General features: G+C 46.5%; 3 protein-coding genes across 3 annotated transcripts; all 3 read left to right on the top strand.

The window, feature by feature from the left end:
• The first annotated feature begins 542 nt into the window (after positions 1 to 542).
• On the top strand, positions 543 to 6,501 carry LOC119431618 (venom serine carboxypeptidase). Its single transcript, XM_037699099.2, has 3 exons — positions 543 to 731; positions 827 to 1,157; positions 5,648 to 6,501. The coding sequence occupies exons 1-3, from the start codon at positions 633 to 635 to the stop codon at positions 6,472 to 6,474; spliced, it is 1,257 nt and encodes a 418-aa protein (XP_037555027.2). The 5' UTR covers positions 543 to 632; the 3' UTR covers positions 6,475 to 6,501.
• Positions 6,502 to 28,414: 21,913 nt separating this feature from the next.
• On the top strand, positions 28,415 to 42,245 carry LOC119465960 (venom serine carboxypeptidase). The gene is made up of 4 exons (XM_037726439.2): positions 28,415 to 28,568; positions 34,455 to 34,647; positions 35,963 to 36,290; positions 41,272 to 42,245. Exons 1-4 carry the CDS (start codon positions 28,462 to 28,464, stop codon positions 42,126 to 42,128), a joined length of 1,485 nt encoding a protein of 494 aa, XP_037582367.1. The 5' UTR covers positions 28,415 to 28,461; the 3' UTR covers positions 42,129 to 42,245.
• Positions 42,246 to 51,561: 9,316 nt separating this feature from the next.
• LOC119465959 (probable serine carboxypeptidase CPVL) lies at positions 51,562 to 62,594 on the top strand. The gene is made up of 3 exons (XM_037726438.2): positions 51,562 to 51,762; positions 58,292 to 58,619; positions 61,633 to 62,594. The coding sequence occupies exons 1-3, from the start codon at positions 51,721 to 51,723 to the stop codon at positions 62,490 to 62,492; spliced, it is 1,230 nt and encodes a 409-aa protein (XP_037582366.1). The 5' UTR covers positions 51,562 to 51,720; the 3' UTR covers positions 62,493 to 62,594.
• The last annotated feature ends 9,313 nt before the right edge of the window (positions 62,595 to 71,907 follow it).

Genomic DNA, 71,907 nt, shown 5'->3' with positions numbered 1-71,907 from the left:
TAGCCGGGGAGTACGCAAGTCGGATCCACTTGGAACGAATTGTCGGGATGACACCAGTTTGGAGATATTAATTCCCCAACTTTGCGGAGAAATGCACTGGCGTTTCAATGTATAAAACGACGTTTTCTTAAGAAAGTAACTGGAATGCCACGACAACGACCACATTCTCGAAGCCTAAAGAAGCCCAAGTGAACGTGGTTACGCTGAAGATTGTGCTTAAAAATTAGTTTATCAAAATGCTGCTTGCGAATAGTGTTGTAATGCGGGCTGTTTGGTATGACATCTTGGAATACTGTTAGAGCATACAGATGAGGACGCAAGAAAGCACTTGAAAGGCATGTCTGTGTCTGTGTTTTTCGTGTGCCTTCTTGCATTCTCGTCTTTATGCGCTACAATAGTACTCCAAGACCGTTTGCGAGGTCTTCATTTAGCTAGTAATCAAGCACATCTTCGTGACTGTTTATTTGTGATAGAAATTGTTTGGTTATTGTGCGCCATACCCTAACGCTTATTCCTGTTGCCTCATAAGGCGCTCCTTCAGATCACAGAAGAGCGATTACAGTGGACAGTTTCTGACGCCTTTGATCGAGAAGAAAGCCGTCAAATCCGCCAGAGATGCCAGCTTCGCGAAGATGTTCAAGATGAGAGCGAACGCCACTGCATACTCCGGCTTCATCACCGTCGACAAGGAACACCAGTCAAATATGTACTTCATTTATATGCAAGCTCAGGTAAGGAATGCTTCGGACGGCCCAGTCGGGAATTGTACATGGAATTTTACATGTAATTTGTACAATTTGTATCTTTGGGCTTTCGTCTTTTTCAGATTAATCCCGAACGAGCGCCGCTCATGATATACCTGCAAGGAGGTCCCGGCAAGTCGGGCACGTTCGGACAGTTCCTGGAGGTCGGACCCCTGGGCGTCAACTCGGACGGGATCCTCTACCGGAGGCCCCACACCGTCCAAAAGATGTTCAACGTCATCTTCCTAGACCAGCCGGCCGGGTCGGGTTTCAGCTTCACCAAGTCCCCGTTGGGCTACGCGCGCAGCATCGAAGACTGCGTGGCGGGCGTGCGAGAGTTCCTCAGGCAGTTCCTGCTGTTGTTCCCGGAGAACAGGAACCGCGAATTGTACCTCGCCGGCGAGAGCTACGGAGGTGAGTTAAGGACGTTGCGCAAAAGACGCGTCGATGCTTACGGCTTCAGGGCCAGCAGCAAAATATATTTAGGGCCAAAACATATTAGCGAAAGCATTAGGAACACTGCATACGAACAAGTCAACAGCATGAGGAAATATTGTGCAGTCTGGAAGATTTAGGAACAGAACAGATGCCGGCCAAGGCGAAGAAATTATTGTAAGCTTGACATCTCAGGCCCCACACGAAGCCTTGTTCAATATGAGTCTGAATTCATTCACTGTGAATTCAGATTCATTGTTAAGATTAATTCAGTGCTTGAGTGAGTCATAGCCACCGCAGTAGCCTAGTGGTTGTGGGTCGCCCTGCTAAGCATGATGCAAAGGGTTCGATGCCCGCCTCAACGGCCGCAATAACATTCGTGTACCCTGCACGGGAAAAACCTGCAGATGGTCAAAATATTTCCGAGTCCCGAACTGAAGCATGTTTCATAACCCACTGAGCGGTTCCAGGAAGGTAATAATTAACAATAAAATTAATTCTCATCCATTACTCACATTCACAAAGCCATTGCGAACAAGGCTTCTATGTCGGCGCCGAAATCTCTACTGACTGGTAATTTCTTCACAGTGGTCGGCGTCTACGTTGCTTTCTTGGTGATGTATGGCGGCTGGTAAGCAGAGAATCAATCTTTATTGCGGGGTATGATGTTTCGGTGCAAAACTAGAGGCGTCGGTATCGGTAGTGGGTTGCTGTCCGGGCTAGTCATTTCAAAGTTCTACGAATCAGCGTTTTTTCCATCGTCATTTTCATCATCACAGGAATTTGTGCAGACGATGGTGCTTTCCACGCACGACAGCAAATATAATTTCGACTTGAAACATCGCGGTGGTGCTGGGTTTAAACAATGCAAGGTAATTAAAATATTGTATGGCGTACAGCGGTGACAGTTACTTTGTAGATAAAACATGACTGCTCCCCCTACCCAACAAAGTAAAATCAAAGCCCCTTCCTAAAGAAAGCTGGTTGAACGCGAAGCTTTCTCCCATGCAAACTAAATCAAAGTACAAAGCCAACGACCACGCAAAAAACCCAAGAAATGCTGAGCGACCCGATGCCATGCATATGTGATATGATTGCTTGTTTAGGATTATATTTTTAACGTTCAAGTTGAATGATGACACATTTGGTTATGTGCATAGCCTTTATTTTAGATCATGTAGCCGTTGATTACACGCACGCACTCACACTTTTACGGACGACTCTACACTTGCACAGTATTGCCTTGTGATCGCTGTGGTAGACGGTCAGAGGCTCGGCCGTTGCCGATACACGGGATCGGCCTTAGGGGCCCGATCGCGCTCGCACTTACGTTCGCGTACGACAGCCTCTTGTTCTGCCGTGCGCTGCACTCGTGGCCTATCCATGGTGACGGCCGGGAATGCATTGCGTGATGCGCGTAATGCAATGCCGATATATGCAGTTCGTCTGGGTAGCGCGGCGTTGCAGTTCCCATTGTTCTTATCGGTACAACTGCGAATGTAAACTGGACACCCGTGAGCAAAAGTATACGGACACAGGTTGCCGAAAAAACTGAATTTCTTCGTAATTAACAAGCATAAGCTGGAATTGACGAGTACACTGAAAAGTTCTCAATACCAAGTTTAGACTGCAGTCCTCAATTTCAAAAAAGGGGCTTTATCGCGCAACCCCTGGTCCGTATATACTTTTGCTCACGGGTGTACGTAATATATACGTATGTCGTGCGCCGTTCTATTTTGGCGCCGTTGTTGTATTTTGTGCGCAGATACGCAGCCGTTGTTCTATTGCGTGCGCAGAGGCGCAGATAGTTCCATTGTGTAAGTTGGCTTTCCTGCAGTGCGTTTTTGGCGTTCACGGACGAATCAGTGAAACATAGAAAGCTTCGCTTTAATAATTGACGCGGTTGCCATCTCCTTGAATAGCAGCAAACACTTAGCAGTTCCGGTCACTCGTGCCTGAGGAAGCACTGGGTCTGCTAGTGGGTTGGCTTTGATTGGTGGGATTTAGCGGGCGGACAACGCAGAGTGTAGCACTCCTTTAGAGAAGGTTCCGATTCAACGCTAATCGCGTTTATCTCGCACACAAAGTCATATATGCTTTTCAAACAAAGACTTGCAACAAACAGAGAAACTTAAAGGGTGTCCTATAAAAAGTTCAAACCGAGACCCCTGCTGCTCGATTAACCACTTGACACACTAACATAAAGCTCATTGCCCAAGACGAGAGCTGTAGCGTTTTCCGAATGCGTTTTCCAGAAGTACGGAATCCCTAGGGCTCTGGATTAAATTTTCTGCCCTGCGATTGCTTGCGCGATGCGTTTTACCCCTATAGGGGGAACTTAGAAAAGGAGTTAACGCTTCGCGCAAGCGGCAATAAATTTCCCCGCACTAATCTGTAAAAGTGACAAATGTCAGCCGTTTTGCGGAGATTTCCTTGACCCTATAATCGGCGTCCACTTGCTAGCGCTCTTGCGTAGGTCTAAGCGGAAAAAGAAGGAAACCCAATTGGCGCTAGTAAAGTTAAAGAAGCGCAAAAAAAAAAAACGACACTGACAACATTGAACTCCTTTAAATTACTTTATATCATGAACCTTTATATCATGAACTAGCCCAGCAGCAAACCCGTTGGCTATTCGTTTGTCAGCCAACCCTGCCGAGCGGCCATTGCTTTGTATTATTAATGTATTTTACTGCGATTAGTACTCGTTGCCTCCTTCGGGCCCTTTGAGTATCTATCTTGCCTCTTACGCCGACGCAGCGAGTCAGGTTGCCTACCAGATTTGGCCACTAGGTATGTACGTGCTCGTGGTTTTGATGCCGTCGTGGTCATTACATCATCGTCCCTACAGCTTCATCATCCGACCCTCGTCGTGCCATGTCGTCACGCCATCATCGCTATCCCATAGTCGTCATTGCATAATTGTCATCTAATTTTCGTCACGCCATCGTCCTCATACCGCCTTCATCGTTTCATCGACTTTATACTTTTGTGATGTTATATTAATCATGTTGTCGTCATTGTTCCGTGATTATGTCGCCTGTTCTCATGGCAGTGTCGTCACTGCGTCGTCATCACAATTCGTTGTAACATCGTACAATGACATTACAATGCACACTCGCCGTCATCTCACTGACCTCACGCTATCGTCGCCACGCGGTAATCGTCATATACCCTCGTCATCACTTCAGAATCACCACCCTGTTGCTGTCACGCCGCCGTCGTCATACCACCTTCGTCATTCCATTACCCTCATTCCTTTTTTTTGTCATTCCATCGTCGTCGTTGCATCCCCGTTATAAAGTCGTCGTCATGGCGGACTTTGACGAGCGAGAGTCAACAAAGTGGGCTGATCGCGGAGACCGTGAATGTCGCATATAGCCGAAGCAATAGAACTCACGGAATGCCACTACGTTTTCTAAATAAGGGTGCCTTCGGGAATACGGTGTGTCGCAGCATTGCTTGATTGCTATAGACTCAACAACGTCGACAGTTATCGTGAGATTTGTTCTGCCCAATGTTTTTTTTCTTCTTTTGAGAAACGTTTCTTTACGTGTATCAACCTCGAAGTAGAAGTATACTCAGCAACATAGTAAACGAAACACGCCAGCGCGTGACTTATAAACTTCGGCGGTCGCTTATGGTGCCGCCATTCAGCGGCTTCGAGAAGCTTGACAGGCGCTCGAGGGAACTACGGCTGCCGCTTCATCTTTTCTTTGTTTGAGAATGGCTCGCGGGTTGGCGTTGGAGGTTCTTCCGGTTGCCTGCAGGTGCGTATACGAGATGCCGGGCTACACGCTTTACGTCGCTGTCAAATAAGTACAGGGTAATTAGAAATGCAAGTAGTCAACCCAGAATCATACAAAACAAAGAAAAGTTCGGGAAACAGAAGCGGTAAATTTGATGCAAGGAATGAAAACAAATCAGTCGATGAAGCTTTACATAGACTGTGAGTAAATCAGGGAAGTAAATGTTTGCGATACCGCCAAGAGTGGACGGGGTCTTGATTTTTCACGCACGACGACTCGGCACATTAGAAAGAAATCTCATGGCATTCAACCAGCCATAGCCGTAGATAACGCCCCTCTTTCAGAAGCATTGTGGTTCAAAGCTGCTAGAAGCGTTAACAGAACAGCGGTCTTGATAAGAAAGAGGCACTAGAGTATCGGTGGAAAGTAAGCAGGAACAAAATGGGGCATGGGATCGTTAGAGGCATGGCTAACTTTGCACGATAAAGTAGAGATAGGCAAAATGCTAGATTACAATAGATATGGTAAAACATAATTAGCTTACGCATATTAGGTTACTGTCTGTCGCCGCTCCGTTTCAAAGCGAATCCCAGTGGAGATCAGCATCATCATCATCATCACTACCACCTTTCAACTCATAAATGCAAACGACGTAGTCAATCCGCTGTCCCTGCCCCTGTTTCGCCCGAACGTAAGGGTCGCTACTTTTCTTTCTCTGCTTAGCTCGTGGAGCCGTAGCCCTGGCTCACAGCCTCATGACGAATCCGGAACCCGGTCTACCGCTCAAGGTGTCGGGCGTGATTGCGGGGTCCCCAGTCTTCGGCCGCGCCCTAGACCACTTGGACTCTGCGGACACCCTGTACCACTTCGGCATGCTCGATGCCAACGGGCGCGATATGTTCGCACAGGCGATGCAGCGCATCCGCCAGCTGTGGACCACCAACCGCGCCATGGCGCTTCACCTCCTCAGCAACACAGTCTTCCAGCTACACGCCACCGCCAGTCTCTTCTCGAACCTCACTGGTTACAGTGACCACGGGAGCCTGCTCTATTACCAGAGGCTCCCGGAGGTGGTCCACTACTACCGGTACATGCAGAAACCGCTGTTCAAGAAATCTCTGCACCTGTGCTCGCAGGCTACAGTGAACAGCGCCAGGCTTGTAGTCATGCTGTACCTTGCCGATGACTACACCGTCGACCACCGAGAGAAGGTTGAGTACCTGCTGGACGCTACAAAGATGCTGGTCTTCTCAGGGCAGCTGGACACAGTTATCCCAGCGGTCAAGCAAGAGAAATACTTGCTGTCGCTCAACTGGACGGGGGCAGCGTCACTGAGAAAGGCAGCCAGGAGACCCTTGTATGTGTCCGGACCCGGGTCGAGACTTGTGGGGTATGCCAAGACGACCAAGAACCTGACATATGTTGCTGTGGCTCGCTCCGGACACCAGGTGCTGCTTGACGCGTCCGAAGCCGTGTATTATATGATTGAACGCTTTGTGAATGGCATCGACATTGTCAACTCCAGGAGAAAGGTGTTAGGTGTGAATTAGCGTTCTTTACATTGCCGCCATTTTTGTGAGTAATAATGCCCTTACACGTTCCGGGCCTGATCGATGAATGCCAATAAATCCGATGCAGGAGGACATTGCTTGTGAGACCTTGTGAAAAATTGTAGGTGAGAGATTCAAGGTGCGGCTTACTGATATTATCAAAGGTTTAGATGGGGGATAACATAATTGGCGTAGTCGCCATGAACTAATATATGTATATATATATATATATATATATATATATATTTAAACTGGCAAGCCAAGTTAATGTGAAAACTGCATGATTTATTGCGATCATTATCAATAAAGTGCTACGTAGAATATGAACTCGAATAATAAGAAGATACGCGCGCGTATAACAGTGTCGACAGAGAATGCTACATGCAGTCACTGTCACTTCATTCCCTAAACCACCATCTCAACTGGCCCTCACGCTCATCGCTGCTGTCGTGCGGCCGAATGAAGGTATATAGAGAAAGCAACAAAAACGTGAAACAAAGTTAAAAAGTTCAACTGAAGCCTCGTGCTGACTTTCTTGGGGCGTTTTCTTGCAGCGTTCCATTGTATAAACATGTTAGAGTTTTGACCTATACACCTGGATACTAAGAGGCCCCTGTTTATTGCGTAAGTTGATTTACCATTTCGTATGTTCTAATAATGTCGGTGCGCGTGTTAGTGGTCTCCATTAGTTGGAGTTGCCTACACGTAGAGAAAGAGAAATAGGAAATAAGGTGAGAATATAACCGAAAAAGAAACTATGGACGATTTCTTTCTTGCCGCCGCTTCTCCATCCGCAGGATGTTCCTCATATTTCCAACTAGTGAGATCGGGTGAGCACTTACTTCACCAAATGTTTTGTCCTTTGGCGCCTGTCAATTAGGCGCAAGCCATCGATCAATGATTACTGCTTTACACAAGTTCATTGAAGCGACAGGAAGGTTTCGCTGCTAGGGTACCGACCGTGGGACACTGTTTTTATTTTTTCCTAAATTTATGCGTAGGCCCTCCCAAAATTTCTGAGCGTTTAGTTGCCTAATGCTTCGTGTTGGATGCTTGCCTTTACTCCCTTTTGGTATTCGGTTGGGTGCACTTTTCTATCAACCCAGTGTGACCAATCCACCCTGTGCGTGCGAGCCATGTTTTGAGACAAGTACAACAAGAACACCAAGAACGTTTCGTTGACTACCATACACTACGGAAAGGGAACAGTGCAATAGAAAGAGGAGAGAGACTGGGAGGTAGTGAACGTCTGCATGGACAGTGGATGATTGTGTAGTCGCCGCAGTGCACAGGACAATATCAGTAATGTTAACAGTGGCACAATAAGTGGTCTATGTTCGCTTTTGCAGCCGCATAAGTCCCATTTATACAGCGCTGTTTGCTATTCCAATTAGTGCCTAATTAAGGCAGGTAAAATTTTCATGAAAGACTAGGCGCTCTATTTCGGAACACTGTCCCTGTCTTCTACTCTGCGATACTATTCGCGACTCGCACCTATCGGCTGCGCCGAGAAACAGTGGATCCAGGTTCATGTTTGAAGCTAAAGAGGGTGTGCTACCGCGGCATGCGTTCAATGCCTCGTAGTTTTCAAATCATCGTGATGCCACCGCGCGCAAGCCCGAAAATTAAATAAAGGCGGATGTCGAAAGACATTTGTTATGCATTATAATGCGTGTCATCGCGGTGGAAAGACAGCAATGTATGATTTCATCGTTTCAAGAAAGAAGCAGACGACGCGCATCGGAGAGCAACTTGGATAAGAAACTTCCGCATTGGCAAAAGGTGACTGATATTATAGGGGTATCGAAACACTTCCCTCGGGTCCACTTCTTTATTCTTGGCGAGTAGACCATTCCTTTCTTTCTGTTTATTTTAAATATCTTGGTGGCGTTTCAAATCGCGCAGTGTACTTTGTTCATGCAGGAGCTTTGATAAATTAGAGTGATGTATGCTGAAGCTTAATTTCGTGCTTGCTCGGCTATAGTTTTCAGCACTAGCATTAGTGTTACTAATGATTTAAGTAGCAGGAATATTCTCACTAATGTACTGCTTTGTCTGCAGGCATGGTAGCAGGAATGATAACTGCCTCGGAAAGTCTGACGTTGATCATGACACATGGTATCATTTTCATAGCATGCTTTAGTTTAGCAGTACAAGCAGAAGGTGCTGTTTTCTCATTCAACGTGGTGAGTTTCCAGTTGATTTGCTCGCAGGAAATTTACAGTGAACCTCACAATGAGAGTTCCCTCACAAAGAGAACTCTCATTTGTTTCTGTAGCGAGAGCTACACTGGCCGCATTCTCGCCGTTTCGCTGTGGCCGGTGGCCGCACCGCGAGCCGCGCCGTTGTCTAGCAACCGCATTAGCTGGCAGCGCCGCTCACCGCGCGACCTGGCGTCATCTGATCGAGTTACCATGACGCGGCGACGCGCCGCCGCCGCCGCCACAGTTGTGTTGCATGCGTTCGCCGCTTGCATCTGGCATGACGTCAGAGGAGGAGCCGGTGAAATCACGTTGCAACAGAGGAGGTGCCGGCGTTGCATCGTATATATAGAAGGGGCGGCTTGGTGGGATTCATCGGCAGATATAGAATGTGAGTCGGAGAGACTGAAAGACGCTAGGCTTCGTCGTCGGAACGAAACCAAGAGGAGGCAGTGAGCCGAGGAGACGGAGGAAGAACGAGCCGCACGCCTCGAAAAGCGTCGTAAGTACGAAGCGGCCAGGCGAGTGGATTCAGATGACTATAGCACCCGAAACGTGTTCAAGTCACTGGACGACCACCCCTTATCCGACAACCCGACAACCCTGACTCACTGACCATCGGGCCGTCCTTGTGGCAATTGAGAAACAACAAGATGATGACTTTCAAAATAAATGCGTTACACTTTTAAAAATGTCTAGTCTTTAATGTAACCATAACTTAACGAGAGGTAATAACCAAACCTAAACACTCAGACGTACAAAGCTACACGATAAAATGTCACCGTAGAGAGAAGCAAGCTAAACATTATGATTAACTGTAGCTCTCGCTACGCACACCCAGGCATAACTGAGTTAAGCCACAGCCAATTTTTTATACCAAGACACACTGACCAGGCAACATTACAGTTTTTAGCCTCCTTCTATCAGTGTTGAATATCCATGTTTATCTTTTGAATATATTGTGAGACGCTATTTGTCACACTGTAACACGAGTCTCAGTGTGGAGTTGCCTATGAAGGTCGAAAACAGTCAAGCATCTTACCTGTATAGCAATGGAGCAAGCCCGCGAACAAGTGTTTCCACTTTTCGGAGGCTGGCTACGCACAAATACTTCCTTTCTTTACCCTCTGGCTTGCTTGAAAGGTTCTTTGTCTAAAAAAGAGAGAAAAAAAATTATGATGCAGCTCGCTGGAGAAGCCGAGCGTCGTCACGCACAGCGCAACTATTTCCGCCATTTCATGACTGAAATCCTTGAGACCGATCAAAATAAGGTCATCAGCAGCAAGGGCTCTTTCGACTTCCACGAAACACCACAATTAGACGCCACAAAAGAAAGACGTGACCACAGCATCAAGCGAAAGAGCCGCTGTGAACCTGGATATGGACAGTGTTGCCAGATCAAGTAGCGGATTCTGGAGTTTCCAACAGGCCACGAAATCGTTCTCGGTGAGGCCCGGTGTAGCTGACCGGCGATAACCTGGTGGGACAAGAAGCTCTCGTCCAGCAAGTACGTTGAGCAGCCACGGCCAGTGTCCTCAAGATCAACGACCTCGATGGTCCAAATAAATGTTTTCTCTCTCTCTTACGACATACGTGTATATTTACTTGGGCAGTTTTAAATGGAACGCGTTGCACCGTGAACTGAAAAAGACGACAATTATGTAGCTCACTAAACGGTGCTGTTCAATTTCGCCGCTCGACTTTATTCCATTTATATTGCTACATGCATACTGCGTGTGTCTTGTGAACGATGCGTGCGGGCGCCCCGACGAAGAAGACGAACTGCTCCTTTTTCTCGAGCTATCGGCTGAACTGGCCAGCGCTGCAGATGCCTTTTGTACATATACATTGTAAGTAGTTTCCTGTGCATAAGCCTTCGTTCGCGTAGCATTTTGGTGGAGGTGCGGGGTAGTGCGAGGTGCGGGTATAATAATGTCGTATTTACTCAGATGTATTTTATGCTATATATGCCGACAACAGCAGCGTATTTTTTGCCGCTAGACATCTTGATGAAATAATTAGAAAAGTTAACGAACCGTTGGTGATGCTTACGGGTTGATCGCACGTAATGCTTTATAAATTTGTGCAGGGTGTTTCATTTTAGCTGCACCAAATTTAAAAAAAATTGCTTGTGGCAGATAGCACAATTTAAATTCTTGATCTAAACTACTCGATGAGGCGGTCATTACTTCCACGAGAAATCAAAACGCCTAATTAAATAATTAACATAATTACGCTCAATAACCTTAGAATTAATTATTTTAGGGCACATCTTTCCATCTACGAATTATAGCCGCGGAGTTCGCAAGGCGCATTCACTTGGAACGAATTCTCAGAACTGAACCAGTTTCGAGATACTCATTTTCAAAGTGTCCGACGAAATGCAATGGTGTTCCAGTTACTTATGTGCTTGAATGCATAAAACGGCGTTTTCCTCATAACGTTAACAAAGGCAACGACAAAGTCTGCCTTGTCACCGGTGGGCGGACTTCGACATACTGCGTCGGTTCAGCTGAATCCACTGTGAGTTGAACAGTAAGACGTCCGTTTCACTTGTGATTTTTCGCTCGAAATTGAAGCAGCGCACATTATTTACTTTTTTTGTGTGTGACAGAAATAGCTAGAGGTGGTATTAAAGTGATGCTTGCTCTGCCCAATTATGCAGTGCGTCTATAATTGCGTGAGGCGCGAGTATGGAGTGGGTCTGCTAGTTTTGCAATCTATCAGAATACACCAGCCGCTACTGAGTGTGCGTCAACAAATACAACGTTCCATAAACGCCCTACGGGTTGACCTTTTAAGCTGTGTACGTTGCGCGTCCGTTCTTAAAGATGTATTTTCGTAGTAGACATGGAAACTTTGACGGTAGTTTATAGTTTTTGATAGATCAAGCCACAAAGAAAACAATTACACGCGCTGCACGTGTTGTGCACCATGCGACAGATTTGAAGTTTTTGGCGATAACTCTTCGTTAAGTCAAGAGAAATAACTGTCACTCGCAGGAGACTGAACAAAGACGTAGGCTTATGAGTGCCGGTTTTAGTTTTATTGTGTTGACGGCATCCTTGTCACACAAGAGGATAACGGTTGGTTGTCTGATTGAGCAGTACAGACCCGAGAGACGTCCCAATAAGCAGCTTGAGGAGGAAGCCGGTGCCAGCGTCCAATGATGCAATTTTGGACGCTGGAATATCGCATTTCTGGCACTACGTCACACAATGAGCTATGGGTGGCATTCCCATTGCCACCGTGTCCTATCCATAGCGCCACTTCCTCAAGGACCAGGAGAAGTATTCTATAAGAGCCCACCTAGTGGACATGTCCATTTCGTTTGCTGCTGAAGTGCTCATTGGCTGTTGCGCGTGGCTCCTACTGAAGCTCACCCCAGCCCAGCCAATCAGAACTTCAACAGCAGACGAAATGGACATGTCCACTAGGTGGACTCGTGCAGAATAGCTCCCCAGTTCCAACCCGATGCAGCGTCTTCGACCAGAGACCCAGCGTCGCAAGCGACAGCTTCTGCGTCTTCGACCAGAGACGCAGTGTCTCAACGACAGCGTCTCAAAACGCTATTTGTCATGAGTGAAGGATGCGAGAACGCTAATCTTACTACCGTGTGGTGCCGCACCACCGTGTGGTTTTTACCGTTGTGTTTGACTGCGCAATCATCGATATCAGCCCACGAGAGCAATTAGAGTCGCAAGAAAATTGCGGTTAGTTCCCAGCGAGAACTAAATGCTTCGAAACACGCCGATCCCACCCAATGTTGGAACCGAAATGGCGCAACGCTTGCTTTATTTCGCGAGAAAACAGCTGAAGATGATGACACGAGAAAGAGAGAGAGAGTGATTGAGATGAGGAAAAGGCGCTATTTTCTTCAACTGTTTTGGGAGCATTGCTAAGCGCCTTAGGCAAGGGGAGGGAAGAAATGAGCACTGCTCCCTAAAGGGTTGTAGAAACACAGCCTTGTAGTCTGTAGCTGTAAGCAGCCGGTTTAACGAGGAGGAGAGCAGTGCATGATACTTGCCACTGGAGGAACGTTGGTGAGAGGTGCATTCACAAAGGAGTACGGCATATATTTAAAATAACTAAGGCTTCTGTGCCACTTGCGTCACAGTGGCAAGGGGCACAAACCCACGATTAGCCAAAATGGCCACACACGCCCCGTGGCACATAACGCGTTTAGGATGCCCCGTGACCCGAGGTGTTTATTCGAACACATACACAGCGGCACACTTCTATATAGAGAGCCAAGTTGTGCCCCTGTGATACAAGAGACGCAAAATACAGAAATGTAGTTAGATATGTGCTGTACTTCTCCGGTGCGCACTCCCGTAATCACCACTGTTCCCTCGACAAGCCTCATGCATAGATTTCATCCCCATCTCCCACTGTTCATCCACGTCTCCCACTGTGCATCCTCTTGTTTTGGGGCTTGCATTTCGGCAGAACTAGATAGATGTATGGCATTTCATTATCGTCTTCCCTAAAGCTTCGCTGCCCTTACTTTCCCACATTGCATGTGCGTATTTTTTTTTACCGCGAGAACAAGAAAAGCGTCGATGTCAAATGTTGTATTGTAAAAACCAGTAAGAAATGCAGTCACTCTGTGGGACCTGCGCACAATTAGGCAAGAAGTTCTTAGAGTATATGGAATTCGTTGGCATGAACAAGCCAGTTACTACACGCAATAAAATGCAAATGTGTGTATTACTTAGGCAAACTTGAACATTAAACTTGCTTTAAAAGTGTGAGTTTTTTTCTGTATGAAAGTGACATGCAGCGCCGGTACACAACCTCTGAAAATCTAAACTATAAAACACACTGTGCCAATAGGTCAGTAACTGGTGGGAAATGTCGGTCTCCTCAGGCGACTTATACAATGCTCATCATTGACTGTGAAAAAGGTAAAACATTGTAAAAGCGGATCATAAAATTTTGGTGTTTTAAAAGAAAATTCCAGTAGCTTAAAAGGGAAGGGGCTCGAGAGGTAAGCCATCGGACGTTCTTTGAGAAAACCTGACGCTCAGCAATAGGGTTGTAAAATTTGACGCATGGCTTTATTTCTTAGTCAAGAGTTCGACGAAAGCTCGTCTGGTCAGGTAGCATGTTGAGTTAATGAAAATTAACTAATTAACGAGAATTAATTAACGAGAAACGAGCTTATCAAAAACGGGCCAGCATTCCCTACATACCGGGTATCAGCGAAGCGCTTTCAAGGATATTTTCAAAATATGACTTACGCATTGCGCATGTGCCATCTAACAAGCTCCGCAGCAAAGTTGTCAACGTGAAGGACCGCTTACAAGACGAAAAGTTCCCGGGGGTAATCTATAAGATCCCGTGCCAAGACTGCAACTTTTGTTATATTGGCGAAACAGGAAACTTCATTCGACGACTGAAAGAGCACAAGCGCGATGTTCAAAATCACCGCCACGTGTACAACGCACTGGCGGAGCATGTGCACAAGAGTCAGCACTCTATCGCTTGGGAAGATGCTGCAATCATGGCTAAAGAGAAAAATCCGACAACGAGACTGCTGCTAGAATCTCTGCTGATACAGACGACGCCAGATACCGTTAACAGGACAGATGGAAACATGCCTCAAGTTTATGCCCGTTCATTACGTCATATACTGCGTATTTAACTGGACAACGATGCTACGTCCGCTGCATTGTGAACAAGGAACCTGTACAGGTTCCGAAACGTCAAAACACTTTTTTGACTTGGTCAGTGACCGTAATTTTCATTAACTCGGCTTTATTTCTTGCTAGTATATCCGGCGAAATATTTCCGTTCTGACGTAACATTCGTTCTCGTCATTTCCTCGCTGCTTTATTGAGTGCTTCTACTCTAACAATATTTTAAGTTCCCAATTAGCATCGACATACCGAATTCCTAGCTAGTGGTCTTCTCCGGCAAAAATGTTTCCAAAGTACCTTCCGTAAGCCTGTTCTGTCAAACATTTAAGTGTTTAAAGCCCAGGAAGTTTTTTTCTATTGCCTGCCAAGATTTTCCGAAGTGCGTTTTGTAAGCAAGAGTTCTGTCAAACGTTTTAAGGGTTTAATGCATAGAATTTTTTTCCATTGCTCAAATGAATTGATCATTTTGCCAACAACGAAAGACATGTCCCATTTGGATGGAAACCGTAGCCTCAACCCGCACTCACTACATCATATACATTAGAAATGACAGCTGACCTTCATGCAAATATCTCATAGAGAGACGCATGCGTTCATTTGTTTTTTGTTTTTTTCACAGTCAGATCAGCGATGTATATCTTCTTGCACCCCCTGCTTCTTTTGCTTACCGCCGTCGCTCCAGAGGTCACAAGCTGAGGTGAGAGCGATTAAAAGACGCACGACTGCGAACTTCTAAATGAATGACAAGCACGAAAAGGCCAATGTTAGTCCTACGTGTAACCAGAAGGCGCAGCTGATTTCTGACGTCCAAGTCACACATCCGCTGTTAATTCACCCACTTGGCAGGCTTCACATCACCTCTGTTGCCGGCTGGAGGACCATTCTTTGATATTTGTACTCTGTTACTTGGTGACACATGTTGGTGGCATCGTCGTCCTTACCACCAGCCAGCGTTTATGTATATATATATATATATATATATATATATATATTAAAGAAGAGAATACGACGTACGTTGGTATTTGCACAGAAACATACTGTGCGAACGTCTACGTATGTCGTAATTTTGTTGAAGTTATTCATACGAGGCCGGAGCCATTCCTACTGTAAAATACTATGGATATACATTATATACCGTATCAGTAAACCGACCGCCAGTTGAGAGCGCCTGTGTTCTTTTGTATGTCTGCGATCCTGTAGTTTTTGTTTATAGTGCCACCCTCTCATTTTGTTAAATGATGACAGCACTGCCACTAAGACATACTAGGCGTGCTTTTTAGTCTGATACTCACTCTTGCCTGAAATTATTTATCACAGATAAGGTATTAATGTACAAGCATTATCGCATTTTCATGTCCAAAAATAACTATATGAGTGAGGGACGTGCTACCACGCGCATTGCTTGAACTCAGGACGTACGAATGCAGATCGATATAAAACACTAAAGCAAAATGAAGGAACTAGCGACTTTCCAATAGTGAAATTTTGAATTGAATTACATCAGTTGTCTCGCGCAAACAATCTTCCCTATCAAATCAAATATTGAATAGTTCCAATGTCTGAACAAAGGGAAATATAAATTTTTTTATGGAGTTATTGCCTGCACATACTCGTCTGCGACTTCAACGCCCACCACCCACTTCGGGGTAGCACAAAAATAAGTGGACGCGGAGAAGGTCTTGCCAACGTTATGCATCACTATGGTTTACCCACCATCAACAACGGCTGTCCAACTTTTCTTTCAGGCCCATCTTACAGCAGCTGCCTGGATCTTACGTTAGTGTCAAGAGCCCTTATGCCATCTGTGGGTGGGTGTGCGCATTTAGAAACGCATAGTAGAGACCACATACCGGCTTACAGAATTGAAATGGGTAGTACCCCCTTCTCCCCCGCCAGTTCAGACTACCGCTTGGACTAAAATTAAATAATCTGCAGAGAGTTCTTGTGGTACCTTATCGAATTCATGTGAGGTGGAAATATTTGTAGCGCCCTCCTCCGACAACTTAAGCAGGCTTCCACAATCATCAAGCATAAGAGGAAAAAGAGAATAAAGAGGCACGAGTACGGCAGGGCTGGCAGATAAGTTTCGGAGAACAAACGAGTCTGACGTATTGTCTGGGTGTGCTGTTCCTACAGTGCTGATTCTGACAGTAGACATGAGCTCACCCGACCTTGCACACCACAGACGACCTTGCAACTGCTTCCCGCGCAAGCCAGGTGGACGTGGCAATTGTCCAACTCCGCATGTTGCCATTTTACTGAAACACCGCGGAAGTGTGGTTCTCTTAGCTGGAGGCGTGGTTCCACCTTCAGTGTGGTTCCACCTCCTCTCTGCCACCAGCTGTGGCTCAAGAGGTAGCCGATGCTACTGCCGAGCCACCGGGCGACGTACCCTACCAAAGACTCAAGCGGAAGATTCCGGAACGCGCAATGCCACTCAGGCGCGTACGCCTCCAGCAGCTCCTCACCGGTGAGCAGCTCAGCAACCGGCTGCCTTCACAACTGCTCTGCAGCACCGGGAATCTTTTGGACGAGTGTGACGTCAGAACACACGGCACCATCCTCAAGGAGTTCCCTAAGTGCGCGCCTTAGTTCGTCCGCCTCGTCTTGGCTGCTACGGAAAAGTTGTCCCTTGATCGTCTTGCTGCGTTCGCTGACAACGTCTGTGAGGTGCTCTCTCCGACTGTAACCGCTGTTTCCGAGGCCCCAGACAATTCTGCTGAGGAGCGCATCGGCCGACCCACTGTTTCCCTGCCCGCTCTTTAGACGCTGACACGTCACCAGAACTCTCCGCGCCCAAGGCGTTGTTCTTCACGCAACGACTCCTCGCGTAACTCGAGTACTTCTCCAATCTACTGGTACTACAGGATGTTTCCGCACAATGCCAGACATGCACTTTGCCTCGCATCTCGTCGGGAAACGGCCAACGGAATTACTGTCGGGGGCCTGTGACCTCGCTCCTCCACCTGGCGGCCTCTTCGTGGTTACGGGTCGAATCTTCACGACGAGGTTCCCCGAGGACACGGGAATAGAAGTGAGCGTGCTACTACCAACCAACGTGAATGTCCGGTCCAGGTCCACAGGATGAATGCTACGTGCCACGAACTCATCATTGGTAGCCACGTACGGCCTCATTTCATTGACTACAGACCTGGGCCTGCGACACACTTTTCGATAGCCGACGCTGTCTATCCCGTCCCTAGAATCCGACTTCCCGACACACTTCAGCATGGACGTCAGCATGTGACCTCTTCGCCTTATCGACACCATGACTCGCCTCTACATCTCAGGCATGCTCTGCGACTTCGCGCCATCCAACATACGCGTCCATACCGAGTTCTTTATTTGAAACCCTGCTCGCCAAGTTGCCGTATTTAACGAAACCTTGCAAGTTTACCCAGCCACCTAAGCCTGATGTGACTCATCACATCATTACACGTGGTCCACCTGTCGCTGCCCATCTGTGTCGCCTATTTGTCCAACGATTGGAAATTGTCTAACTAGAATTTTACCACATGCTACAACTGGGCATAACGCGCCCGTCAACCAGCTCTTGGGCCTCGCCACTGCATCTCGTACCCAAGAAGGGCCCGAAAGACTGGCGCCAGTGTGGGGACTACCGTGCCCTCTAATCTCAGGCCATCCACGGTAGCTACCCACGACCTGAAACCCAGGATTTTACATCTAAGCCGGCTGGCTGCACTATCTTTTGTAAAGTGGACCTTGTTAATGCATATCATTAAATAGCCATTGAGCCTGCAGACATCTATAAGGCGGCCATCACAACCCTTTGGCCCGTTTGAATACGTGAAAAACGTGCAGATGCCTTTTAGACTCGCGCAACTTAGCTCAAGTTTTCATACGGCTTATTGCAGTGGTGATGCACGGCGTCCCAACGGTACTTGCCTACATAGATGACATGACATGGAACCAGCAGACCATGAGAGCCACCCGCGTGCATTATTCCAACGGCTGCAGTAGTATGACCTCCTCGTTGTGAATGCTCAGAAATGCGTGTTCGGGCTTCGGAGCGGGAGATCTTAGGCTAACACATATCTTCGCTGAGAAGCCGTCCTCTCTGATCTCACATTGAAGCAGTCAAATCTTTTCCTCAGCCGACAACACTTCGCAAGTGGCGGGAGTTCTTGGGTCTAGTCAATTTCTCTAGGCGTTTCCGAGCTGACTGCACGAAGTTCCTTCAACCACTTGCCGACTTTCTCCGCAAAACAAGCAGCACGTATGCGACGATTCATTTGTCTTCGGAAGCAACGGCCGCATTCACGGCCGTGAATCAATACATCGCATACGCGGTGCTTCTCATTCAGCCAGGACCAGATGCTCCGATTTGAATCGTAGTGGATGCTTCAAGCGTGGCCACCGCTGCTGTACTTAGGCAACTCACCGACTGCGAGTGGCGCCTCCGGAAGTTTTCTCTCAAAAGCTTCAACCTACATGCTACAGCGCTACAGACACGCTACCGCGTCGTCGTCGCGAGCTTCTGACCATCTATTCCATCTCCAATACTTTCGACACTGCTTCGAAGGTCAAATGTTTCGTGTTCTCTACAGAGCACAAGCCACTTGTCCGCGTATTTCGAACCGACTCCTCAAGGTACGTCGCTCAGGAGCTTCGTGAATTGGCCTACGTGTCTGCATTTACTACCGACAATGGCAGAATAAGGGCGCGGGCCATGATGCTATTGACGCACTCCTCCAGATAGCTGTCATCGGTTCCCCTGCGCAAGGCGTAGACTGGCAAAACTTCTCGACGGCGCAGATTGAAAACCCCGAGTTGCAAGCGCTACTCTTTGCACGACATCTTCCACCTTAGTATCTGAGCTGCGCAGTGATTCGTCGCGCAGAGCTACGTATGGCCTCACATGAACACACACATACGTAACTGGACTCGCACTTTTATACCCTGCCAATACGCGAAAGGGACGCGTCGCATCAAGTACCGGAGTCGGCGTTACCTGATACCGAGCAACATTTCCACCATGTGCACACCGACGTGGTTGGACCAGTTACTCCGTCATACAGTTGTTGCAGCTGTGTACTAATAATTGTGGACCGTTCCACGCGTTGGCCTGAGGCCGTGGCCATAGAAGACATCACTGCCGAATCCGTTGCCGAAGCCGGTCATGTCCGCCTAGGTATCGCGCTTCGGCTATCCCGAGACTGTTGTGACGACAGATCGCAGGCGGCAGTTTGAATCCGCCCTATTTAGGTCTCTCGATCATTTCCTTGGCAGGACTCACTGCTGAACCACGTATCCCTAACACTGCGCCAACGGCATGGTCGAGCGGCTACATCTCCAGCTGAAGGCGATGTAGCCGCTGGTCAACCCTGTGTATGGTCAACACTGCGCCGGTCAACCCTGTGTATGGGGGCCAACCCCTCTGGTCAACCCTTTGTTCACGGTCAAGGCATCCCTGACGCCTTGACCGTGAACACAGGGTTGACCATGTTCCTACTGTAATGCTCAGTGTGCGAGTGGTCTGTCGCAATAAACTAGGCTGTTCGGCAGCCTACCTTATTTTCGGTGCTCCGTTGCGGCTTCCTCGTGACTTCGTTTCCTCCAACGAAGCACCACCCCTGCAAAACGGCTGCCTCCAGTGCCTCCAGCATTGCGTGCAGTTTCTACGCCCTCTCCTCGCACATCAGAACATAGCATCTTTGTGCATCCTGACCTCACGTCTTCCAATGAAGTCTTTCTCCGGCGTAGTGCCCTCAAGAAAAAAAATGTGGTTGATCCCTCTTATATAGGAATCGGTATAGAACACGAAAGTGAAACGTGTCTTCACAGAAGTAGTGTAATGTTTATTGCACATTGATATATAATGTCTATTGGTGTTTTGTGGCTAAAGCGCCCTTAGGCGTTGATGCACCCACGCTGACGCCTGGTGGCACGTCTCCTCCATCACGACTACCAACGTCGATGACCATGAGCAACCGTCGTGCATATGGAAGCTGCACTACGCTGCACACGCTAGCGCGCCCTCCGCTCAGAAACCTAATTTGAACGCACATCAGTCCCTTCGAAATCGAGGCGTCATACTGTCGGTGCGCGTTAGTGTCATAATGCATCTTTGTGCATCCTGACCTCAAACGTGGCGCTTCCTCGGCGATCTATCGTCGCGGACCGAGATCGTGGGTCGATTTCCAAATTTTGCATGTTTGTGGAAGTTTCTTTCTTTCGTGTACATTGTAAGCCGCGTGAGTGCCTGAACCCGGAAAAACCTGAAAGCTTCGTGCACGCTCTGATATACGCATCAGGATTTCATTGGGACACGTCTGAAAGATCCCCGCTCCAACTGTATAAGGCACTATTCGTGGCTCACCTGTGATATAGGTCGCCTGTACTTACGGATATGTGACCTTCCTGCCTATGTACCTTTGAAAGTCTACAAGCTCAAGCGTTGCGTGGCTATCTTTAAACATTCCCTCTATAATTTTAATGGTAAAAGGCAACTGACAAATATGAAAATATGGTTATATAAAATTTAGAGCATAGGCAGTTGAGATTTCCAGGGTCGAGGATATGCGGAAAAATAAAGTTTTCATAAATAGAAAAACTACGGCACTACAGTCTAAACCAATTTTCGTCTTAAAAATGTTATGAAAGTAACCCGAAGCCTTCGTATCTAACACGTGCTAAATTATTTCTTACAGTGACATGTGTCCAGAGGACGCGTGCATGACCTAAAACAACACTGAAAAGCACAGTCAAGCTTTAAGAAAAAAAAAACATTGTGAATTCAGCTTACCAGGCGAACAATAATGGCCAAAAATCATGAGCCATTCGACTCTGTGAAGGTGGAATGGAAGCTGTTTAGCACTCAACAAAGAGGTGACACAGAATTTTGAACAAAGGTACGAACACATTTATTGTCTTGATTGGGGGTCAATCGTGTGGACGACGGGACCGCCGCCCCCGAGTGCCGAAGGAAACTAGACACGCGTGACGTTTCGACGGGACCGCCACCATGGGAGTGCGGAAGGAAATGAAACTAGATACGCAAGCGCTCGGAACGCCGACAAAGAGAGACGGGTGCGAACCTAGACGTGGCCGATGCGGGACGCACAGCGGAAAAAAGTGGCAAATCTTTGAGAAACATTTATTTTCTACCTGAGAGCCTACTGATCTTTAAAATGGTGCCTAGTGACAAGTAATCTACTCAAAATGCATATCCAAGTAATGACGCGTATAAGCTTTTGCATGGAATCAAATGATCTTGCATCAAATTTGGGATCTGAGCTTTTGCACACGCAGAACAAAAATGCACGGAACCCTAGCCATAAACAGCTTCATTCCAAAAAGATGCTGTTAATGAATGTGGCCAACGATCCTTTGCAGCTTCATGGCACATGCGGTCTTGAGGAGCCGATTGGTTCAATAACCAAAATGTGATGCTGCCTGTGTTTACGGTCTGTTATTGCGATAGCAATTATATGGACACTCCAAAGCAGATTTCTGCCGTCGGCGTCGCCGTCGTAGTCGCCGCCCCCGTCGCCGTGAGGTTCCGTATGACGTCAATGGAGATGAAATCGTCGCCGTGCGCCGAACGCTGTATGTGCGAGTGAAAGGGCGCGAGGGGCGCGCGCTTTCACGGGGAGTGAACGCACGGCGGAGAACAAACGTGCGTTCTGCGCCGTGCTCCCTTAAGGGCTGCAGAAGTAGGCGCCTCTTTCCTCCTTTACAATCACCATATATGTAGAGCAAACGCGCCTTCTTCCGACACGCGAAAGGCCGTGGGGGGGGGGGGGGGGGGGGAGGGAGTTGACGTTTAGCTGCGGCATCAAGTGCCTATTTATATCAGAGGCTCCGGCAACAGTCACCAACGCCGCACGCATTTTGTGTGAACGCGGGCAAAACGCCGTCGACAACAGTTCTGCGTGTTGCCGGTGCTGCTGCCTGTCCAAGTTTATACAGCTGATAAAGCTACTATCCTTACTCCGTATAGCTCTCTACAAATTTGCTATCGCAATTGATGAAGCCTTTCAGGTGAAACTGCGACAACCTTTACTTGATATTCATTCTGTTCGCGGCCATGGCTAACCCACTTTTTTCGTCCTGTCCCACAAGGTCCGCCATTTGGGCAGCGCAAAATTCACTGACAAGTCCGCCAGGACGGATCAGCAGTGGTTCAGTTTAGTTATGCTTGGAGTAGGCGTCCTGTGTCCGTTGCTGAATAACATCAATTATATCGACTACAACTCGAGATTGCTTGATATTAATGGTCGTGCTATGCCTGTGGAACCGTTTCATTATGTTTAGCGTTTCGTAGCGGAGGGAGTATTCCTGTGGCTGCTATAATGTCGCGGAACGCTTTCTGTGGCAATGAGCGGAAAGCTACGGAGGTGGAGCTTCTGCGCATGTGTAACTGCATGCGCCAAGCATTCTGGCAGCTTTTGTCAACTGTTTTGGTTTATTCAAAGAGCTACTAAATCAGCGTAGCTTCTACATGCGGCGATTTCTCATTAGCCCCAAACTCGGAAGAGAAAAGTAAAAAAATCTGTCAACTTTAACACTGAATGTTGTATTTTGTTTTATTTTGCTGTTGTTTATAAGATGTTTACGTTTTATCTTCCCCAGCTTAGACACGCGGGGACGAAAATGTTATAATTTTTTTAGGAGCGCTCTCGCTTTGCGCACTTTGCATCCATATTGCTTCCCTTTCATTGCTACAGAAATTTTTCCGCGAGTATTGAATCCTGACTCAGACTATCCTCAATTAGTGTCTGAATGACGAAGGCATTTTGTTTAAGGCGGTGACTGGCTATATACAAACACTATAGAAGCATCGCAAGAGCTCGAAGGTCCCAGGAAGTTCTGGATTACTGGCTGTATGTGCGTGAAACAGCACCCAGTTCAAGAAGCTATCCACGCTAGTTCATCGAGGACACTGCAGATGGCGCTGGGCTCAAAGTATCAAGTAAAGAGTATTGGTGTAAGAAAAGCAGGAAAGATATTGATAGCACCGGAGTCATTGCAAGTGTAGTTAATGGTAGAGGGTTAGTGGGTGATAGAGGTTTTAAATACGAATATTGAGATCTATACCAGGCATTCAAAACGCTATATTGTGATCTATGTAATAGAACCTGATTAAACTGAGCAGGCTAGAATATTATTTCTCCCCATTCCGCTTCAAAGAGGATGCAAATGAACATCATCGTCATAATGGACGAGTTTATCACTGGGATATTTATTCTTTATTAAAACGAACTCACTAGGGTTTGTGCTCCACAGCACACATGTGTTTATCTACACAGCTGAGCTGGACGTTGTAATTAATGAGAGTCCATCATTGTTGAACGGCGCTCTTAATATTGAACGCGGCAGAAGGAATGTCCTTCAGTGGCGTATGTTACTCCTTAGCACTGGGTTGGCGCGTCATGTAAAACTACGAAGGTGGTTTCAAATAGTGTGGCTCGTCGTTCATTGAAGCACGACGCAGCATGCGACCCTGTTTGAGTCAGAAGACACGATTCTCAAAGCGGCGAGAGGCAACCCCGGGAGCCGAACAAGTAGGAGCTTCGCTTATGTAGACGATCACGTTCGAATGTTTCTGCGATATATTTATTACAATATATATGGGCTTATACTGTCCAATTCTATACTTGTCGCGTTCGCTCACTTCGCGCTGTCGTGTTTTCGGATTCAACAACCGCCAGTTCGGCCAGACTTTTCTACCTCGGAAAAACAACTCCACCTGCTGCAGCTGCTGCTTAACGCACGCCACCTGAGATCAAAATTAAATCCACAAAACATCGCACAATGGGAGATTGTGTGCCGACCACTACTGCCTTTGTTTGGTTGGTTCGATCACCGCAGTACAGTTATTCCTTGTGCGTAAGCCATATACTATTGCGTGACACTTGAATAGGGCCAAGGCGTGCTAAAAATAAACGGTTATGTTGCCGTTTCTATTGTTAAGCCAGAACCTAACGAAATACCATGAAAAAAGTGTCAAAAATAATTTGCTTGTGGAACAATCTCTAAGCATGTCGTTGAGGCTAGAAGCAACAAAGTGTGGAAGGCTGAACAAGACGAGTTTACATCCGCGAACAAAGTTTTGAGGGCCACAACTTCCAAAACAATAAATAATAATGTACCGCAACTTCCAAAATAATAAATAATAATGTACCGTACAGGAAATGATAGTTGCCTACACGTTTCCAGACGTATTCATTTTATTAATGAAAGCGCACATGATTCGTCGAACGTAACACATTCATTATTTTGAACAACTTTTGTTATGCTATGTATGCTGTGCTTTTATGAGCTTGTGTTGTGCTTCTGTTATGAAAGCTTTATGGTAGCCACTGATACCAACTGGCTCAAATTACAATCCAACGGGCTCAAAAATGAGCAACTGGCTTCACTATCGACTAGAAATGCAAAAGAACTTTATTGTATGGAAGCATTCATGTCTATAGAGGTTGTGCAACATGCTTCCGTAGGCTAAAAAGCACCCTTTGTTGAAAATGGCATAGTGAATGATAAGGGCGGAAAACACACAGACCTTCCGTCGTACAAACGTCGTCCCAAACAGAAAAACAACCCATCTATAGAACTGCTTGGCTGCATACGATAACCTTCACAGCCAGTGACCGTCGAACGAAAAAATAACCTTCGCACCGTCGTTGGTCCTGCTTCTTGTGCAATAAAATTGCGGAACTGTGTTTTGTCCTTTCCGCATTCGTAATACAGCACTTTCTCATCATCCGCAGGATCAGCCGATGTTAATTGCTTTGAATGATCGTTCCTGTCTCCAAGGACCACATCGACTAAGGGGCATTCGGTATCCCCCAAACCTAAGGCACCTTACACCGATGTGAGCTGTAGTTTTCTTTGTAAGGGTGGCTTGCCACCAAGCCGTCCTAGCTTGACTTATTTCTGGTTCCGGCTCGCGAATCTTCGAAATCCGGGGATATGCTTCCTGTGACGAAGGAACAATACAAACACGTCGTTGTCTTGTGCACGAATTCGACTTCACCTCGTTTCCCGCGAAACCGACGCGGCAGTCACCGGAGCCTGCTCGATTCGGTTGGTGTAAATCTGGAAAAAAAGAACCCGATGTGCACGCTGCTGCAGGCAAGTTCTACGATGAATTGCTGCATTGTCGCTGTGTTGATTCTGGTTTCGAGGAACGCACTTGCCGGTTATTTCGAAACCACCTGCAACAGTGACCTCCTGACTTTGTAGACGGCGCTTGCTGTGAACAGGAGGTTTCCCTTACGGAGTTACGGTATATGCTTTGCGGTAATGCTATTCACTTCTTGGGGTTGGAGCGCTGCGAAACTACGCGTTCAAATCACGCGGTTCGAGAAATCTTGTCGTTATGATAACGGTCATGCAGTTCCTTGCTTTTACAACGGTTCGCGGTTCTACCACGGCCGCTCCATAACGAGCATCGCGCCAGTTAAGCTCACGTGGCGGAGTCGCTCTCTCCGTTCCCCCAACAAAGGCCAAAGTGGTCGTGTGGTGACGTTTTCTACGAGCTAATGTTAAAAGTGTAAAAAAGAAAGTCAGGGAAACAGACGGTAAATTGAGTACAAATCACGGAAACCAAACTACGCGGACACCTAAATAATTCCTATGATATGTATATGCGACAGCATGACTTCTCGCTGAGTGTGTCGCTGAGTGTGCCGTTGAGTTTGGTGCTGTGGCGAGTTGTTGCTGAGTTTCGTGTTGCTGTGTTATGTTTCCGAGTGTAACGTTTCCTATATATGAGGTCGTAACAACACACGACGACAAACCGGCCGCATTGCGATCTCTCAGCTGAATTTTATTTGCGGAGTTCTCATTAAACTAATGTTTCATGCAATGCGCCATGCTGTTGGCGCTACATTTCTTCATCGCGTTCGTAGCCCAACTCAAGCTTCACACATCTTGATGTGTGAATCAAGATTTTTTTTTTCATGTTTGTAACCCCCCTGCTATAACGCTTTCGGGCTAAGTGGGGATATGTCTGAATAGAGAAAAAAACCTCATACTCTGGGGGGATGTCGTAGTCGTCGTCTCACGGGTAACTGAATGGCGTTGCATCTTATCCGTCGTCGTTACCGTGGCATCCGGCGACGCGAAAGGCAGAGCAAGCGACTATAGCTCACCGTGATCACTCCGCAATCGCTCGCTCGATCCTCTACTGAATCGCCCACCATGCAGAACCCAACCACGTGCACGAGCTCGAAGATATTAATCACTGTCGCCTGTTGCAACTGTGACGCAATGCAACGGTGGCGCAGCGATTAGCGCGCTCGGCTACGGAGCGGTAGCATTGACGGTGGGGCAGAGGCCCAAATCCTCACCGTGGCCACTTTTCAATAGCGGAGCTGTTTAAGCCGACCGTCAGTCCGTAACGCGTTAACAATAAACATCGCTGAGCGGTGAGTCACCGGGGTTGCCTAGCAACCACCTCGCGGAGCGGCGTGTGCTTCGCCTCCTCTCCGTGCCATGCACATGTTGCCTTGACATGGGACGTTAAGGAGAGGGAAGGAGAGCATGCGTGCGGAGTGCGCTAAGCTCGCGATAGAGAAAGAGAAAATGAGAGAGAGAGAGAGAGAAACAGAAATAAATTGTAGCAGCACCAACGAGGCAACGCGCAGAGCTGCTGCCGACGCCGTCCGTGCTTCCCCGTTTCCCTGCGTTCGCGCCGAACGCACGTGGTGTCCGTGACTGCAGCAGGCGCCTCTGGCGGCGGCTCGGCAGGTTCCGACCAGCCGCGCCCCAGCAAGTGTGGAGGCGCAGCTTGGCCGTGACGTCATCGGGGAGCTAAAGCTCGGAGCCGCCGCGACGGCGGCAGCACTGTCGTTGACTTAGTGGTGAGTACATGTACCCTTGACATGGGATGACCAAAGAAGATCCGAACAGCCGAAGAAGAAGCCGCTCATGTTGAAGTGCATCGCGCGGCCAAGCGAGAATCTGCGCGTCGGCGGCGAGCCGATTCGGCATACCGTACCTAGCAGCGCTTAGCATTTCGTAGCAAAACGTAGCCAAGCCTAGTAAAATCTGGAAGAAGCTAGGTCGACCACCAGCTCCGCTGCTTACTCTAGCCTTGCACACTAGTGCAAGCTGCCCGCGCTTTGCTTTTTTTAGTAAGATGAAGATGACGTAATTTGTGTGCAGTTCTTCTGCTACTGCATTCTGATGACGGCAGGGTCGCAGAATGAGCCCAGTAATGTTCTCACAATAAAATACAGACGATTGAGATTTACAAGTACGGCAAGAAAGAAATTAGGAGGGAAAATCTGTACGATGGTACAAATGGCAGTGCATTGCTAGTTGCGGCCCGAGCTGGCTGCTTCAGGACCAAAACATACCAGAACCAATATTCGCAGCAGGCTGAGGCATGTATTTGTAACAGTAAACGTCCAGAAATGACTCAGCACATCGTAATGCAATGCCGAGATATTGACCCAGTGAGACCCGTAGGTAACGTACGCCTTCCAGAAGCATAAATATTTCTACAGGCGCCGTTGCCACGACAATCGCGTTGTTGTTGCGAAGTTTTCGCTCAGCTGCCAATAACAAAAAGACCGGCCGAACCGCGGTCGGCAGACTGGTTTTATCGGCATCGGTGGCACGAAAGCCTGTCACAATACGACGAAACGCTGCCTTTGGTCGCCTTGACGGCTGTGGCCGCCTAGTACGACAGAATGTCTTTCAGCAACGTAGTCTACCAACTAGTTGGCCGATCATTGGCGCCGGCATGTTGTCGACCTCGGAGTCGTGTCGGCCCAGTGTGACTAGGCCTTAGGACGGTGTTTACTGGTGCACTATAGACTATTTTACGCACTCTCAGAATTTTTTCCATTTGCCAAGTCAACTGTGCTAGCTAAAGAATGAACTTTCTGACGCAGGCTTTCACAAAGGCGAAACGCACCGTATGGAATAGCTGCACGAGTGTTTGCGTTAGGAATTGTTATTCGACCTTTTGGCCTCGTTTTTCGACTTATGGAACGATCTATTCACTCGTCCACAATAGACTATACCATTCCAACTAACAAATAAATTCTGGACACCACATGCGACGCGTGCAAGAAACGATAGACTTTTCTTTCTTGAAATATATAAAACGCGCACAGCTCAGAAGATTATTTGGACACTAGAGTTGTTCGGTCGTTAGTTAGCCAAGGATGCGGTTTTATACAGGCACACTAGTGTTTCTAATTCCAACTTTAGCTTGGGCGCGACCTAAGTTCAATGGTGGGAGCAAGGGGCACGGAGGGCCTGTCCAGCAAAGGTAAGTGGACATTGCAGGCAACCGTAGAGAAATCTATCTTTTCTACCATTCCTATAGTTTCGAAGTACCAACCTGCAAAACTTACTTCACTTGGGCAACAGGGATTTCTCGCAAATGAGTTGGTGATGAGCAAGTTATATCGCGCGTAACAAGTTCATATATAGTAATACTATCTTATGCTATGACATCTGTAGAATAAAATCAGAGGTATTATTGATACCTTTATGCAATAATCAATTGGTAGTCAAACGTTACAAATATGACTATGCCTCTGTGCAGCTTTATGATCACTTACTGAAGTTTCAGAGCTTAAGCTAGGCTACGTACTACCTGAACTTGGTTTACCACGTGCTTAAATTGTAGTATACCCAGTATACCCAGTATGGGGCCTCACCTATTTTAACGCGACAGCGTTAAGGGCCCTGTGTCGCCGGAAATCCGGCGTCATCGTCGGCGTGGGCATCGGCGTCCGTGGCGGAGAAAATCATCCCGAACCGCCACGACCACAGGCCCTCCAATAACGTGGAGGGCCTGTGTGGCGCAATGCGTTAACGAACAAAAATGGAATTTCTCAAAGTAAAATCCCTCAGAAAAATCGTAAATTACGACTTAGCTACAATCTACAGACATGATAGCGTCGGATTATAATTTGAATGTACGTGAAAACATAATTCTGTTACGAGGAAACTCAAACACAAACCCCTTTTCCAGCATTTCTACCATAACAGCGGCCGGCTCGGGTAGGTTACTTGTGAAAACCCCATCCAGATGGTGCTCGCCTCCATGGCAGCGTAAAACGGTAGCTGCGCACAGAGTGGAACATGGAAAAAAATGAAAGCTGCAGCTTCCGGGAAGCCTGACCAGCATTCAGGGATCTTTGAATGCTAAAGCGTCCTCCAAATTTTGGACACGCGTGCGCCTCGGAGCAACCGCCAACAATTAATAAAGCTATAAACAAAGGTCCTAGGGCGTTCACATTTTGATATAGGACGGCTTATATTGCCCCTGTAAAAATGTCTCCCGAGCAATGCATTTGTGTATAAAAGTTAAGCCGACTTTAAGGGGATCGGTGTAAGCTTGGTCTTTGTAAGCTGGCTTTCCCACGTAATCGGTTGCAGTTAAGCCTACTCATAAAGAAAAATGCGATGCGAACGCGGCCCGATAACGCTATCGCATTCCACTCTTAAAGCCGAAGCTTAAGAGTCCCCCATTTTTTATTAGGGTTTCTAGCGTAAATATTTACCTTGTAGATTTGTAGCCAATGCTTTGCATTGGGAAGCAAACCTGAGCGCCTTTCGCCAACAAATTTTAATCTCGACCAATGCTGACGCAATTGGTGAGCATGATCTTATTTTAGTTAAATTCGCGGATCTTCATAAAGCATCGCAATATGGGAACGCCTATAAGCCAGCATACTACGATAAGAGATAAATTTTGAAAATGTACTGATATAAAAAATTTTAAAAAATTCAAATTATAGTATGGGGTTTTACGTGCCAAAACCAGTTCTGATTATGAGGCACGCCGTAGTGGGGAACTCCGGAAATTTGGACCACCTGAGGTTCTTTAACGTGCACCTAAATCTAAGTACACGGGCGTTTTCGCATTTCGCCCCCATCGAAATGCGGCCGCCGTGGCCGGGATTCGATACCGCGACCTCGTGCTCAGAAGCCCAATATAAAAACAAATTGAGTGCATGATCAAAGTATAAAAAAATTTTATTTGAATGTTCTATAAAATATAATTTTGAAATATTTTGCAGAATTATTTGAACGTAGCCTCACGGTTCGTGGTAACTCGTTGGGTAGCCCCACGCTAATGGCTAGGTGCGGGCTCAGAAGACAAAGCTTGACTAAAACATCAGCAGTTTCGACCGAAGGGCGAATCGCTGAATTTACGTTTACGCTGAATTTACGAATTTACGGCGTCCTTACAGTGCAATGTGCGGATGCGACAATGAAATGTAATACACAATGTAATATGCGGGTGCGACATATGTGGGTACGCCAACCAACATTTCTGGCAACTTTAAAGGCGTCAATACGCCATGTGGGGCCCGTAATGGCATCGCACAAACACCGTTGCGCAGCTTGGAAAGAGCACCGCCAGTGAAAAGACATTATTTTCCAATTTTGAGCAGTAATATTTTCATGCGCTTCTTGATGGTCAGAAGGCTCAGGGTGAAGGCACGCGGTGTGAATGAAATGTTTCATGATTGTCATTGCGCGCTGCAATTGTAAAACCAAAATTCGAGGAATAATTATGTCAAGAATGTGGACCTGAAGGAGTGTGCTGGGCTGGGCTGATTGGTACATCATTAGGACAGGAACAATGAGCACTTGGACGGGACGAAGGGAGGACGACAGACAAGGCGCTATATAGACCTGGTTTGAGAAACTTTAGTGGTTGAATAGATTATCCACTTTGCATGTACAGCATAGGTAAAAATATAGCATAAGTATACATAAATACACGCGGAACATTACGGCGACGGTGAAAATTCGCCTGTAGTGTCCATATAATCCCTATCGCAGTAAGATGACAAAACGTATCCGCAGAACTCGTGGAAGCACTATCCAGGGGCGGATACTTGAAGGGTGGTGACAGTGAATGTGCAAGAAAGGCGGGAGAAACAGGGCCCCCTTTCTGAATCCACCCATGATCTGGCTACAGAGCGTTTCCTAGATAAGAATTATTGTGATGAAAAAGACGGATCGAAACCAACGTTCCGCGTCAGGATAGGTTGTCTGATTTTGTGTTCTGCTCTAGCGTAGTAGCCAGCCATGGAAATAATGTTACGGCCCTGCTTTGGAACAGATGTGTGAAAGCGGGTGTTCCGCAAAGTAAGCATGCACTGAAAATTTCACATGTGCGGGAAATTATGAGCGAGTGTTATTAATAATAATATATGGCTTTTATTGGCGCAAGGGCCAGATATGGCCAAAGAGCGCCATGACAAATGGTGATGGTTTTTCAATTTACCATAAATAGAGTGGCGTATGGGTTATAGATGGTTGATATAACGTGGCTGTAAAAAGGCCTAAAAATCAAGTCGCTGTAAATTGCGTAAAATATATTGGTATTAAAATAATGACAATGACTAATGATGAAAGTTATGACTATAAAAATTTCGATACGGGTTGATGATATACTAAGATGTATACAATAGCACTAGTGCCTCAAGGGGTTCCTTGAGATCAAGGGCTGAGAGGCACGTGCTGTACAACCTTTTTGCACTGCAGCTGCAGCCTGCAAGACGAGGCTGCGCTACAGATACCCTGGCTAGATGATTTGTAAAGTGTTTACATCTGCTAAAAATTTTAAGACTGCATTAAAATCAAAAAGCGGCTCATGGCTAAGAAAGAATGCTGGATGAAGAGGGATGTATGAGCTAGTGTTATTATGGAGCGCAAGTTGAAAACTACGTGATTTCGAGAGGCGCAGGTTTACATGTCCACAGGTGCCCCTCGTGAAGAGGTTGCACAATTAGCGAAGTGGGCAATTTCTGTTTCGTGGACTTTCCATACACTGACGTAAAGCTCTCCAAACGTTTCTATAGAATGCAGCTACACTGGAACCACCCTAAATTTTGTATGTCTAATTAGGAATTAAAGGGGTCTTTAGATTGGTTTAAAAATTTACATGGCATTGGCTATATGGACTATAGAGGCTGACCCGTTGGACTAGATGTTGACTGCACAAAAGTGACGTCCGTAATATTTACGAGCTTGTTACAACTGAATACACAAATTGCGGCCGTGAATTCAAACCTCAGGTATTAAAGTAGAATGTGTTTAAGGAAATTTTGTTCGCGGTTATCGCAGTACCGAAACACTGCTGCGTACTGTACGCCTACTCCACAATCTGGCAGAAGAAAGGGGTATAACAAAAAGTATGCATTTCATTAGACCACAGGCCTTTTAATTCCATCACCTGGTCTGTACTGCACTGCTCCCAATGTGCACTCTGTATTGAATGTGTCTGCCAGGTAGCTCTTTGAGCTACGAAATGTGCTCGAACCATGGACTATAGTGTACATCCTTCACTACGAAGTCTGTTAGGATATTTTTATGCGAGACCCTGGTCCGAACGACATACTTTATTTATTTGTGTTGTGTGTTTTGTGTGTTATGTACATGTGTTATGTCCTGTGCCTTAACTAGCATGCAAGGCGTGCCACCAGGCAAACCTCTCAAGTTTTTAATAAACAACCTTTTTGTCTCTTTCACACGAACAGGGCGTTAATCACTATAATTTTTTAACAATTACCCACCTTACAATGACACGTTGCGCCATCTATTCTCACGGATAAGTTTCCATGGCAGTGATGGGGAAGCTACGGAGACAAATCGTGCAGAAGAATGCTTCTGAAATAATACCACATATTCATCCGCGTTAGTTTAACCAGGGGAACAGATAACATTAACATGTTATCTGCCACAGCGAAATAAGAGAAAATACACCGCTGAGTGCGGAATTATATTTTTTTCTGCTTTTCTCATTCGTGTGTGGGCAAACGCGAAAGCGTCGCAGCTGAAAGCTATGCTGGTTCAGTATCTGTTCGATACCAAAATGACCAAAAGCTGTGTCAAGCGCTGTCGTAATACTTGACGCAGTAACACATATATGTACCCCCAGTAGGTTTCCCTTTACCGGCACAGAAAGTTTTTCGCGAGTGAAGTAACACTATGGGGGGAGGGGGGGGCAGCCCCAACCGAAATTAGTCAGCCAACTAACCGCAATGGGTTGCGGCAAGGCAAGGTATGCATCGCATTGCCATCCACCCGAGAACCACACGAAGCTACAAAGGAAACTCGTGTAGGTTTGTAATTATCATCGGCCGCCAGGCGGATACATCGTTCGCCTTAAATATTTCCGCAGGATGGATTTGGTATAGATAATATCAAGCGACTGTAGGCGGTGCGCTTCCGAACACGCCGCAATCGCCACGCAAAATGAGCATATGCGTACCTCGACACCATGTTACACCATGCCACTAATTCACTCACCACCATAACTTAATGACTGCAGCCGAAATCGAGTAACGAGCGAGTGCCCCCCCCCCTCCCCCCTCCCCCTCAACAGTCGCTTTATCACAAAAGCGATCAGCCGTCATTCCCCAACCTCCGCGACCCGCCGGTGCACCAGCATTCTTTATTTACGAGATGCAGGTATTTGCCACAAAAAATGGATGGGTCTCCGACTCTTGAAGGAAAAGTCAAGCGCCGGCTTGTCGAGAACAATATCATCCTACTGTTCATTTGATGACATCCCACACTGAAGTCGCCCGCGTTTTTTTTTTTTTGGAATTCGATAGATAAGCTGTAAAGATAAACAGAGCTAGACTATTGATATCTTGAGAGGTTAGCCTAGCAGCAGGTTTGGCACACTACTACTGGCTAGATGATGAAATACGAAATAAAGGTAATGAGAGGAGAAAGAAAAAAACACACCCACAATTATACATAAGAGAGGGGAAAATCCACAGCCACGAAAAGTTATTTACACAGCCTCCTTGAGGCCTGTATTCGTATTTGGCGAGAATGCTTTAAGCACCTAAGCGTAGCGAAGTTCAGAGCCACGAGACTGCCACGGTCTGAGAACGTCCCGCGGTTGAAGCGCCATGTTTAGCCGCCAGTTTTGAGAATTCCTCAAGAGCATCTTTGCTGTTGTCAAGCGTCTGCAATAAAAAAAGTGGTCCAAGTCCTCGTCAGCACCTTTCCTAGGACACAATGACACGCTCGCAAAAAAACGATATTTGAATAAAGCAGCGGCAGAGCAAAGAAAAAAAATGTTTTGATCACGCATGTTAGTCAACATTTGTACTTGAAAGAAACGTAAACTCCAAGACAATCCCGTTTCAAACACACCATGTGTTCTTTCCAGCCCGGTTTTCGATGATCTACTGCTGCCCGCCACAAATGACAAAATATACCAGGAGAAACTCAACGAAATGAGAAATGCCAGCCGTGTGACTCTGCCAACTCCGTGCGAGACTCTGGAAGCGTATTCTGGATTCATCCCTGTCGACGATGGCAACCACTCTACGTATTTGTTCTTCTTGCACATCAAGTCGCAGGCAAGCTATATCTTAAATGAACGATTTGTTTCGGTTTAGCTACTCGCAGAGTACCTTAAATGAAGGCCCGCGTTGCTCAAGTAGGCGGGATCTTGTGTATTATGCGGAAAATGTTCGGGGTATTACATCAGGACACCAAGTTAGCAGCGTGGGACGCTGTGAAGTTACCCAAGATTTCCTAGCTATTTTGTGGCAACTTTGTCTTACAGATTTATTCACATGATGTGTCCCGCTGAATGAGCCATAGGGCCTTTTTACCTTCTTTGTAAATGTAGGCTTACTATGGAAGACTTTGCAATGTTATTATTTTCCGTTATTGTTCTTGATAAAATCTGGCGCCGCCGGTGGGAAGCGTGAATTATAGACACGATTTCTTGTCTCGGTAGACGTAGAAATCGCTTGTAATTCGCGCTTTCCACCCCTGGCACCCCATAAAGAATGGCGTTCCAAAAAAAAAATGCTGCTGACACTATATAGCACACGTCGCTATAGGCACTAAACACTTACAAAGAAGATGAAAAACCCTCTCTTAAGTGGTTGTACTAAAGTTTCATTAAAATGAGACCGAGGGCGCGTTCTCCTATTCAGGCAGCAATTCATGGCAGAGTGATTTTCATCGAAGGGAAATGTGTTATATCAATATATCAATATTTCAGAAACAGTAGGAACAATTCCAAAGAGGGCTTTGTTACAGTTCAGCACAGACTGCGATTCGGACATGTTTATTCAATAAACGTACTCCATAAGTGTAGTGTCGGCGAATTGAAATACACTCCCAACTCGGCAACGAGCCCGACATGAAAACTGCTCCAACTCCATTCGGCCTTTAACACTGTAATAGAACTGCATTATCCAAGATTGCCAGTTTGTTCATTCGGAAGAGAATCTCTCCACCTAAAATATGTGTTTCTTCCTTGACAATTAGGTATTTCGTATACACACAATAAACAATAATATATACATATAAGGCAACATGCCCTTTTCGGTAGAGTAAGTTATATCAGATGGGGCGGCTCTTTCGTTAACAGGGCGCATTTGCATGTGAACTCCCTTGCATACACTTAGGTAAATTTTGCAATGTCCACTGAGCATCCTCATTCAAGGCATACCGGACATTTGTCTGTAATGAAAAGTGAGTATGACTAGCACACACACAGTACAGAGTTCTGTCTTATATTTGGCATGAATGACAAATTAAAGTTTCCCACAAGTTGCTAAATTTTGTGTAACTGGGACATGGCCCTTACAATGTGACTTCAATGCAGCGTAGCAATCTTACGGATGCGTCCTTTCTTTTTATTTATAATTTGTACAGATCGATGCAGATAAGAAGCCGCTTCTTCTGTGGCTGCAAGGTGGTCCTGGGAAATCTGCGCTCCACGGCCAGTTCCTTGAGAATGGCCCTCTTGGCATTGATGCGGGTGGCACGTTGTACCGTAGAAGGCACAGTCTCCTAAATAAGTTCAACATTATCTATTTGGACCAACCAGCCGGATCCGGATACAGCTTTGACAGAAAGAGAGAATACCCGTCGACACTCGAACAGGCTTCCACTCACGGCATCAAATTTCTCAGGCGGTTTCTGAGGATTTACTCCGAGTACAAGGGAAGAGATTTCTTCATCGCTGGAGAATCCTATGGAGGTAAGACATATTTCCTATATTCGCTCGATTATCGCTTTAAAATCAGCAATATACTTTCACGACAAATTCATAAGTAAGTGATGAATAAACCAATACAAATACCAAATACCAATGAAGCGTCAATAGCAGCCCAAATATGCATACGCGTAAACGTACGCGTAGCCTACGGCTATGTAGAGTACAATTCGCAGGAATAGAACACTGGAACTGTCTGTCACTATTAGGGTCAAATCAAGTCAAACTGTAATCCAACATTCGGGATGCTGAGGGCCGAACAGGGAGAGAGAGAGAGAGAATAAACTTTTATTCACAAAGGCAAGGTAATTCTTCCTCGCTGGGTGGGGCCATCAGTGCAAGTCCTCATTGCCTTGCACGACCCTGCGAGCCCGCTGGACCAGCTGTTGCTGTTCTTGCCGGCCTAAGCTGAGCAGTGCAGACTACCAAGAGGAAGGGGCGGGGTTGGGGATAGGAGGAACACCCCGTGGACTAGAGCATTCCCACGTAGAATGATAGACTGTTGGTTTGGATCCACAGTAGGGGCAGTAGGAAGGGTATAGAGTTGGATGAAGGAGATGAAGCATGTAGAGGCATGAATTAGTCTGCAGTTGCCGCCAAGCGACGGCATCTGCTCTGTTAACTGAAGGATGGGGAGGAGGATACGTATAACGTCTCTGTCGGTAGTACTCCAGCATTGCGTTGTAGTTTAGTGGTTCTGTCGGTGCGTTGTCTCGATTGGACAGCTCTTCCTATGGAACCCGGCCGGTCAGACCTCGGGCAACCGCATGAACGCGTTCATTTCCATGGAGAGAGGCATGTCCAGGAGTACAGACGATGCGCACCGTACATAAAGTGGACGGCGAGACAGAAAACAGGATATTGTGAGTATGCGCAGCCACAAGTCCCTGCGCGAAGGCACGGCAAGCAGCCTGTGAGTCTGTCCCTATGGTGACAGGGGCGTCCTGTGACGGTAATGTCGAGGCGTGGACAATGGCCAGAGCAAAAGGTCCCTCCTCTGCCGAACCACAGCCGGTACAACGGTCCTATTCCGGCTAATCATACACTTCCGGTTCGACATAGCCGTAGACAACATAATCTTTTGTTATATATATATATATATATATATATATATATATATATATATATCTAGTTCACGAAATAGAAGCACGTAGAAAAAGCATATAACAGGAATTTACTGACGTTGCGGCCGGTGTCCCGCCTTCCTCAAGAGTATATATATCTCCATATACTATATATATATATATATATATATATATATATATATATATATATATATATATGTTTTATTTTGGGCGGCACAGGCAAGTACAAAAATCGCAGCCATTCCACTATGTGAATGCGGGCTACCAGCGGAGCTGTAAAAGGACTACACTATGATCACTACACGCACCACACGGCAATCGTGCTGTCGCGTGTAGTCACTGTTTGCAATCACCGATATGTCGTTTTCACACCCCAATCGGTCACACACACGACAACTGAAGCGAAACTTCTTGCCCACGAAGTCTCTTCGGACACCGCGAATTCTCACTGCTGTACTTATCAGCCTTCCGAGCATGGTACTTCCATCGTTGCGCCGCATTATTCGCTTCGCGACACCCGTGTTCCTGTCGAGCCCGCCGCTTACGGGCAACCTCTCGGGCACGATCCTTGATGCTGCTCGTCGCTCGTTTACTAGCTTTCCTCTTGCTACGCCAGGTGTCAGCACATGCCGTATACTGGTTTGCTCCGCCACGACCGCTGGCTCTGCCACCCTATATAGGGTGGCGTGATGTATTATTGCGTGGTTTCTAAGCATTCCTCTTGCGACGCCAGTTATCAGCACATGCTATACTGGTTCCCTTTGCCTCCTCATAGAGGCCGCTGGGGTTTTGAGGTAAGGACATCGAAAATTCAATGAAAGGGTAGACATACACGGCTCCGCTGTAAAATTGTACAGAGACCATGGACAATGATTGTGAATGTCAGCCCCAACGAACAAGCATGCAAGTGAGTGAGCGAGAGACCGAACGTGCAAATGAACCAGCGAGCGAGCAAGCGAGCGAACGAACGAACACCAGTAGGTCTAGCTCGGTAATCCGCCCTCCTCTTCTCCTCGCCCCTCGCTGCAGCTCGGATGCGCAAGAGCACGTGCATATTCTGTCGGTGCCTTTGTGTTCCTAGTAAGACAACCGGCGATCAACCGCCTACCGCCGCCACCACGAAAACGGGGGAAAGCTGCAAGAAGTGGACTCGCCTTAAATGCCTTGTCATACAATGAATCCACCAGGAAGTGCTATCTCCGTGCGAAATTGAGGGGGGGGGGGGGGGGGTGGCGAATGAGCCTGCGTTCTCGCCGAATGGACGTCCGCGAGAGGAGAAACAATATAATCACCGTCAGGCACAAGTGGAGCGGGGGAGAGGAGGACGCAGGTCATGGCTTGCGGGGGGAGTCGAATGGGGGGGGGGGGGGGGGGGGGAGTCTGTACACGAGCCACTTCTATTTACGCAACATGTGGCCCACAATGCATAACAGAGAACTTCCTGTAGAGCGCGAAAGACAAGAACGACCGACACGTACGCTGCAGGGCTGAACCCCTCAGCACACGCCCTCTGTCCATATTTATTCTTTCTTGGCGCTCTTTGAGCACGAGGCGAGGCGGGCGCTACAGGCTTATCCACGGTATACCACTAGTTCAAAGGGAGGTTCCTGGTAAATCGTAAACGAAGCACAGTAGGAATAAACATGCAGACATATTTTTCTCATAAAAAATAGCATTACGACAGTATAACGGACATAGTGAGTGAAACAACTTTATTGTCGATCCGGCATAAAGGGGGAAGGGGTAGGGGAATTAAAGCGAGACACTAGCGTGCTCGAACGTCCCCGGAGCAGCAACCTACTCGCGTCAAACCCGTGGGGGCGCCGCTTTCGGCCGCTGGCGTGCCAGGATGCTAAGCACGTGCTGGACCACGTCTCTTTGGTTGCCTGGCTCTCGGCTGATGATCTTGCTGCTGATGGCAGTTGGCATTGCTTCTTGGTTACCCGGCGGTATAACGGACATAAAATTCAGCGATAATCGCTAACACTACAGTAAGGTGAAACTCAACAAAAGCTTGGTAATTGATTACAATATTGAACCTGCTGTGACTGTGTGATCGAAGTCCTTTAGTATTTCAGGCGTATACCCACTGCCAATTACGTAAAATAACTACCGTACTCCTGGGAAATTTCCGAGTCAAATGCCTGGAAACTGGTGCTTACCTCGGGCAACCTATAGTATGTCGACATAGCCTAAGCACTTACTATATCTTGAATACCCCATTTACATTGTCCTTGTTGACTAGATCTCGTCTAGTGTGCGATTTAGACCGACGCGAATAATGTATGGGCTATCTATCTCTGCTCCAGAGTATGTCACGGGATCGAATCCCGGCCACGGCGGCCGCATTTCGGAGGCGAAATGCGAAAACACCCGTGTACTTAGATTTAGGTGCACGTTAAAGAACCCCAGGTGGTGCAAATTTCCGGAGTCCCCCCCTACGGCGTGCCTCATAATCAGATCGTGGTTTTGGCACGTAAAACCCCACAATGATTTTTTTAGTCTGGCTTACGTGGTTGACCAACCCACATCTCGGTGGCATCACGTGACCACCACCTCCAGTTTCTATGATGCGTGGAGGCGTCCCGCTCAAAATGTACAAAGCTGCGTTCAACATTGCGCCCAAATTATATTCGTTGCACTAAAGAATGGTGTAACTCGTGATTTGTTGCACACTGAAAAAAAGATTTATGCCTCACGCTGTGATTATGCAGTCAGCAGCTGTCGTAATAAATAAAATAATAAAAAGCCAGTTATTGTGTCAGTACTAATCCCTTAAAGAGACACTTTAAAGAAATAGCAAATCGGCTTAAACTGGGATAGTGTTCTTTAAAACCCCTATTTTCATTCATTTCACAGAAAACAATTAATTATTACTGCAGAAAACGAAGGCCAATTTTCCTTTTCTTGAACTTCATGCCAAAATCTCAATGCTTGCTACGTCGCTGTGACCTAACAAATTTCAACCTATGTCCTTGTATCTGGGACATTTAGGCACAAGAAATGTTCTTGAAACTTGCTAGGCTGAGTTTTGTTTCCTTTGAAATGCAATGTACTCCTTCTTTGCCAATAGACAATTAACTATACCCAGGTAGATGCCATCAAATGCTATCACGTCAAGGCGAGCTGGTGTGGGCACGTTAGAGTGACACTGCTATTGGTATTTCGTAAAGGTGGCCGTATGGGCTGGTCAGTAGTCTAATTTGTTGTGTTACATGCACGGCACGGACATTGCAGGCAGAGACAACACACAGTGCTGTGTCGTGTCATGTGACTTGTGTCATATGTCTCATGTGACTTCTTTGTTTGCATTTCGCACTCGTGCCTTTTCTGGCTTGCAAACCTCCTCTCGAAGTAAGAGTTACTGTTTCACCACCGCAGAAGCTAAAGAACCGTAAAACCCTATATTTTATTTAATTTAATTTCTGCTCCAAAGATCGCAATATTCTATATTTATTAGATACACCATATCCTAAGTATCTACTTTTATTTCTTTCAAAGTGGCAACCTCTTCACCTTAGTTTTCATTGGAAACTGGAAAGAACATCAGTTCCTCCCCTTTACTTATAACAACATATCTAACTTACTAACACTTTCCAGGCGGACACCAATTTAGCCAAGCTGGCTAGAACGGTAGCTTTTGTGGTCTTATAATTACACCTTCGCCATGTTTATAAACATGATTTACACAATGCGGAGAGCAGTGTCTGCTATCGACACCCATGCCTTTTACGCATGTAAAAATTGGCTCCTACAAATTCATCAGCATATACCGTATGCATGTAGAGACGTGTGGGGTTTTATAAAAGCATGTGAATAGTTATATTTTTTTCAGTAGAAGTGTTAAAATGTGCGTTTGCTTGTTTTTTTTTCATTTGCAGCAAGGTCAGCTATTGGCCTGGCGCAGAGAATGCTGGCACAACCACAGAAGGTTTCTTTGAGCTTGAAGGGAGTGATGCTTGGCGTTGGCTTTGTCTTCCCGCTTTTGGACATCATCAACTCGACCGATTACCTCTACTGCTCAGGCCTGCTAGACGAACAAGGCCGTACTAGGTTTGCTCAGCAATTTGACAAAATGGAGTATCTGGTCAAGGCACGAAAATTCAAAGAGGCTGCTGGATTGCTGAGCCAAACGGTCCTCAACATGCATCCGGTTGAAACGAAAAGCTTGTTCGAGGAGCTGACGGGCTTTCAGCACCACGGAAGCATCGCGAAACCTCTCAGAGCGAGGGAATTTGATAAATATGCTGAGTACGCAAACAGTCAACATTTCAAGAAGCTGATTCACGTTGATTCTGCCAGAACCCTCGACTCCGCGAGGTCTCAAGTCACAATGAAGTTAGCTGTAGGAGACTTCTTCGTTGACAAGACGCCAACCTTGGTGGACGTACTGGACAATGTTCGCGTCCTGTTTTACACAGCACAGCTGGACGCCGTATTCCCGGCCACTAACATGGAGCGTTCCTTTGCGAAGTTGCAGTGGCGAGGCGCAGAAATGTTCAAGAAAGCCCTTCGGAAGCCTTGGTACAAAACAGGCAGTACCTATAAGGTACCTGTGGGTTACGAGAAAATGGCAGGTGCAGTAATGTACAACAGCGTGCTCTTCGGCGGCCATCACGTGTCATTCGATCAGTCGGAGGCTGTGAGCGATTTGTACGACCGGTTTTTAAAGTTTACTGCAATGCCGGCTCCGCCTGAGCCGGGAAAAAAATGCGGCACCAGCAAGCAGCCTTGCTAATCCGGCACCATTTCATAATGTCAATGTGCCCTTATGAACCACAGAAACGCTGGTTCAAACATGGTATTAGAGTAACTTTGGGTTTGGGCACTGAATAAACATATATATTTCTTGGCACATTGTGAATTTCTGGTCAGTTTGGTAGACTGAACATGTTACCTGAATGCTCAGAATCGCGAAAACCGGAATGACTATTGGTTTATTAGGAAGCGGAAAGAAAAGTGTTACTAGGTAGAATAATCAGTGGCAATGAAAGTCATAGTAACAGCTTAAAAGTTATGTCTGCGGCCTCATCTCGGGACCACAAGGACGCGAGCTCGATTCCTGGCCGGAGGAGGAATCAACTTTCTTTTATCAATTTGGGAGCAAATGTATTTTTACGTGGTCAAATGCAGAAGTGCTCGTGCACTTAATTTATAGGTGCCCCTTAGGAAACTTCAGGTGGTAAAAAGTAAACCGGAGCCGTCAACAAGGGCATTCTGCATAACCCACTGTGCGGTTTCACGATGTTGAACTCCAGAAAAGGTGTACGATCGACTTGTTTATTATAAGGCCATAGATCTCCCAATCTAAAACTCGTTAGAAGGATCTCTGCGAAAAAGCGCACGTCCCATTATTCGTAGCCTTTGTGTCCATGGGCTCAGTAAATTTGATCAAAGAGGTCATGGAGGTCGCGGGATCGAATCCCGGCCATGGCGGCCGCATTTCGATGAGGGCGAAATGCGAAAACACCCGTGTATACTTAGGTATACCATTACAAAAAAAAACGCGCCGCGATACTCTTACCAGCAAGCATCTCGAGAGCTGTGCGATGCAAAGGAGATATGACTGCACTAATGTTTGGCTGAAGCTGAAGCGCGTTTTATTATGCCATGCATCTAGCGGCAACTAAAGGTAATAATCAAACTACAGTTCTGTAACAATGTCACAGAACCATATATCAAGATGCTAATATTGTATAGCTTAAAGATGTCGTTGTTCATTTGTATTTGTATGTTTCTCCCTGCTCATTTGGCCGGCCGCCATTGTGGTCTCATACCGGAAGCGCACGTTTATCTCTCTATGAGACCTTACTGGTGCGGCTGTCCCCCGCTGTCATGTGAATGCAGCGGCGTCCTTCCCGCGTGTTAGCGAGCGGGCAAAAGTGGTGCTTGTCTGGCGTTCTCTAAAGATGCCGAAATTTGCTGCAATTTAGGAACCACTCCCTCTCATACGCAAAAATAAAAAAAACCAAAAAAGCGTAGCTTGCACTGGAAGCGCAATGCTAAAGAGACAGCAGAGCTGATGAGCACCTAGCTAGTCCTGGCTTTTGAGCTAGGCTAAGCACTACCAAGTCATGCCAGTATTTCCCAGAATTTATTTATTATTGATCGATTATACATTAGCTATTATTGGCTATCGATAGGCTATGACAAGGATTTGGCCATGTAATTGGGCTAAGCTAAGCACTACCAAGTCATCCTCAGCATTTCCCGGAATTTATTGATTATTTGTCGATTACTGGTTATCTATTCATTGGCTATCGATTAGCTATTTCAAGGTATTGGGCACGTATTTGGGCTAGGCTAAGACTACAAAGTCATTCCCAACATTTCAAGGAATTTATTGATTATTGATCGAATATAGATTAGCTATTGATTGGCTATCAATTGCCTATCGATGACTGACTAAGCTTAAGGAGCCCCAACTGTGCTTATCTAGACTTAGCCAGGCTCAGCTTCGCTAGTTCACAGGGGTATGTGCCATTGCGCTTGGACCCATTCTGCACTGCTGCCAGGATCGGCCCACATTTTTGGATTCAGCAAACACATGACGCCGGCTTAAACAGCTCCACTGTAAAAAAAAAAAAAAAAAAAAAAAAAAAAAAAAAAAAAAAAAACCACGGCCGCAATACATTCCGTTCCAGTGTACGCACAGTAAGTCTTATTAAAAAGCATCTCTATCGCTACAGAATAGTTATTGGACCTGCTCGTCTCTTTCATTCTGTCGGTCGTCGGGCTTTTACAGTACTCCAGCGTGCGCCCACTTGCGCCGTTCAGCCTGCTCCTGCTTTAAGTGGGTGTCGCGTTACAGGAGAAGATGAAACAAACGCGACTACAGGGAGCATTGATACACACTGAAAATAAAGGAATTATGGGGTACGTATATGTAATCAATCACCATAATACATACGCTTTTAGTTTTGGGGCAGGTATACGTCTATGTTTTATACCACAGCGTAAATTGCCTGCAGTGGTAGCGGGCGCTTTCTACCACAATGAACCGTGGTGACAATTTATGCTAGAACATGGCTCACCACAATATTCTCCGATGTATGTTCATTGTTTTTGTGGATTGCTTTTAGTCTGTAACGGCACGCATGCAGTATAGATCACTGACCAATGAATTGCTGGCTGCTGTATGACTAGGGTAGGGCATGAGCTCGTGCAAGATATAAACTTCTTTTTGACATTGCAAAATCAAAGATCCCTACTGGTACCAATCAAATCAATCTAGACCAACCAGCACACTATATCGTACAAGTTAGTCCCGGTGGAAAACAACATATCAGGATCGTAATAAGACACAAAAATCACTAAACTTCCAATCCATGCTACAGGTCCCCTGAGCCACGGATTGCAATTTTTTATAAATTACAATATAATAGTTACAAGACATTTGGCGTTGCAGTCACCTTTAAAGTAGACGCTTTGACACTGTAACCTCTAGCCGCGATGGATGTTAAGAAAAAGGAACTTGAAAACGGGGGTACCAGCGAATACACAAGGACGCGTACACAAGGAAAAAGGCGTTGTCAACGTAACCGCATTGAAGAACGAGCAAGGTAAGCCTAGATCCAAGGGCTCATCTGCTGTTGCAGTAAAAGTTGGAAGTTTTCGCAAACAATGAATGTAGTATTTTTTGCCCTGTGAAAGTTTGTCCCCCTTTGTTCAATTTTGGTTGCTTCAGCTCGTGCTACTAAGACTTGCGCCAAAGTGAAGTTTGAGTAAGTGCTGCTTTGGAAACATCGTTCGTCGAATAGTTATCAGCAATTGGGCGTCTCTGAGAAATGCCAATTACAATCTATATTTCTTAAATTTCAGCTAGTGTCGAGCAGATTTATGATGGGAGGAAGTCTAGTCGCGCTTTTGCACTGTTCCATATTCTTCAATCTTTCATACTATGCACGCACACCTGCGTATCGTCTATGAAAACAGCTTTAGGCCTTCCACCTCTCTGATCACGCAGGAAGCTTCTTCATTTAGTTCCTTTTCATAAAATCTATCACTATCTGCAATTAAAACATTATCTTCTTTTGAAGCCATCCTACGTATCAAGCGGATTTTATCACCAACACAAAGTTTATGTTCCCTTCTCCCGTACAAAGTTATTCTATGATTACTTTATTCCAAGTACCTCAAATGAGTGGAACAACGTGCCCACCTCCATTGCCCCAGTTACCGAAGTAATTGCATTTAAAGCTGCAGCTGAACGTTATTTATGCCACAAGCAGCCGAATTATCTTGCCCTGTTCACTGTGGGTATTGTTCCCCACTCCCTTCTGTATAACGCATTCGGGCCTTGAAGGTATTGAAATAAATAAATCAATAAAATATTGTACTTAGTCACCCATAAACATGTTTACTCTCACCGAGCTAACTGTGTCTCGACGTCTCCGATTTCCCTGTTCATCTGTCACAAACCTACAAAAAGTGCAGTACGGTATCTACAGTGTTCACAATTGCCTCCGACGAAAAATTGCAATTGTTCTGATGCCTTTCGGCACCCTGTTGCTCTCTGACCAGAAAAAAAAAAACAAGTGTTTAATATGCAATGTGTCGAGAACTGCATGTCGTCTTCCGTACTTCCTATGCACGAAGCTTACATAAAGGCAGAGAATGGTGTGTCCAGTCTGTATAACTGCTTCTGCGAAATGCTTAGCGCCACTGCATAACAATTGGTCTTCCGAACTCCGGCAGGTTTTTCGGAGTTAAAAATAACTTCTGTCTTAAAAACAAGTGTGCCTACCCGTACACTGCAGCCTGCACCTCGCTCTACAGGGAGTTTGGAGCTTTAGCAAGAGTATCCCGTATTTATTTACCTGTTCTGGTAAAAGCCCGGTGGGCATTTCATAAGGGCTGGGGGGGGGGGGGGGCGATACAATAAGTAACACAACTTGATAGCAATGAAGCAAAGAAAATACAACACCACTAAACAAAAATCAATAAAGTAAACAAAATGAGCACAGCAGACGATATAGTGCACTGGCACTGCTATATGCGAGGACATGTAAAATTGTGAAAGTGTTGGTAATACTTAAAATTTATAGTTTTATAAAATCTTTCAGACACTTTTTAAGATCCGGCATGTTCAGTATTACTTGCGACGTCAGTCGGGAGGAGATTCCATTGACAAGGTCCATTGACAAGATTCCATTGACAATGGCAAGGAGAAGCGGAGAGTGACGAAAGTGATCAGTAAGGGTGAAGATAGGTTCTACTTTGCTTTTGAGTCACGAGGACACACGATTGGCTGATTTGATATGTAACGTGGCGCCTGACGCGTACTTGAGATAAGGCTTGTGAAAAAAGCACAGAAGTGTGAGTAGTCTGCGGTTATCAAACAGCAGAGACAGATTAACTGCCTAGTTACGTTACGCTTGATGTTCGTGAGCATTGTTCTTGAATGAAGCGAGCAGCTTTATTTTGCCGGTAGACCTAATGTGAGTTCCAAATGATGGATGCGTATTCCATTTAAAGTACATTAAAGTGGGGCAAGTAAGAAGTTAGTGATGGAGTTAGCCAAATGCAAAGTGCTCCTTGCGAAGCGAAGTGTTGCCATACCTTGCTAACTAACGTGGTCTATTTGTGGACGACAGTACGCGATAAGCTTATAGGCGCATTAGTAAGAGTTGTAGAGTCGAACGCCTACACAACAGAATGCTTTCGCTCCCCAAAATCATTCATTATACAGGTCACTTTGGTGTAAACGTTGCACGCTGCGCCACTCGCAATAAAACCGGGAAAGAATTTCTCATACGTTATACAGGTCATTTCATTTTAGAGGCGTTCACTGCAGGTGCATAACATGGGATTGGCTGCTCTCGTAAATCTGGTGGCTTTTGCTTTGGGACGTTAGTTACATTAGGCAATTCATTACACTTTTTAACAAGCTTGACCAAATCAAACTGCAAGTGAGTTGGCTTACACGGTACTAGTAATTTGGCTATAGATCAGCAAATCGTCGCCAAATAATTCGACTGTGGAACATAGTCCACCACTATAATATTGTTATTGCAAATTGAAAACAAAATAGGCCTAAACATGGAGTCCTGCATTACTCCAGATTTTACGCGCATATTTTTGGAGACGAATATTTACTGAGAATACATTGGTAGCGGTCAGATAAAACAGTGTTATTCCACGTATAAATTCCCCGTTTTTATGGTGAAGCCTGTGAGTTGGTGAATTAGGTGCAAGTGAGGAACTCTGCCAAAAACGTTCAGGAATTTATTCAATATAACGAACTAGTAAGAAACACACGGGACGGATAGAACGACATCGACAACACGAGCCTTGCGTTAGTCCACAAATACTGCAGCCATTTCATGCATAGAATGAACATCGTGATGCCGGTCAGCAAATAATTCGAACATTACGTTTTGCAGAAAATCTGTGCTGGTTGACAAAAAAAAAGAAGTTATGACCCGCCGTGGTTGCTCAGTGGCTATGGTGTTGGACTGCTGAGCACGAGGTCGCGGGATCGAAACCCGGCCACGGCGGCCGCATTTCGATGGGGGCGAAATGCCAAAGCACCCGTGCACTTAGATTTAGGTGCACGTTAAAGAACCCCAGGTGGTAAAAACTATACCGGAGTCCACCTCTACGGCGTGTCTCATAAGCAGATCGTGGTTTTTACACGTAAAACCCCATAATTTACATTTAATAAAAACAAGTTATGATCTGCCAGAAAACTTCCGGATAGTGGATGAAATTATGTTGTACGAGAAGTTTGCAAAATATCCTGGCTAATGAAATAGGTCTGTAATTCGGTGTTTAGATGGATCACCGAATTGAAACATGTGAAAGGTGTGAGCTACTTTCGCATTTTGTTGAACACACACCATGTCATTAGATTGCTGAAATATGGGAGCTAATATGTGTCAGTTTATGCTTTTTTGAGGCTTTTAGGACATATGCCCTCAGATTGAGCCGCTGAGTTAGCCGGAAGGCTGTTTATGCAAGATTGTTTTCTTTCGGAAGTAACAATGGAAGCCTGAAGGTTATTTGGTACTGAACTCTTCTTCCTAAAAACAGAGGGGGAAAAAAGCTATGAATTTACCCGTGACCTGTGGCCGAGAAAGGAGGTCATCTTTAAGGAATAATGACACCGATAAATTTCAAGTATAAGTTGTGTCAATAATTTGCTTTTTGTTATTTTGGGCTGTGTAAAATGCCGCTGAAAATGTTGTCTTCGGCTGCTGTTATTTCGGTCCTGCATACTGCGCATTTTCACAATATAGCATCTCCAACCTTCCGCAGAGATTTACATTTTTAGCTTTTAAATACGAGGAATTTTTCATGCAACACTTTACGGGCACCGTAAGCCATATCCTTGGCGTCGAAGCGGTTATTTGGACATGGGTAGGGAAATAAGCTTGATATGAACGTCTTTAACTACCCAACATATTCACTACAGTCCGCCACAAAAGGCGAACAGCATTCAGAAGGTCGCTGTCGTTCTGACTTTCTTACAGTTTTTTCTTTCTTTCTCGCAACGTGCTCGCAATGTAGAAAAGTGTTTTTGATAAAGATACGTTTCTCCTGGAATTTTTTTCTTTACTTTCTGACATTTTGTTTTCGTTCTGACTGAACAAAATACCTGTTCGTTGGCACACAATAGACGATCGCGAACAGTATGCAAAAGTTGTTATACTTTTTTACAGTCAACCTGCGTCGCAAGCAGTGAGCTCTGGAGCTCTTTCCACAGATGTTCCAAGAGGCACGTTTCGGTTAACGAATTCTACATTAGGTTTGTCCGCTCTCTGGTTTAGGAGCGATGAAACTGCCCAGAGCCACCGCAGTCTTTTTAATTTCAACTCTAGCCTGGACGCAATGCATGTCAAATGGTGGAACCAAGATGCAAGGCGCGCTGCCCCAGCAAAGGTATGGCACAAGCTATCCCAACGTTACAGGAGACGGTAAACCAATCGGCGAAAGCTTCATATTGCAAGGTCATTTCTAAACATTCTTGTAGAGTTTGCTAGTAAGTTCATTCAGCAAGTAGCAATGCCTCCCGAAGCGCTAGGTAATAAGCTTGAATTAACGCATAATAATTTGCTGTGCCGTGATGCCGCTTTGAACTTCGGCATTAGTTGAAAGACGCTACGCAATTTCAACCATATTTCGCGATAAATCGCAACTTAAGTTTTACGCACCTGACTTCACAACGTAATGCTTAAGAGTGCAGAACAACATCTTCTTTATGATCTATAACGCAGTTCCGCACCATAACACTTATATTGCCAGTTATTAATTTCTGTTATTTGCAGGGTGTAGTGTAAATTATTTTCAAACGAGAATTTATGACACAGATCTGTAATCTGTACGCTGCCGTTGGCAACGGTTGCGTTGCCGCTCGTCATTCCAGCGTAGAATTTCACTTCTCGTCTGTCGTCGTAATGGGGAGGCCGCGTTTACGGGGATATATGAGGCATTGCTTAAGGGGTGTGAGCCATTCATTGTCTTACGTAACGGACAGATATAATTGTGAAGCAATTTAGTTGGGGACAGAAAGGGGACAGAGATCGCCGAGTGCTGATAGCTTCGCGTGCGCTGTGTTCTCGCCGCTTAGTTCGCGTTGAAGCGAGAGGTAGTACGAAGGTCAATTCACTCGCTGTTGCGGGTCTTATCTTGAGAATGATCGTCTTACTTGACGGACGGACGGGTTTCGTCGTTGGGTAGGCATACAAATGCTTACGAGGGAAAGGGCACGACGCTCCTCCACTCCGCACGCACAAAGGCGCTACGGCAGGGTTCGTCGACTCTCCGACACGGCGCAGAGAAGGCTCCGGAGTCAGATCGCCAACAAACTCGGGTTATTCACCCAAGGTACAGCTCAGTGCTACAGTCACGGCGCTTACGGCCAAAGCTCGCCGCAAGACCGATCGAGTACGCGCGCCCGCTGCGCTAGGGCTACCGGGTAGCGGTCCGCCAAGGCGCAATAACGAGGAGTCGCGAGAACAAAGGTCTCAGTAACCACCTCGTTGCGAGCCTGTGAGCCTCTGCTACGGCCGTTGGCACGGCGAGGAAGCGCTCAGCGGACGAGAGCTCGGGTGGAGAGGGTGCCCGTGGGCCACCGCGCGGGAGGCCAATAGGGCGCGTCCCGGTGACGTGTCTCGCGGGGCAAGTCCATCCCGGGGGGGGGGGGGGGGGGGGGGAGAAGCAACGGTTTGCGCGGGAAGTAAGTCCGGCGCGCTCGCCATGTCCGTTTAAAAAGCCATTGCTCGATCATACATCGGTCGCGTGCACCAATGGCACCGTTCTAGCGCCACACATGATGTAATCTGAGCTAAATTTACCCTCTCACTCTGCGTTCCGAAAGGCAAGCTCGGCAGTAGGTTTGTCGATTCGAGCAGGAGTAGTCACGTTTCAGAAAGCTCACTCAGTCATAGTAGGTATAATATGTCAAACTAAAACTTGTTCCTATCAGGATTTGTAAGACCTACAAGTGCGCAATTCCTTGCAGAAGTTTCAACGCTTGCTCGGCAAGGTTTCAAAGTTTATGCTGACAACGAATGTGTGCAAGGAAAACTTTAGTGCAGTAAACGCCCACTCAAAACCTGACGTGGTCGTCGGAGTCTTGCGGTATTACTGATTAAGCGAGCACTTCGAAAATATTATGGAAAATGTCGACCCCACCACAGCATGAAAACCATCGCAGAACTCCCATTAACAGTTTCGCTGTAGTAGAAGCACTGCAACGAGCGATGGAAGCTTTTACGTTCTATATTGCAGTGTCTGAACAGGGTGCTGCCAAATCTGCAGTGTCTTCAAACAAGAACCATCTATGGTTGTCATACAAAGCAACCGTTTGTGTAATAATGAATATTTTTTCACGACACAATATTCTTCAATGTGAGCAATATGGGAGGAGAAACATGAGGAAACCACAATTTTGCACACACGTACGCTAATACGCACGCATGCACAAATAGTGAGAGAGAGAGAGAGGCAGAAGTGTAAGTAGAGTGAACAAATGGGCGAAAAAGGTTTCGAGCAAAGAGCAGCATGTAAAAAGACACCCGACAGCGCAGGACACATCGCGGCTTCTTTCCTTCTGCTGATATCATAGTTTTACTATGGAAAGAAAATGCGCAGCCAACGAGCTCAGGCAAACACTATTTTGAACAAAAGGTCACTGGTTTAAAATGTGCTCTAGTCTTGTTTTTCAGCCTGGATTTCGGGTGATCTACTGCTCCCTGCAACCAATGACCAGATCCCCAGGAAAAACTTAAGGAAATTGAGAAATGCTAGCCGTGTAGTCCTGCCAGCACCATGCGCGAGTCTAGAAGCAATTCTGGATTCATCCCTGTAGACGAAAAGAAGGACTCATGCATTCTACGTACTTATTCTTCTTACACCTCAAGTCTCAGGTGAGATGTTTGTATATAATGAGTGGCTGCCTTTCTTAAGTTTTACCGGTGTGTTGTGGGTGTGTGTGTGTGTGTGTGTGGTGTGTGTGTGGTGTGTGTGGTGTGTGGTGTGTGGTGTGTGTGTTGTGTTGGTGTGGTGTGTGTGTGTGTTGGTGTGTGTGTGTGTGTGTGTGTGGGGTGGTGGGTTGTGTGTGTGTGTGTGTGTGTGTGTGTGTGTGTGTGTGTGTGTGTGTGTGTGTGTGTGTGTGTGTGTGTGTGTGTGTGTGTGTGTGTGTGTGTGTGTGTGTGTGTGTGTGTGTGTGTGTGTGTGTGTGTGTGTGTGTGTGTGTGTGTGTGTGTGTGTGTGTGTGTGTGTGTGTGTGTGTGTGTGTGTGTGTGTGTGTGTGTGTGTGTGTGTGTGTGTGTGTGTGTGTGTGTGTGTGTGTGTGTGTGTGTGTGTGTGTGTGTGTGTGTGTGTGTGTGGTGTGTGTGTGTGTGTGTGTGTGTGTGTGTGTGTGTGTGTGTGTGTGTGTGTGTGTGTGTGTGTGTGTGTGTGTGTGTGTGTGTGTGTGTGTGTGGTGTGTGTGTGTGTGTGTGTGTGGTGTGTGTGTGTGTGTGTGTGTGTGTGTGTGTGTGTGTGTGTGTGTGTGTGTGTGTGTGTGTGTGTGTGTGTGTGTGTGTGTGTGTGTGTGTGTGTGTGTGTGTGTGTGTGTCTGTGTGTGTGTGGTGCCTGTCTATAAGACGTACAGCTTAGTTTACCAGCCATAGAAACTTGTAAACATAGATGGCTTTCAATATTGTTGCATCCAAGCGCGTAAAAGGGACGTACGGATCAAGAGGAGAAAGGAAGAGGAAAACGACGACTGTGCAGCGGCCATTCCTGCTGTTCGTAGCCTGCTGTTCCTGCTCTCGCACGCCTAGATAAACCCCTTTTCCCCGTGCTTGTAACGATATTGTTACGGTGAAAGGAAAGAAGAAGGGAAAACCAACGAGAGGAAGACGAAGACTCTGGCCGTTGCCTGAACGCCATATACTTCGCTTGTAAATATACATTATTCTACACTCGTGGGCCTGCTTTCTTCCTGCAACACTTTGGTGGAAGGTGCGAGGTACAATCACGGAACTTCGCAGCGGACGTCATCTACCTGCCGCCACAATGGGAGATCAACCGACACAACCGACAACGCCTCAGCAGTCCATGCCAACGGTTATCCTGACTCATCCGCGGGACCCGGGGACATTTTGTGGCAGGGACAACGCCGACGTCGAGGATTGGCTTGCGATGTACGAGCGAGTGTGCGACAACAACAGGTGGCATCCAACAGTGATACTAGCAAACCTGATGTTTTATGTGCGACGAACTGCGAAGCAATGGTACTACGCATGAAGCTGACCTAACAAGCTGGGATGTCTGCAAAGAAAAAATGCGAGACCTGTTTGGCAGACCTGTCGGTCGTCAGTTGGCAGCAAAAAAAGAACGTGCATGCCGCGCTCAGACGTCCACAGAAATCAATGTCGTGTACATACAGGATGTGCTGGCTCTCTGCCGCAAGGCTGATAACACATGACCGAGGCGGACAAGATTGGTCCCATACTAAAAGGTATTGCAGACGACGCCTTCAATCTCCTGATGTGTAAGGATTGTGCCACTGTGGATGCAATTATAAAGGAGTGCCGGCGCTTCGAACAAGCGAAAGGCCGCCGCGTCCCTCAAAATTTCGACGTAGATGTAAACATTCTTTACTGAACTGAACGAACCAGTCTTACTACGCATGTTCCGCGATAGTATCACTACAAGCAAGTCGGCGATAAGCCACCCACCTCGCCTACATATACTCCTGTGTTTTGTGCAATAAAGTTGTTCTTGCAAAGGCTGCTGCGGCGTCTACACGTCGGTTATTACAGTGGCGACGAGGCACGGTAGTGCCCACGCGGCAGGGGCGGTTCCGGCAAGATGGCCATCGGCGTTCGCATCGGTGAGTTTCACCTTAACAGCAACTCTTCATGGGAAGATTACGTTGAGCGTATTGAGTTATGCTGCGCAGCCAACAAGCTCACCGAAGACACCGAAAAGAGGGCAGCATTGCTGAGTTGCTGTGGGGAGGAGACCTACTCCCTGATAGCTACCCTCGTAAAGCCGCTTAGGCCGCCGAACGCGGACTATCAGTCCATTGTAGAAGCTGTGAAGAATCACATCAACCCGAAGCCCTCCGAGCTGTACTCGAGGTATGTGTTCTCCAAACGAGATCAGCACGACGGTGAGAGCGTCGCTGACTATGTTACAGCCTTACGCAAGCTATCTGAGAACTGCGGATTCAGCGACAAGCAGCTCCCGCTTGACATAATGCTCAGGGACCGATTAGTTTTCGGAATTTCCGACAGCACAGTGCAGCAGCGCCTGTTGCCGAGAAGAACCTGACCTTTGCGACAGCCTACGACCTGGCAGTCACAGCCGAGTCTGCTGCAAAACATCAAAGAGCTATCGGCAGTCAACGTCACGAAAGCCCAGATATCACAGCCAAAGTGGACACGCAACGTCTGAAAAAAGGGCAAGATGAAAAGGCTTCAGGCGCACAGGCGGAACGACGGTGTTTCCGGTGCTTAGGCAACCACGCTGGTTATCGCTGCAAGTTTAAAAACGCAGTATGCCTAAACTGTTCCGGCAAAGGCCACATAGCCAAGGCGTGTCGGAAGAAAAAAGGTGGGCAACTAAACCACCAGCTGGAAGGTATCGCAAGTTCAGCGCAAACCGAATATGATGACTTGCTAAGTATTAGCCAAGTAACCACCGGTTGTCCCAAGTTTATGGTTGCAGTAAGCATTGGCGGAGAAACGGTACCGATGGAAGTTGATTCCGGAGCAGCCAGATCAATTATCAGCGAAAAATTGTTCAGGCAACTAAAGGTCGCAACAAGCGTTCAGCTTGAAGAAGCAGACACCCAGCTCCTAACTTGGACCAAGGAAGGACTACACGTCATTGGAAAAGCTATCGTTCCAGTGAAGTTTAAGGAGCAGGACTTCAAACTGCCGCTTCTCGTTGTAAGGAACGAAGGTAGCACACTGCTTGGGCGTGACTGGTTCAAGGATTTGAACATCAGCATTACTGGACTTCACACCATCAGGCAGAGTGCAGAAGCTGTTACCGAAAAATTCCCGGATGTTTTCGGCGAAACCTTTCCCGGTGCAGCTATACCGCCAGTACACATCGAGCTGAAACACGACGCCCAACCAAAGTTTCTTAAATGTCGCAGCATTCCTTTCGCTCTCAAGGATGACGTTATCAACGAGCTGGATAAATTAGAGCGTCAAGGTGTTTTGCAACCAATCCAGTATGCGGAATGGGCCACTCCTGTCGTAATTGTGCGAAAAAAGAACGGTTCGCTGAGAATCTGCGGTGACTACCGAAGCACAGTCAACCAAGCGGTAAGGAACAACGTCTACCCCTTACCTACTAGCAAAGAACTTTTCGCAAGGCTAGGAAGAGGCCGTATTTTTTCAAAAATTGACTTGACGCAGGCGTACCAGCAACTTTCCGTGGATGATTCTTCAGCAGATGTTCTCACGATCAACACAGTAAAGGGCCTGTACAGAGTGCGACGTTTGCCTTTCGGTGTGTCTGTGGCACCTGGATTATTTCAAAGAACAATGGATACATTGCTTGCCGGTTTACCACAGGTTGCGGCCTACCTCGACGACATTCTGGTGGCAAACGTCTCGCCTGGCGGGTTAGCCATCGTCAGGGTATAAGAGCACCTTCCGGCGTGTAAGACGTCACTTACGTAATGGCGCCTCCACCACCTTCAGGAACAGCTGCGTATCTCAGCAGTGAAGTATGTGGACGTCCACACAACAAGCTGGGTAACACCTGGTGAGTGTTAACACCTGGTGTTAACACCTGGGTAACACCTGGTGAGTGTTCCTGGCAGGCCGAGTTCCTCAAGCTCAGAAATAGTTGCCAGCGTAGCGGCGCAGTTACGTCCGAGCGACAATCGTCTACAGACTTACCCTCTTGTCACCTGCACACCTGAGGTGCCTGGCGCCGGTCTCTGTGTAGTGACATGGCAGTGCGTAAACGACGGCACCTTCCGGCTACCTGTTGCCTGCGCTCTTCAGAACGAGGTCGGGGAGGTGGATCAAGTGTACGTCCGGGAAGGGAGTACGTCCGGGAGGACCTTCGGGCGCCATCAAGACCTCCGCGACTCGGAGGCTGCCGTACCTGGTTGGTCGCATCTTAGCCAGGTGTTCGTCCAGGAAGCTAGCCAGGCTTAGAACCGTCGGGTTCCTCGAAGATCGTGACGACCTGGGCACTGCCAGGTCCACCTTAGCCAAGTTCGATGCAACCGTGCGCATTGTTTTACTTGCTGGCAGGGGAACCGCACAGTCGCTGCACGCCACCACGCGCCAGTGCCACCGCAAAGAGAGGGGTAGTGTGGGAACTGCCGCCTTCAGGACTAGGGCTACAAGATAAGATGACGCGTGAGCGGTGGTACGAGCGTGGCTGGACGCTGCTCTCCAGGACTGTGGGGTCGTGCCGTTCACCACAATATCCGAGTATTGGTGCCAATATATATATTGGTCAATGCCAACAAGGTCAATGCCGACGACAAAGAAGGGTTCTGCGGGACAAGGAAGTGGTTGTAGCGTTGGCAAAGCGCGCACGAGGCAACATATCTAGCTATGCTCCTGTGTCAGAAAAGAGCGTGCAATCAAAGCGCGCACCACGTGTCACGCGAGCCAGCGAATGAACACGCCGGCCCCGCGGCAACTTCAACAGAGGAGGAGAGCGCATAAGCCTCAACAGCCGACGCGAACGGAGTCTAGAAGCATCTCCAAGTCACGCGAAGGTGACGATGACAAGAGAGAGAGAGACAGAGCGCGTGTGCCGACACGTCTTCTCACCCGGCGAGTGCAGAAAGAGATTACTACACCGTGAGCGTGCGCCAACAGGATGAGTCATCACCCCCCCTCGACGACGCTCCGACGGCGGCGGTCAAAGATGACTAGAAGATTCCCAGGCTTTGGCCATGCTACAGGATCACAATTCCGATTGGAAGGTTCGAGAACGACTGTGAAGGATATAATACACCGTGCTGGAATCAGAAGGGAGGAGACCTCTCCGGTGAAGAGAATGTAACCTGGAGACTGACCTTCTGCGGAAGAAGGGGATTCCCCGGCAAGCTAGTCGATGTGTTCATCGAGCGTCTGCATTTCCGGAAGAAGTTCCTTCTTCGAGATTTGCCCCGAGCTACGCCGAGATCGTCTGACTCGAGACCAGCGTGGGTGAATACGATTGGACACTTAGTGTTCCTATTCATTTTGTACTTTACGTGTTGGACTGTTAGTGCTTGTCGTTAATTATATTCCTGTGTTTTGTGAATGCCCAGCTGAATTGTATTGTGCTGTCTAGCCTAAGTGTGCACGTGCGTGTCTAACTGCCTCGTGTGAAGCATATTTTTTTGTATTTTGACAACTCTGGGCTCTGACTCGGTCTTTGGACAGCGACTGGCGTTCGGTGGCGCACCACAGGGCCCATTACTAATTGTCCTTGCTTTCGTGGGATTATTTGCGGAAGCTGATGAGTCGGCTTTGGAATTTGGTCCGGCGTTCCGCCTCGTTCACGGGGTCTGTGACATCCTGGAAAGACATGGCCAAAATAATCGGCTTCGTATGCGCACGTGGGTTTTGTGGTAACCCATGTGGCCTGACGCAGGGTCATAGTGTGAGGCCTGCAGAACTTCAGCGCGAAGAGAGCGTGGTACAACGGGAACCCATCGATGGTTTTCCGGGTGAAAAATGTAACGGTAGAGGACATCGTCTTCGAACTTGAATAGTTTGAGATGTTTCCATAGCCTGGCATTGGGTGGAACTGAAACACCGCTAAGGCGATCGATGATACCATGGCAATAAGAATAGGCGCACTGGTGAGTGGAAAGCACTGAACGGCGGTTTGATGGGGTCAAGGAGGTAATCGGTGTAATTAACGATGCTTCCTCTGTGCGGCCAATTTGACAAGGTAATGTGATGTGCTCCGATGATGGTTGTAATGGGCATCGTGAAAGAGTATCGGTATCTTGGTGCTTCCTTCCGGACTTCTAAATGTCATTGAAATCGTATGCCTGTAATCGGAGTACCCATCGGCCAAGGCGTCCAGACAAGTTTTTGATTGCCGACAACCAACATAGGGCATGGTGGTCGGTCACAACCGTGAAATGGCGACCGTGGAGGTATGGACGAAATTTCTTATATTCCCGTATGCCTCCTGTACCTGTAACAGGATATATATATATATATATATATATATATATATATATATATATATATATATATTCGCACTTTACCATGGTAAAACTTCGCAATTCACACAGAAAACGCCTAACGTGTATCTGTGGGATCGCACATGTTTATAAATAAAATGCTGTCAGGACACAAAGTTTCTGGCGTCACAAACTGTTTAAATTTAATTTTTCCACAAGAGTAGCTTATGTACTTTCTTTTGTGACATATCTCTACGTCAGAGTTGTTAACGTACGCTGTATTATTTCTTTTACAGATGCATTCTAACCAGAAGCCTCTTTTGTTGTGGCTGCCAGGAGGTCCCGGAAAATCTGGCCTTTGGGGCCAGTTCCTAGAAAACGGCCCCCTGGGAATCGACGCTGGTGGAACGCTGTACCGTAGGAGGCACAGTCTGCTGTCGCGATTCAACATCATCTACTTGGATGCGCCTGCAGGATCGGGATACAGTTTCGACAAAATGGGCAAATACCCCAGCACGCTCGAGGAAGCCGCCGTACACACCGTCACATTTCTGAGGAGGTTTTTGCGGATTTTCCCCGAGTACAAGGGAAGAGAGTTCTTCATCGCTGGCGAATCGTACGGAGGTAAAACGTAATTTAATTATCTACGTTGCCTTACAGGCTTGGTTATAGAGTATTTAGTAGGGGTGGAGTGCAGTAATATGAAGACCCAAAAAGATCGCAGACAAATGAAAAGAAAATTTGAGAATGAAAATAACAAAATACCTGTATTCGTACAAAGAAATTCCATTAAGACAGCTTGAAACACAAATCATATAAAGAAACGGAGAATGTGCTAGCAGTGTCACAAAGAAAGAGAGGCATCAGTACACAATGTCTTGGTTTTTAAATAATAATAATAATAATAATAATAATAATAATGTTGATTGCGCATTTATTTGTACATTCATTAAATCCTGCGCCATTTCAGCACAGGATCCTGAGTTGTATGTGGCACTAGCAGCCATTTCCATGCACCTTGATATAAATATGCACTCATCAAGCTTGGCTGATGCATCTCTGCGCTTGTCTACGTATTAGTTTCTACGAGTTGATAACAATGCAACAACTTGAATAACGCAACTTCGATTTTTAAAAAATATATAAATGTTGGAGGTTTAGCGCTCGAAAACGACGATATGATTATGGGGCACGCCGTTGTGGAGATGTCTGGAATAATTTTGAGCAACTTGGCTTCTTTAACGTGCACCCAATGCACAGAACACGAGCCTTTCGCCCCTGCCGGGAGCGAACCCTCGCCCTCGAGCTCAGCAACGCAACGCCATAGCCACTAAGCTACCGCACTCGGTTATGAAATTAGATACGGAAACAATATTACCGTGTATGCATGCATGCGACTAGCTTTTTTTATAATTAGAGATACAATCGGGAGTCATTAGGGCATAAGGTTTATCGTGCATTTATTTCTCCGTGCCACACGAGTATTGTAGCAAAGTGGACGTTCACTCGGTTAGCTTCCGTTTTAGTTTACTTTGTTTTGTGTGTGTTTTACATGGTATGGAGTTGCACTAACAACCCAAGGACACCACAAGTACAGCAGAGTCACGTCAACACTGGTCTTCTGATAGGTGCTGTGCTTGTTGTGTCTATGGGTTGTTTGTGCAACTCCGTACCATGTAAAAAACACACAAAGCAACTTAACTAATATGGAGCTAACCGAGCGAACGTCCAGTTTGCTACAGCACTCGCGTGGCGAGGGGAAAGAGCGAAGAGGAAATCTACCGGGGCATTATGAAGTATAAGAGACGACCTTGCAATCTTTGTCTCCAAAAACGTTCTCCTATCCTAAAGTACTTGTTCCTGAGCGACTTGGAGTTTCGGCTTACAGCACATCTTGTTCTTGCGCTAAGTAGAAGGGCATGTAACAAGGGAACAGAAAAAAAGGAAAGGCGCCAAGAATCGCCGCTCCCTGTCTTTCTTTTTTGTTCCCTTCATGCAAGCTCATCTACTTTGCACCAAGAACAATATGAGCAGTAAGTCTCTCGAGAACAGCTGATTTAACGCTTACGAAAACAGTCACTGCACTTCGTAACAATGACAGGGGCATACCGTGCCAATGGTATGCCGCTGTCAGAGGTGAAATAGCTTTCTCGCATCCGCAAGAGTCGCAAGTCGCAAGCGGCTCTATCGACCATCATTGTAGCGGCCAGGATAGGCGCTTGTATAGGCTGCTCCCAACTCTGACAAAGATTAATAAAAAGAATCAAGGGGCTCCATGGTCGAGTGAGAGGCTAGATAGAACTTTCACCTGCAACAAAGGGTCCAGAGGTGAGCAGTCGGCAGTCAGACAACTCTGAAAAGTGTCGGTGACCTCCTCTCGTTCTACGAACGCGCCAAATAGGGGCGGGGCCCTCGGGCATCCATCCTTCGAAAAAGACTTCACTATTGCCTTCACCACCGGCACGGCCGTCAATAGTCGATTCGAGAACCTACAACTACATTTGCGTGGCGTTCGCAATCTTATGACGGAAGTCTTTTTCTGTACAACCGGTGGCTGCTTTAGAAACGCTTCGACACAGTAGCCACGTTTGCTCCAAGCGATAACTCGATAACAGTGATAATCAGATGAAAAACGGTCGCCGGCTAAATTTAAAACAATGGCGCTTGCTATGTGAGCAATAGTATAGTGTCAAGCATTTTTATTTGAGAAGAAGCTTCGTAATTAAGAAATACACCAAGTGAATTGAACGTATTTTTATTTCAGTGATAGAAACGTGAGCTATGTCCTGGCGAAATACGAGGCGTTTGGCTAAATACGAGCGTTAGCGAAATACGTATGTTTAAATACCTAATAATCAACATAACGTAGAGATAATGGGGACATTTTTCGGCGACTTGTCCCAATAAAGACCATATTGATTGTGAAATAAGACACGATCAATCATTTGTATTAAAAAGAAAACAGACGTTTAGAATAATTCCTGTATAAAAACGTTTCGCTAGTGCAACTGAAGAAACTTGGTGGCTCAAGGGCTGTCTTCTTTGTAGATATCGCTAGAATAACGCCACCACGAAGAGATCTGAAATGTATTGCAACAAATGGGCAATGAAATGAATGAAGTTCAATATTTGAAAAAAACATCAAACAGAATACTAAACCCTTCCGTACACCGCGGGGCGCGACAATTTAAAACCAAATATGTTTCACTTGGTTTTTACCGCCAGCAAGCACTCATTCCTTAGCTTTCGCGGAATCTCATGCTGTACTCGTTCTCTTTTTGTACAATTTGCACCTTTCCATCACGCGATTAGTAATAAATGAAAATTACAGATGACATCCGATCATTGATATAAACAATAAAATACAAAAGTCACTAGCACTTTCGACGTACAGAGCAGCAGGTGTTGTAACTTCCGCCAGGGATAAAAGGCATCGCCGTATATAGGAGGTACTGAATTGTAGCAAAAGACATTTAGGGCTGGAAAAGCTGCCTCCAGACAACCAGTGTCCAATGCAGCACGCTGGTAAACGCTGTTTATTTTGAAAATATGGTCTGAAAAAAAGTGCATGCCAGTAATTTCCTCTAAATGTTTAATGCAATGAGTGTATGAGATTCTTCTTTTTTTTCTGTTACAGCAAGATCAGCAATCGGTGCGGCACATAAAGTATTGACACGACAACCGCAGGAGCTTCCTTTGCGCTTGAAAGGAGTGATGCTTGGCGTCGGCTTTGTCTTCCCGCTTTTAGAAATCATCAACTCAGCCGATTACCTCCACTGCTCAGGCCTGCTAGATGAACAAGGTCGCACTAGGTTCGCTCAGCAGTTCGAGAAAATACACTATCTGGTCAAGGCAGGAAATGTTACCGCGGCTGCGGGTCTGCTGGGCCAAACAGTTCTCAACATTCATCCAGGTGGAAACAGAAGCTTGTTTGAGGAACTGACGGGGTTCCAGCACCACGGAAGCATAGTAAGGCCTCGGGCATCGAGGGAGTCTGTGAAGTACAAGCAATACGCAAACAGTCCAGAGTTCAAAAAGTTGATTCACGTTGCTTCCTCCAGAACCCTCGGCGCCGCGAGGTTTCAGGTTACAATGAACTTGGCCGTCGGAGACTTCTTCGTTGACAAGACGCAGACATTAGTGGACGTGCTTAACCAAGTTCATGTCCTCTTTTATACAGCGCAACTGGACGCCGTATTTCCGGCCACTAACATGGAACGTTCTTTCGCGAAATTGCAATGGCGAGGGGCAGCGACGTTCAAGACAGCTGTTAGACGGCCTTGGTATAAAATGGGCAGTTCAAATAATGAACTCATGGGTTACGAGAAAGTGGCAGGCGCCGTTATGTTCAACACCGTGCTCTTCGGCGGCCATCTTGTGTCATTCGATCAGTCGGCTGCGGTGAGCGACATGTACGGTAGGTTTTTACATTTTGCTGCCATGGGGCCTGCGAGTGTGTCCGGCCAGAAATGCGGCAACGGCAAGACGTCGTGCTGATCTCGTATTACTGATTGATAAGTTTCCGTACAAATAAAGAGAACGCTGCTTCCGGCACGCTTCGACTGTAACGAAATATTTGTACGCACAATAAATATTTTTCTGGTACATTCTCAACTCTTGACTGGTCTTAACACAGCGAGATGGGTGGTCAATATGCACCGTGCCGTCCTACACTTTCCTTTCTCGCCGCGGGCAGTGTTTGTCACAGAAAAATCGTAAGGACAGAAACGAAAGGTCATCAGCTGCAAAACTACGATGTCTACCCAAACTGTACAACACGCCTGTCTCAGCGCCAGCCAGGAGGTGTCATAGAGGCATACAGAAGCGAAGTAACGTGACTTATGAATTAAGCAATTCACCGACAATTACGATACTCCCCAAGCAAAATTTGAGCGCAGCTCTACACCTGTTCTCATTTCGCGGTATATTGGCAGGCGCGGACAATCTGTCTCGTGCGGCACGTTGCAAACGGAGCGAAGTTCGGAACGACAGACTCGCTAATCTGGAATTCGCGAGAGACCACGCGTGGGTGACGCGTGGGCGCAATTCACAGCAACCGCCGCCGAGAGACCGCCCACCCAAACGACGCCCGCTACTCTGGCGCCATCTAGTAGCCCTCGTCGTTGCACTAGGCTTTTCCTCTCACCCTTTCGCCATACCCTCCTCCGCTTTCTGCATCATGGTTCCTCTGCAGCCTCCTCCTCCGCTTTCCTTCTCGCGTCTTTCATTCCCCACTGCGCTCCGCGTTCGCTTTCATCTTTAGCTCGCCACAGGAACGGGCGCCTAAGCGCTGCACTCTAAAAAGAGTATCAGTTAGGTAACTAAGGGCTAGAGGAAACGCGAGCCCTTCAGAAGCACTTGTCGTTGAAGAAAGTTAGGGAGCACTGCTACTGTATCCAATCGCAAGCAGGTGTTCCAACACGCGACGCGAGTATGGATGTCATTTAACCGTGATCTATGATGGGTAGCGCGTGATGCTTTCCGCGCTCGCGCTGCAAACTTTCTCCCGGCACAGGTCCCCTTTCAACATAAAAGACGTAAACTTCAGCGGTCCTTGGCCTACACTAGAACGATTTGAAGGCAAACGTTCTGCGCAAACTTGTGCGACTTTGCGAATCACATCCCATGTACCAGTGGAGCCGTTGCTTTTCAGCATTTGCACTAAGAACTTTAGCCGCCTCTAATTGCACTAGAAAGATTAAAACGCTGCCCGCGTATGACTCGCCTGTTTGAAACCATTGCTGCTCTGAAACAATTACTGAAAAAGTTTTCGCAAATGCTGTAATTGAGCGAAACACGAAGTTTCAATCGAACTTCACGTGCTCATTTGCCATAAAGTTGCCCCTATCGTCACTAAATATGATGTCTGTGTCATTTGGAGTTTTCTCAGGGTAGCGGGCTAAATTCTGCGCAGTTCTTAAAACACCACTTAAAGCTCCCCAGAACCCCTGCATAGGTAATTTATTGCAATGACCATAGAGTGCTCACACACTTTAGACGGTGCGTACACATCACGCATATTCTTCCTTATGTTTTACTAGAATATTAGTGAACTGCCTCGTATAGTTCCCCCAGGACTCCGGGACATGTGAGGCGAACCTTGTATAACGCTCGAAAACATAAGGATATGGTAGTTAAGTAATTTTTTGCGAAACCCTTAAATAATGCAGCAACGCTAAACGTCCATAACACACGTTTTAAATATTTTTTTAAAGTTTGAATGGTGCCTGCTTTGTTTTTCACCATGATTCTTTTTGAGAAGACGAGATTTTGTGAACCTCTCGACTTCATCAGCTTTCTCAGGAAAGTACAATGGCAAGGGTCAGCATGGTCATGACAGCTGTTCAAAAGTATTGGTACCAAACGGGCAATCCGACTCATGATTCAAATATTGATCTCCTGGGTTACGAGAATGTTGTAAGTACCATTATGTATAATACCACGACCTTGGTGGCGAGATAATGTCATTCGATCAATCGGTGGCTGTGAGAGATTTGTATAGTCCGTGTTTAAGCTGCACTGCCACGCGACCTAACAGTGGTTCCATCCACAAATGTGGCAGGAACATGACGCTTTGCATATCTGGTAATATTTCCAACAAGTTTTCTGTTAAACAATAAACACGCTTTCTCTGGCTGACTTCACATTGGAAAAAGTGCTTGTGCGTACAATAAGCGTTTTTCGAGACACATTATGAACTTCTAGTCGTTCCCTACAGAACGACCGGGCAGGTTAAATGCCCGCAAGCTTAACAATTCGTAACTCCCATGTTTGTTAAGACTGCGGTAAAGGTTTTCGGCAGAAACCGTCCTTTTGAGCGCAGCTGTTTAGGTGTTATGAATTCGCGAGATATTGTGGTAAATAATTTGATTCTGAACGACAAGGTCCTCGCGGCGGCGGTGGCGCTGAGCCTCTCCTCGTGCAGCTTGTTTAGTAGCAGCAGCAGATGAAGCACTTCCACCGGTTGTGTGGATCATTGTTCTGATAGAAAGAACACAGGTGCGCGTGGCTCGCGGGGAGCGCATTCTCTAGCGGAGTCGGCGCAGTAGAAGTAGTGCATGCGCAGTGGGGCACCGCCGTGGAGCATGTTTCGCGCGGCACACCTCTTTCCTCCTACTATTTCGCCACGCTCTCCTCCTCCGTTTTCCACCTCATAGTTCCGCTGTACCCTCCTCCTCCACTTTCCTCCTCGCGCCCTCTTTGCTAGCGCCGCCTTTAATCCTCCACTGCGCTCCGCGTTCGCTCTTTCATTCGCTGCGCTTGTCCACTCGATTACGAGGGACGCCGACGGTCGACGCAGGAACGGGAGGCTAACAGCTCCGAAAAAAAAAAAAAGAACGGCCTGGCAGATACCGGCCGCGAAGTAATAGAATTGTCCGTTTAATTCTAATCACATTAAAATCGCGCAGTTTCACACCCGGGACGAAACGTTGACAGTGATATCACGATTTAGAGTTCTGCTTGAACTGCTCATACGGTGTTTCAACTATATGCGGGTGTGCCATGTAGACGCGACGAAACAAGCGTGGCAACTACTGTCGGGTGGAAGAAAGAGTGACTTGGAAGTGACCAGGTGTCTCGCAATGCTGGCGTGATGAGTATAGTGCCGCCAGCGCGACTCGCGGGCGCATGCGAGTCGCGCATGCGCCGTCGATACAGGTACAGCATTACAACGGCGGCGGCGGTGCCGATAGCGTGAATGCGTTTAGAGCGTCTCTACAATTACAATCGAAGAAAGGTCTGGCTAAGTAGAGTAAAAATTACCTAAAAGAGGAGACACAAAACCTAGAAATTATGTGCCTGCATTGACAATATTTACCTTTTTCTACTAAAGATATGCGCATATCTAGAACATCATGTGTTGCGTCCATTTACTACACCATTAATATAACCACACCAACTGTTTTCACACAAACACCTTGGCATTCACATTATACTTGACCTTTCTTAGGCAAACCACGTTTTGTAATTATTTGGCAGTACTATTAAAAAAAACCTTACATAAAGTCTCCTCTGTTATCTCAATGACGCGTAAGCATTTCGTAGTAATGACGTGGTGCCGAGTACTCACACTCAACACTTAGCATATTAGCACTGCTTAGCGACTGCGGTCGTCTTGGCGCAATTTCGGTAAATGCGGCAGTGCTGCGGCGACACGAACTGCTGCGGAAGGCGGCGCAACATGAACTGATGAGGCAAGCAAACTACAGCAGGTGGCGGCGCCAGGTGCGCTGATGACGTTCCAATCCGAAACCACGGCTGTTTCACAGTTCCGGCTTACTGAAGGTGCGCCTAGTGCGTGCCTGATTGCGCAGGCCACGTAGTCACAGAGACGCGCTCGTGCCACTGCTCGCGCGTTCGTAGTCGTCTTCTTCCACAGCTGGCGAACTTGAAAGCGATCGTCTTAAGCGGCGGAAGGACGGATGCTCGGACAGTTTTCTCGTTTGTTAACCATAGAAATGCTTACGCATTTAAAATTAGGATACTCCTGTTACCTTGCGAAAGCAACTTCATAGTCAAAGACACTCATTCGCTATAGATAACAATTTTGTTCCTCAGTATAGGATCAAAGACATAACAATTTGTTCCATTAACAAAAAATGGTTCAACACAACTCGGTCAGTTAACATAACTACACCACAACTGTGGGCATGCATCCATGAAATACAGCCTTGATTTATCATCCTCTGCATCCCGTCGTAGGTTATTTCGTTTGACCAGTTTCTCACCATATTTCACTACTTTCACCTCCTTACTAAGTTTAACTAATGTTTCATCTCGTTGGATCATGCACAGCATTTTAGAGTCCTTTCTGCAAAACTAGTACTTTTTTCTTGACAGTCATTGTTACCACGGATATCAAGGAAGTGCAATCACCTTCTTGCTCCAATTATCCAGTCACAGAATATCACCCTGTCATGGACGCCTTAACTAACGCGATATCAAAAAGTCTTTTGATTATTTTTACTCGTACTTTTTTTACAGCCATTGGTACCACGGATATCAAAGAAGTGCAATCACCTTCCTGCACCAATAATCCAGTCACAGACTATCACCCTGTCATGAACGCCTTAGCTAACGCTATATCAAAAAAAAAGCTTTCTGTTTATTTTTTTTTTTTTTGAAGTTCTTTATAACTCACTCACCTCCTTAACTCATTTTGCCCTGGGCACTCTTGACCCAGCCTGTCACACCATAGTGAGCGATTCTCGCACGGCAGTCAACAACTACATCAAGGGTCTTATTTCTCCAACAATCACTCCGTATCTTACATCAAGCCCCGCCTTCACCTGAAAATCAAATCACCCTTGTCTGGATCCCAGCACACGCCAGCGGTGTCCACCCATACCTCACCAATCTCAACGAGGTTAGACACTCCGTAGCACGAGAACTAGTCAACCATGCCGGAGACGGTGCATGTGAACCCGCAGCACGCGACCGCCTTACAAGATACAACGACCTTGTGGAGTCATTTTACCTCGAAAGAAGAATCTTTCCCACCGCTCACCGCGAGTTAAACAGAGCACAGGCAGCCACCCTTCGCCTGTTACAGACCAATCTATACCCCTCCCTCACACGCTTTCACATCATATACCCCGACATCTACCCAAGCCACTTGTGCAAGATCTGTAAAATTCAATCAGCAACACTCCCCCACATGCTATGGGAGTGCAAACATCAATACCCAGACCTTAATCCCGTGACCCTCTCGTCGAGATGGCAAGCCGCAATGCGCAGCTCCCATCTCGACGACCAACTCTGGGCTACCCAGCAGGCCTAAGAAGCAGCGAAGAGGCAAGACCTCGATGTCCCATCGTGGGAGGCCTAGGCCCAGCCAACTAAACTGCTGGTTCTCCATAAAGTTCACTCTCTCTCTCTCTCTGGACCACCCCCTATACTAATATTCACCTGACTGCCACAGTTTTCTTGCGCCAGATCTTACAAAGCACCTAAGCGTATTACCTGCTTCTCGAATATGGGCTAAGAGGCAAGATTCCCAAAGCTCTTCGTTCATAAAAGCTTTCGATGAATACCCTCGCACTAACTACTGAACGGCACTTCTTTAACAATCTAATCTAGCGCAAGGACTCCTTCATTCATGCAGGCGCAAGTGTACAGGTTGTTTTTTATCGGTAGGAAAAGCTTGAAGTTTGGAGCTGTATACATCAGGATGTATGCGAAAAAGGCGGTTAGGTAAATACTCAATGGTCCATCTTTTTATTATTAATCCAACATTTTTTTACAGCCGATGTGCTCAGAGAGGTCACTTCGCATGTCACTTCTGGAGCAGAAAAACGTTTTGACCACCACAGAAAAACGTTTTGACACAGTTGACAACAGTCATGTACAAAAACTAGTGCTCTCAGTGCTGCATCGAGACAGCATGCGAATCTTACCGGCGCGCATGTTTCACCCATTCGAAGTCATTAACGCAGTGAGACGCCCAAGTAACAACATAATTAATGAACACTTTGCTGACTAGGCAACAGATATATTTGAGCAACTCTGCCTAGTTATCAATTTTTTTCTAGTACAGTCAAACCTAGTTATAACAAAATGGAATGTAACAAATTAATGGACATAACAAAGCAAATGAATATCCTCTTGAGATTCCCTTAAAGGTCAGTGTATTTAAAGCCTTGTTTGAACGAAGTAAAATTGTCCTGCCACTCGATATACCAAACAGATTCATCTGCGAAACCAGGAAATACCAAACAATAGCGGGCACATGCACAACATCGCTTTTCGCTGAGATAGCGCCAGAGAAATCTCAGAGGCCACACCTAGCTGAGCCCAACCTGCGCCAGCCTGCGCTATGCGCAGAAGTGAGAGAAGTGCCATGGCGATTGAGCGTGGAAATGCGAAAGACCAATGCATCTACTAACACTGCTTGGCACCACACTAGCTGGTGGAGCTAGGTGTGGGCTCTGAGATAGTAGCGCCTCTGCAATATCGGAAGCCACGAGCCGGCCAAGTCAATGCGGCGAGATTTGCTGACCTCCTTACTCACGCAGCAGAGTCACGTAAGCCGTAAACCCAAAGGATGCTGTGTAGCAAGTGACGAACAAAATGCTTTTCATAACATCGATTCCCAGAGCTCGTAAGATAAGCCTAAGTTGTTTAGTTGGGGATTTTGTTTTCGTTATTGCTCGTTCTATATAAGTTACACTTTGTTTCCAATAAAGTTTCCGCGAAACATAGCTCTTGGCCCGTCTTTGTTTTTCTTTATTTGTGTTCATTTTGCCATGCGCTGCTATCATGGATGGGCAGGTCACTGAAGTGAATGCGTATTGGAGACTGCTTGAAGGTGCACTAGCTCGAAAAATAATCATGACTATCACTGGATGTTCTCAAATAACGCAGTTTTATAGCGTATCTGGCAAAGTCCTCTCGAAAACTAATTGCTACAATATCTGTGCAGGACACAATGGTATATTCAAGAGCTATCATTCCCAGTAATTGTCCTTTCCCGATTGAAAAACGAGCCGTAGTAAGCTGTTGGTCACCACTAGCGTGAGTCTTTGTTATCATGCGAAAGTATTACTTCTTGTATATTTAAGACCTATAGCTATCACATTTATTTATTTAAATTCGTGCCTCACGGTTACCAACTGACATCAGGACATTGTGTGAGCGACGAGTTATATATTTGTCATTACCAAGGCTTAGTCAAAATTGAATTAAAAAATCACCGCCTAATAACTCCGTACAGATGGTTAACCAGCGAAGCTGAAACGGCCCCGGTGTTTATCAATAGATTAATCCCGACGGAACATTAAATTCTTTCTAAATATTGGTTACGTTTTCGTTTTTATTAATGAAGTTACACACACGTTCTGCTGTGACGGAGAAAACGACGTGGCGATATGCCCGCAGTCCGCCATTGTCGCATTTCCTCTTGCGATTTTTCGAAATTAGCTTCAAAATTAAATATTCCTCTTCTTTCTGGAATTTTACGTGTCAAAACCAGTTCTGATTATGAGGCACGCCGTAGTGGAGGGCTCCGAAATAATTTTGACTACCTGGGGTTCCTTAACGCGCTACAACGCAAGCACACGGGCGTTTTTGCATTTCGCCTCCTCTGAAAGGCGGCCGCCGCGGCCGGGATTCGATCCTGCGACCTCGTGCTCAGCAGCGCAACGCCTTAGCCACCGTGCCACCGCGGCGGGTCTGTCCGTCACGTAAGATAATTAATGGCTAATACCCTCTTAAGCAATGGCAAAAAAAACAAGTTTTTTAATACCTCCGTAATCGCGGCCTCCCCATTACAACGACCGAAGTGAAATGAAATTCTACGCTGGAATGATGAGCCGCAACGGAGCCAGCTGTGGAAGAAGACGACGACGCTCGAGCCACAGCTGATGATGATAGTTTCTGCGTGCAGGCGACAGACGGACGAATCGGCTGGCCATATACAGCTTCGATGTAATACAGTAGCAAGAAAGAAAACAAGAAACGTTTTTTTAATAAGAAATTCGTAAAAAGTTTGTACATTTTTGATGTACAACATTTTGTACATCAAAAAGGAATATATAGCAATGAAAAAAACTACGTAACACAAATTCTAAGCATACACAACAGACAAGAAACGAACTCACTTATTACAGAATCCATTACAGCAAACATTTATTGTAACGGCATTTCATTGTGTCAGACGCATGAAAACTGAGCAAGTACTACTTTGAACATACGTTTATAGATTTAAGCAAGATTTTCAGACAGTTTACAGGTGCGTCGGGACCAGTAATTCATGCAATGTCAGCCAGGAGCAAGTTCCATTGATGGATGGCAAGAAGGAGCGGTAAAAAAAAACAATGATACGGTTCGAACACACGCTCTACTTTGGGTTGATAACCGAGTCCCGAGGGCACACAATGGGCTGGCATATGGCGCAGCGTGGGGTGAATTCTTGGAGTAAAGTTTGCTAAAGAAGGACAGGTGTGTAAGTGGCGCGCTTTCGAGCAGAAATATAAATACTGCCTTTCTAATTTCTGCTACACTTGATGTTCGTGAATATAGTTTTCTTTGTGATGAAGCTTGCTTCATTTTTGCATGGAATCAAGCTTGTTTTAGACGTGGGCCAGATGTTTGTTCGAAATGAAGGACGTAGCGAGGTGTACAGTCAGTTTTACAGCGTAAGCGGTTATGAGCTCATTCCAACAGCCGTTTCGGTTCGCGATGGTGTCTGCCGCCGCCATTGGGGACCGTAACCGCTATCGCCGGAAATGCGAAAAGAAGTACCCGGTCCACGCCGGGATCAAACCCAGGCCCGCTGCGCGGGAGTCCGATACTTTACCACTGAGCCACGTAAGTGCTTGCTAACAGGCAGCGGAAAAATGCCCTATAAACGCTCCCTAGGTAGGCGCACAGACGACGAGATGCGATTCAGACGAGGCGCGCAATCAAAGCGATCCCGAGCCTCCGCCAGAATGGTGGCGCCATCTAGTTAAGGCGCCTGCAAACGCATATATCCTGTGGCGTTTGACAAACGCCTGCCCTGCGTCAAAAGGGATCAGGACCACTTTACTTTACTTACTTTACTCTACTTACTTTACTTACTTTACTCTACTTACTCTACTTACTTTACTTACTTTACTCTACTTACTCTACTTACTTTACTCTACTTACTCTACTTACTTTACTTACTTTACTCTACTTACTCTACTTACTTTACTTACTTTACTCTACTTACTCTACTTACTTTACTCTACTTACTTTACTTACTTTACTCTACTTACTCTACTTACTTTACTCTACTTACTTACTTACTTTACTCTACTTACTCTACTTACTTTACTTACTTTACTCTACTTACTCTACTTACTTACTTACTTTACTCTACTTACTCTACTTACTTACTCTTACTTACTTACTCTACTTACTCTACTTACTTACTTACTTACTCTACTTA

The sequence above is a fragment of the Dermacentor silvarum genome, chromosome 10, assembly GCF_013339745.2.
Source record: "Dermacentor silvarum isolate Dsil-2018 chromosome 10, BIME_Dsil_1.4, whole genome shotgun sequence".
In the NCBI taxonomy this organism is placed as follows: domain Eukaryota; kingdom Metazoa; phylum Arthropoda; class Arachnida; order Ixodida; family Ixodidae; genus Dermacentor; species Dermacentor silvarum.
The sequence above is the reverse complement of the archived record's forward strand: the minus strand, read 5'-3'. Positions and strand labels throughout refer to the sequence as shown.

Excerpts from the sequence above, each read along its gene's own strand:
- LOC119431618 (XM_037699099.2), top strand. The coding sequence starts at position 633 with ATGTTCAAGATGAGAGCGAACGCCACTGCATACTCCGGCTTCATCACC. Across the intron at positions 732-826 it reads TCATTTATATGCAAGCTCAG|ATTAATCCCGAACGAGCGCC; the intron begins GTAAGGAATGCT and ends CGTCTTTTTCAG. Across the intron at positions 1,158-5,647 it reads CGCCGGCGAGAGCTACGGAG|CTCGTGGAGCCGTAGCCCTG; the intron begins GTGAGTTAAGGA and ends TTCTCTGCTTAG.
- LOC119465960 (XM_037726439.2), top strand. The coding sequence starts at position 28,462 with ATGCGGTTTTATACAGGCACACTAGTGTTTCTAATTCCAACTTTAGCT. Across the intron at positions 34,648-35,962 it reads TCTTGCACATCAAGTCGCAG|ATCGATGCAGATAAGAAGCC; the intron begins GCAAGCTATATC and ends TAATTTGTACAG. Across the intron at positions 36,291-41,271 it reads CGCTGGAGAATCCTATGGAG|CAAGGTCAGCTATTGGCCTG; the intron begins GTAAGACATATT and ends TTTCATTTGCAG.
- LOC119465959 (XM_037726438.2), top strand. The coding sequence starts at position 51,721 with ATGCATTCTACGTACTTATTCTTCTTACACCTCAAGTCTCAG. Across the intron at positions 51,763-58,291 it reads TCTTACACCTCAAGTCTCAG|ATGCATTCTAACCAGAAGCC; the intron begins GTGAGATGTTTG and ends TTTCTTTTACAG. Across the intron at positions 58,620-61,632 it reads CGCTGGCGAATCGTACGGAG|CAAGATCAGCAATCGGTGCG; the intron begins GTAAAACGTAAT and ends TTTCTGTTACAG.